This window comes from Coregonus clupeaformis, chromosome 24 (assembly GCF_020615455.1).
Source record: "Coregonus clupeaformis isolate EN_2021a chromosome 24, ASM2061545v1, whole genome shotgun sequence".
NCBI lineage: Eukaryota > Metazoa > Chordata > Actinopteri > Salmoniformes > Salmonidae > Coregonus > Coregonus clupeaformis.
Window position 1 is genome coordinate 11,362,520 of NC_059215.1, and position 71,577 is coordinate 11,434,096.

At 42.7% G+C, this 71,577-nt stretch overlaps 3 protein-coding genes and 2 long non-coding RNA genes across 5 annotated transcripts; 2 read left to right on the forward strand and 3 right to left on the reverse strand.

The window, feature by feature from the left end:
- Window positions 1–2,828: 2,828 nt before the first annotated feature.
- On the reverse strand, window positions 2,829–4,787 carry LOC121538041. The gene is made up of 3 exons (XR_005995170.2): window positions 4,693–4,787; window positions 3,268–3,314; window positions 2,829–2,958 (listed from the first exon to the last, which is right to left on the reverse strand). It is a non-coding gene; the product is annotated as an uncharacterized LOC121538041 (long non-coding RNA).
- Window positions 4,788–7,129: 2,342 nt separating this feature from the next.
- On the reverse strand, window positions 7,130–23,232 carry LOC121538038 (PAN2-PAN3 deadenylation complex catalytic subunit PAN2-like). The gene is made up of 25 exons (XM_041845777.2): window positions 23,116–23,232; window positions 22,285–22,579; window positions 21,931–22,100; window positions 21,556–21,676; window positions 21,325–21,402; window positions 20,927–21,197; window positions 20,480–20,825; window positions 20,144–20,240; window positions 19,843–19,965; window positions 19,552–19,671; window positions 19,265–19,393; window positions 18,784–18,983; window positions 16,981–17,129; window positions 16,770–16,876; window positions 16,583–16,681; window positions 15,963–16,048; window positions 15,457–15,598; window positions 15,116–15,253; window positions 9,958–10,017; window positions 9,750–9,840; window positions 9,302–9,459; window positions 8,861–9,004; window positions 8,486–8,665; window positions 8,088–8,181; window positions 7,130–7,958 (listed from the first exon to the last, which is right to left on the reverse strand). The coding sequence occupies exons 2-25, from the start codon at window positions 22,564–22,566 to the stop codon at window positions 7,732–7,734; spliced, it is 3,612 nt and encodes a 1,203-aa protein (XP_041701711.2). The 5' UTR covers window positions 22,567–22,579; window positions 23,116–23,232; the 3' UTR covers window positions 7,130–7,731.
- Window positions 23,233–33,077: 9,845 nt separating this feature from the next.
- Window positions 33,078–34,358, forward strand: LOC121538040. The gene is made up of 3 exons (XR_005995169.2): window positions 33,078–33,166; window positions 33,468–33,675; window positions 34,004–34,358. It is a non-coding gene; the product is annotated as an uncharacterized LOC121538040 (long non-coding RNA).
- Window positions 34,359–35,128: 770 nt separating this feature from the next.
- Window positions 35,129–37,238, forward strand: LOC121538039 (ORM1-like protein 2). The gene is made up of 4 exons (XM_041845779.1): window positions 35,129–35,183; window positions 36,341–36,515; window positions 36,695–36,846; window positions 37,004–37,238. The coding sequence occupies exons 2-4, from the start codon at window positions 36,342–36,344 to the stop codon at window positions 37,137–37,139; spliced, it is 462 nt and encodes a 153-aa protein (XP_041701713.1). The 5' UTR covers window positions 35,129–35,183; window position 36,341; the 3' UTR covers window positions 37,140–37,238.
- Window positions 37,239–51,343: 14,105 nt separating this feature from the next.
- LOC121538037 (nuclear envelope integral membrane protein 1) lies at window positions 51,344–58,458 on the reverse strand. Its single transcript, XM_041845776.2, has 9 exons — window positions 58,346–58,458; window positions 57,478–57,599; window positions 57,074–57,293; window positions 53,865–53,937; window positions 53,677–53,770; window positions 53,360–53,474; window positions 52,990–53,215; window positions 52,705–52,881; window positions 51,344–52,423 (listed from the first exon to the last, which is right to left on the reverse strand). Exons 1-9 carry the CDS (start codon window positions 58,437–58,439, stop codon window positions 52,243–52,245), a joined length of 1,302 nt encoding a protein of 433 aa, XP_041701710.1. The 5' UTR covers window positions 58,440–58,458; the 3' UTR covers window positions 51,344–52,242.
- Between the last annotated feature and the right edge of the window lie 13,119 nt (window positions 58,459–71,577).

Here is a 71,577-nt window from a genome sequence, read left to right on the forward strand (position 1 = left end):
AGTCCAAGTATCAACCAACCGGGCACAGACGTCATTTCAACGTCTAGATTTGAATTACATTTGGTTGCGTTGTCAACTAACGTGAATTCAACAAAAAAATGTTGATTTTCAAATCATCACATTAAATGTTTGGGTTGAAATGCAGTGGAACAATGTTGATTCAACCATTTTTTTCCCATTGGGAAATGTATGTTGTACTTGATCTACACTGAACAAAAATATAAACGCAACATGCAACAATTTCAAAGGTTTTACTGAGTTACAGTTCATATAAGGAAATCAGTCAATTCAAATAAATTCATAAGGCCCTAATCTATGGATTTCACATGACTGGGAATAAGATATGCTTCTGCTGGTCACAGACACCTTAAAAAAAAGGTAGGGACGTGGATCAGAAAACCAGTCAATATCTTGTGTGACCACCAAGTGCCATCGATAAAATGCAATTGTGTTCGTTGTCCAATAGCTTATGCCTGCCCATACCATAACCCCACCACCACCATGGGGCACTCTGTTTACAACGTTGACTGACATCAGCAAACCGCTCGCCCACACGGATTCATCCGTGAAGAGCACACTTCTCCAGCGTGCCAATGGCCATCGAAGGTCAGCATTTGCCAACTGAAGTCGGTTACAACGCCGAACTGCAGTCAGGTCAAGACCCTGGTGAGGACGACGAGCATGCAGATGAGCTTCCCTGAGACGGTTTCTGACAGTTTGTGCAGAAATTCTTTGGTTGTGCAAACCCACAGTTTCACCAGTCTGGGTGGCTGGGCTAAGACAATCCCGCAGGTGAAGAAGCCAGATGTGGAGGTCCTGGACTGGGGTGGTTACACATGGTCTGCGGTTGTGAGGCCAGTTGGACGTACTGCCAAATTCTCTAAAATGACGTTGGAGGCAGCTTATGGTAGAGAAATTAACATTCAATTCTCTGGCAACAGCACTGGTGGACATTCCTGCAGTCAGCATGCCAATTGCACGCTCCCTCAAAACTTGAGACATCTGTGGCATTGTGTTGTGTGACAAAACTGCACTTTTTAGAGTGGCCTTTTATTGTCCCCAGCACAAGGTGCACCTGTGTAATGATCATGCTGTTTAATCAGCTTCTTGATATGCCACACCTGTCAGGTGGATGGATTATCTTGGCAAAGGAGAAATGCTCACGAACAGGGATGTAAACAAATTTGTGCACAAAATTTGAGCGAAATAAGCTTCTGGGGATCTTTTATTTCAGCTCATGAAACATGGGACCAACACTTTACATGTTGCGTTTATAGATTTGTTCAGTTTACCAAACTGGTACTTTAGTATTTCCTTATTATACAAAATCTGTTTCATAGTTGTGTAAAGCGCCCAAACTGAACCAACACCATCCATCATTACGGTATTCTGCAGGGTTAAGAATTTGCCTATTTAACCCTTGGCCTATAGGGCTAAATTGAAATGTTTCTTACAGAATAAATATGAAATGCATATGCATACGCATTGTAGCATTTGAAAGGGAACAGTTTGCAGATTATGGGAAACATTTTACCAAAGTTGAGGACACAACAGTTCAGTTGACACAAGACTGAATCCAAACATTGCACTGCTGATTTTATGTGCATTTTATATTTACTTTACTTTTCGCTGCATTTGTTGATAACGAAATCTGAAAGTAGTCTGGTTACATTCAGTAACAGGATAAGAATATTCCTGGAAAATGTGGAGTAGGTTCAACATGACAAAAAAATGAGTTTGAGTGAAAGGACTAACTGGTGTCTCCAAGTGGCCACACACCTCTCCAAAGTGTGCTCAATTCCTAAGTCATTTCAATGCACTTTTATCGCTCAAAGGAACTAGAGCAAACATACATTTTAGTCATTTAGCAGACGCTCTTATCCAGAGCGACTTACAGTTAGTGAGTGCATTCATTAAAAAAAAAAAAAATTATACTGGCCCCCCGTGGGAAAATAACCCACAACCCTGGCGTTGCAAGCGCCATGCTCTACCAACTGAGCTACACGGGGCCCCCGTGTAGTTGTTTTGTTTGGAATACAGCCCTGCATCCACCCATCATACAATTACTGTTGTTGTTTACGCAATCCAAAAACGGCCCATCATAAATCGCAATCTGGGTCAGGTGGGTATAATTTGAAAGCTTGTTCTATTGCCAAAATGACTAACTAAGTTATAAAATACGATCTTACAGTGTAAGGCTTTCACAGGGCAATTCAGAGAAACAAATCATAATTTTGGTGCGCATAGAAAGGAGTCATGCGTGCATTCAGGTGCGTGTTCCGCGGCAAATCGGCTTCACAATAGACAAACACAGGCTCATTCTGTTCAGAACAACCCAGGGTATGACCCCATGTCATCTTGTAACTGTACATCAGACATAGTGATCATAAACGTTGACACTGTATATGACATGAGTTTTATGATATGGAAATGTGAAGTGCACATTTGGACTCACAGGTGTTTGGCTTGCTTGTAGAACATCAAAGCGATATGTATTATAATCCTCAACGTCTCATCTTTCAAAATACATAGAATCCTCTTAATTTACAGCATTTCCCTCACTCAGACAACAGAAAATGTGGAAAAGTTGCACAATTAGCGGGAGGGATGGGGGCAACTTCTTGTCACGTGCGGTACTCAAATTCAGAACGGCTGTCAGTCAAAACCCATACAGAGCTGTGAAGCGCAGAGCCTGAGCTCTGACGTCATTTATAGCATATACATCCACTGCATTCCAATTTAGGCCCTTATCAGTGCCCAAATCAGCCATTTTCAACCCGTATACGGTTACGAGTCTTAAGGGCTACCAACTTCTAAGTGTTTCAAACCTATCTTCTGTTGTTTCTCCAGCAAGTATCGGTTGTGGGTGTTGTTGCTGATCGAAGATGAGATGTCTCTCCTACTGACAGAGGTCATCTCCACACTCCCAACGATCACCTCAGGGTAGGTCATCATGGCCTGTGAACATAATTGTATTTCCCGTACCCTTATTAAATAAAATAATTTGCGTCCCAAGTGGCACCCTATTCCCCTATGGGCCCTGGTCAAAAGTAGTGCACTAAATAAGGAATAGGGTGCCATTTGGGATGCGCCGGAAAAAAATAAGCCTTCTCCTGCCATGGACTTAAAAGCATCCTCTATGGAGAATCTTCAGTATAGTTGGGTCTGAGCTGAATATAGGCGTAATGGTATGATGCATTGTTGTAACAGATGTTAACAGACTGCATGGAAAGCATGCTAGCATACAGCAACCACACAAGATCTCACCTGCATGGCACGATGGCACGATGGCTGCTACGCCTAAAACTATTACGCTGTAGATGAAGAGAAGAGAGAATGGATTGCATATGTGAAATAAATGATCTATTACAGCTTAGAAAAAAGGGTTCCACAAGGGTTCTTCGGCTGTCCCAATGGGAGAACCCTTTGAAGAACCCTTTTGGGTTTCTGGTATAGCCTTTTTTTCTGAGTGTAGTTTGATTTCTAATACATCCATAATGGGATGGATATATGCTTATTACATAGCAGAGAGATTACTTTATAGTCATGGTTTTGACATTCAACCTGGTGTCGTATGGGATCTTAGAAAAAAGGGTTCTTAAGAGGTTCTTTAAAGTGAGCAATGGTTAGCATTATTTATACTCAGAGAACCCTTTTTCTTGGAGTCACTTTGATACAACCAGTTGGAGAAATGTCTGGGAAATTATTTCAAATGTCCTCCTCAAGTTGAGTTATGGATGAGTCATACTGCTGAATGTAAATAGTAATCAGATAATGCAATTCTAGTACAGTTCCAGATAGAACACGTTATTGGTTCTACTTGGAACCCAGTATAGACCTTTTCATAAGAGGGTTCTGACTTCATAGCACCAGAAAGGGTTCCCCTGTAGAGATCAAATAATCCTCTTAAGTTTCTTCCAAATAGGTTCTGCATAGCACCAAAACGGTTCCTCTACCAGGACAAACCAAATAACCTTTATGGTTCTTCAAACATTGGTTCTACATAGCATGAAAAACAGTTCCCCTACACTGGCCTACAGGGAAAAATCAAAGAACCCTCTATGGGTCTTAAAAAATGGGTTCTACATTGCACCAAAAAGTGTTCCCCCTACAGCAACAATATCAATTAAAGAACCCTTATGGTTCTTTGATTTGTCCCTGTAGGGAAATCATAGAACCCTCTAATTAAGTTAGATCTATTTGTGGATGGTTATACAAGGAACCTTTATAAAAGGTTATCCAAAGGGTTCTCCTACAGGGACAAATTAATAACCATTTTTTGGTAAGCTTCTAACTAGCACTGCTTTTCTAATGTGAGCATGCAATGGCCTACACACAGCGAAAGAAAACGCAGCCGCATCAATTGGTTTCTATGTAAAGCCAGCGGCAGATTTTCTTCCCACCCATCCGCATCGAAGGCGTGCCTAGCTACCGACCACAACCACCGCCGCACGCGCTGGTAATTTTTCTCAGCGGCTTGAGAAACACATTTTCACTTGGAAACAAATGGAGGCAGCAGCGTTTTCGCGGACTGTCTGTATGCGGCTAAATAAGGACATCTGCTAAATGTATCCTAAAACATTAATAGGCCGATTAAGATTACATTGATTGCAGGCTAAAAGTCCATTGACATTATTATGGACTGGATATTTGGCAATGGGCTATGCTAGAGTAGAGAAAAACAGGATTTACTTTGTTCTTCTGTCCGATCATTATTGTCGAGATGGCGGGGTATGATCTGAGGCCTACTGAGTAGGATGGCTGGCTGGTAAGATGTCTACTAATCGACTGCCTCCTGGCCTGTCTTGCAGAAAATAATGACCATATGATTAGCCCTTGCCTGACTTTGAAAACCACTTAATCGCCTATGTCACAATAGAGACACGGATGACGTATTAGCACGCTTTGGCGCGCCCGGCTGATGAAACGTCGGGTGGTCGTGATCTCAGGATCCTTTCCAATAACCCAAATAGCACGTTTTAGGCCTAATTCAAATCCATAACCACATTTACAAATACGCGCATCCAGTGTCAACTCCTTAAAATGGTAACTCTGTGCAGTGTTCACCAACAAAATTATATGTTTTACTTGCTCCAGAAAAACAGTCTCAAAAGCTGCAAAAGTAAATAGCCTACCTCCTGTTGTTCCTGCACACATGTAGGCTAGCTAACAAAAACGTATTGGACATCGCAAAATGAGGCCAAGAAAGAGTTTCTGTTGCAGGACAACTTTTAAATGGTTTATTATGGTCAGACAAGCAGTTTGGAAGTAGCCCGCGTTGACCCATTCAAGATTAATTAATACACCTGTCTCACCTGGAATTACAGAAGCAAACATTTCCAAGTATGGTCAGCAGAGGGTGCTATAAACATGTGCCGTCACACACTGTCGCACTACAGTCGTGGTCAAAAGTTTTGAGAATGACACAAGTATTGGTCTTCACAAAGTTTGCTGCTTCAGTGTTTTTAGATATTTTTGTCAGATGTTACTATGGTATACTGAAGTATAATTACAAGCATTCCATAAGTGTCAAAGGCTTTTATTGACAATTACGTTAAGTTTATGCAAAGAGTCAATATTTGCAGTGTTGACCCTTCTTTTTCAATACCTCTGCAATCCGCCCTGGCATGCTGTCAATTAACTTCTGGGCCACATCCTGACTGATGGCAGCCCATTCTTGCATAATCAATGCTTGGAGTTTGTCAGAATTTGTGGGGTTTTGTTTGTCCACCCGCCTCTTGAGGATTGACCACAAGTTCTCAATGGGATCAATGTCTGGGGAGTTTCCTGGCCATGGACCCAAAATGTCGATGTTTTGTTCCCTGAGCCACTCAGTTATCACTTTTGCCTTATGGCAAGGTGCTCCATCATGCTGGAAAAGGCATTGTTCGTTACCAAACTGTTCTTGGATGGTTGGGAGAAGTTGCTCTTGGAGGATGTGTTGGTACCATTCTTTATTCATGGCTGTGTTCTTAGGCAAAATTGTGAGTGAGCCCACTCCCTTGGCTGAGAAGCAACCCCACACATGAATGATCTCAGGATGCTTTACCTTTGGCATGACACAGGACATGGTAGCGCTCACCTTGTCTTCTCCGGACAAGCTTTTTTCCGGATGCCCCAAACAATCGGAATGGGGATTCATCAGAGAAAATGACTTTACCCCAGTCCTCAGCAATCCAATCCCTGTATCTTTTGCAGAACATCAGTCTGTCCCTGATGTTTTTCCTGGAGAGAAGTGGCTTCCTCGCTGCCCTTCTTGACACCAGGCCATCCTCCAAAAGCCTTCACCTCACTGTGCGTGCAGATGCACTCACACCTGCCTGCTGCCATTCCTGAGCAAGCTCTGCACTGGTGGTGCCCCGATCCCGCAGCTGAATCAACTTTAGGAGACGGTCCTAGCGCTTGCTGGACTTTCTTGGGCGTCCTGAAGCCTTCTTCACAACAATTGAACCTCTCTCCTTGAAGTTCTTGATGATCTGATAAATGGTTGATTTAGGTGCAATCTTACTAGCAGCAATATCCTTGCCTGTGAAGCCCTTTTTGTGCAAAGCAATGATGACGGCACGTGTTTCCTTGCAGGTAACCATGGTTAACAGAGGAAGAACAATAAAAGCTGAGGCAGCAGACTTTGTGAAAATTAATATTTGTGTAATTCTCAAAACTTTTGACCACAACTGTACAATACATGGGATAAATATACCTCAAAGTTAAAAATGTGTCACCCCGCCTCTGTTTTGGTAAAAAGCAAGCCTCTGTTTTGGTAAAAAGCAATGAGCCTGGAGAACTGTAACCACTCTCAAATTCATAGACAGGGCTGTGGATGCAAGGACTCATCCATGATATCAAAATAATTGTTTAACCATGTTTGGAGGCTATATATTGTTTGTTTACATTTACATTGTTTACAAACATTGGAGTAAAACACCCTTATATTTTGGGTTCTGATGGGGTATGACAGTTGAACTAAGTTCATGAGGCATATTTATATATTGTTCAAGAATCAATGGGTATATATAATTAATGTATAAGTGGATGTAGCAACTAAGGATTCTAGCTTTAAGCAAAATGTATATCTCCCACTTCATCATAAAATGTGAATTTGGAAGAAAATATGAATATGAATAGACAATTCACTGTACTGTATTAAGCTTTTATTACAGGCCCAAAAAAACATCACTATAAAAAGTTCATCACATTTTTAACATTCTTTGCCCATGTAAGCAGCATAACGTACAGCTTAATGACAAACACTCTTTAGAAATCTAATGAAAAATACAAAATGAAAGCAGAAATTGTTTTGAGTTCTGTTTTGGAGAAGATCACAACTGTTCAGTCCTTTTTCAAATAATGTAAATGGCTGAGTCTGATCAGGGTACTGTACAGGCAAGCAATATTATGTGGAAAGTTGGGACACTGACACAACCTCTTTCAGCATTCTGCTCTTGTCGATGACTAATTCAGTTTCATACTTTATGGGAGTCAATACCTCGTGAGTACTGGTTTTAACAATATAAATGAAAAGGCTGATTGAAATGATTAAACACCATGATTAAATCAGTTTGGCAGGAATGTCTTCAGGCACGCTTCACAGTCCCATCACTGGGGGGAAGTCTGTGCCTGTGGGAGGGGACTACATTCAATCAACGTGGATTGATAGATCCCGTATACTGCTAATAAAAATAAAGTTTAGTTAGCCCCAATAATATCCAGATCCCACCAACATTACACCCTCTAATGCAATGCCAGTTTCGTACTTTTTGGGCTACCTTGACCATCTCCTGTGTCACAGTCAGGGACTTTCCAGTCTAGCTTGCGGCCTTTCTCATAGAGACCCTTCAGAACTTTGCGGACTTCGTCATTCCCTCCTCCACGACTCAGTTCCAGGTACTTCCTGTACAGAGCAAGGGCAGTGCGTGCATCCTCGATACTGTCATGGGTCTCACCCTGGATGTTAAGGTCTGGAGAAGCAAGTAGCAGTTTTGCCATTTCACACAATTTGGATGTTACATGGATGAATTTGGAAAATGGCAGACTAAGTAGTCATTTCTATATGAGCAAAACAGTGGTTGAGGAGTATAAGCTCTTACCCAGAAAGTACCAGGCGAGGAAGCGCAGAGAGATCATCCTCTTACGAGGCATATGGAACAGGTAGACTGTGTCAACAACCTGATCCTTCAGCACCTGAGCAAGGTACATCAAAACAGAGATGAGCTCCCACACTCCCTCCATTGAAATTACCCTGTCTACTGTTAATCTAGCTAACCTATAGGGATGGTTTCCTGGACACAGATAAAGACTAGTCCTGGACTAAAAAGCAATTTCAAAGGAGATTCTCCATTGAGCATGCTTTTTAGTCCAGGACTAGGCTTGATCTGTCTCTGGGAAACCGGCCCATAATCTTTACTAAAACTGAGGCCAGGGGTATAGAAGCACAGATAAAATTGGTTCCATTTAAAAATCAGGTATATTAAGTATACAAACTTACCAGCAAATTTATAACCCGGAAGTCCTTCTGTAAACCATGGCCAACAAAGCGCACTCCGGTGTCAATGAGGAAGCGCAGCTTCAGGTAAGTTGACTTTAGAGTGGTCAAGTGCTTGGAGGAAATCTTAGCATCCAGGTCCCCTGGTTTGATGCCGGAGTACTGGGTCAGATAGTCCACCACCTGCACCAGCAAAACAGTGAGGAAGAATACACTTTAAGAACTAAGATGAGTTAAATGTAGGTCACTTTGTTAGGAAGCTGTCTTGTTTGTGGTTATACAACATCAGATTTTACTGCATAACAATAATTATCTGAACATCCATCCATCCTGTTAAAGTAGTCATTATTATTGCCAGTGCGAGAGGGGCTGCATTACCTGCTCCTGAGTAGAGATGTAGTCATCGATGAACGGTACTCCTTCGTTGGGACCCTGACCACGCACGCAGGTGATCCGTGCCACAGACATCTGACTGGGCTTAATGGTGGACTTGGTGCCGTCGCTGCGTAGCTCTGCCTCCTCCTATATAAACACAGATAAAGACATGGATCTGGTCCATAAGGGGGAATTTAAACCATGGATCTCCAAGCAGAGCTCCCTGATGTATCACTGTTGTTGTTAATTATTATCCTCATTGCTATGTTGCTAGGGTGAAGCTGCCCCTATTATACACCTGTTTAATGGTTAAGGTTAGGATCTGGGTAGGAAAAACTGATCCAGGATCAGTACCTAAAGGAACCTTCTACCCAGATACATTGTTGACCTAGCATAGTCTGACTTATACTCAAAACCTAGCAATCACACTTCTGCCAGACTGACCTGGTTGAGGGTGACAAACTCGGCGTCCAGTCCCACGAGATCTCCAGCCTGGGGCATCTCACTGACCATGAGGGGGATGAAAGTGGCATGGCTCTTCCTCTGCTTCCGCGCCAGTGACGCCTCTGTCAGCAGCACACTGGCCTCGATGGGATTCTTAACTGGGGAAGACAGACAGGCATCAAGTGTTGGGGTGGGGATGTTCTTAAACAGGTAATGAGTGCAGTCATACACAGTACCACAACCATCCCTCATCTTCACAGAGGAGGTCAAGGTTATGTTGTGGAGCGGCATGCACTAAAGCAAATATCTACTGCTGAAATTACCTTATTTATTTATTTTATATGATTTAAATGAAATCCTGTATGTATAATGTATACTACAATCCATGGTCATGTTGACCCTGATCAGCTAAATGAAGAAACTAACTGACAATGAGTGGATGGCTTACTGCGTAGGTCGTATTTGGAGTGGTAGTTTCTCTTGGCGTAATACAGGATGGCAGGCAGCTTCCAGTTCACATCAAACTGTGCTGCTTCAGCCTGAGACACATGAACAAAAACAAAATACAAACACATTGTTATATTTGAAGAATTGATAAGAGATCATTTATTGATAAGATATTTGATGTGTTGATTCAGTGAGTAACCAAAGATTACCTTGTCAATTGGCTCAATCAGGAAGTCATTGAATAGATACCACTGCTGATGTGTTACCCCCTTAAACCGCAACATGAACAAAAATAAGTTAGTCAAATAGTTTTCTAAATATTATTATTAGCACATATAGGCTTTAATTTTTAAAAATATATTGCAGATAGATTGTGGCTTTTATCAATGTAATTGTCTGCATAATTTCCAATCCTCCATATATATATTTTTTTTGTAAATATACAGTGGGGAGAACAAGTATTTGATACACTGCCGATTTTGCAGGTTTTCCTACTTACAAAGCATGTAGAGGTCAGTAGTTTTTATCATAGGTACACTTCAACTGTGAGAGACGGAATCTAAAACAAAAATCCAGAAAATCACATTGTATGATTTTTAAGTAATTCATTTGCATTTTATTAAATGACATAAGTATTTGATCACCTACCAACCAGTAAGAATTCCGGCTCTCACAGACCTGTTAGTTTTTCTTTAAGAAGCCCTCCTGTTCTCCACTCATTACCTATATTAACGGCACCTGTTTGAACTCGTTACCTGTATAAAAGACACCTGTCCACACACTCAATCAAACAGACTCCAACCTCACCACAATGGCCAAGACCAGAGAGCTGTGTAAGGACATCAGGGATAAAATTGTAGACCTGCACAAGGCTGGGATGGGCTACAGGACAATAGGCAAGCAGCTTGGTGAGAAGGCAACAACTGTTGGCGCAATTATTAGAAAATGGAAGAAGTTCAAGATGACGGTCAATCACCCTCGGTCTGGGGCTCCATGGAAGATCTCACCTTGTGGGGCATCAATGATCATGAGGAAGGTGAGGGATCAGCCCAGAACTACACGGCAGGACCTGGTCAATGACCTGAAGAGAGCTGGGACCACAGTCTCAAAGAAAAGCATTAGTAACACACTACGCCGTCATGGATTAAAATCCTGCAGCGCACGCAAGGTTCCCCTACTCAAGCCAGCGCATGTCCAGGCCCGTCTGAAGTTTGCCAATGACCATCTGGATGATCCAGAGGAGGAATGGGAGAAGGTCATGTGGTCTGATGAGACAAAAATAGAGCTTTTTGGTCTAAACTCCACTCGCCGTGTTTGGAGGAAGAAGAAGGATGAGTAAAACCCCAAGAACACCATCCCAACCGTGAAGCATGGAGGTGGAAACATCATTCTTTGGGGATGCTTTTCTGCAAAGGGGACAGGACGACTCACCGTATTGAGGGGAGGATGGATGGGGCCATGTATCGCGAGATCTTGGCCAACAACCTCCTTCCCTCAGTAAGAGCATTGAAGATGGGTCGTGGCTGGGTCTTCCAGCATGACAACGACCCGAAACACACAGCCAGGGCAACTAAGGGGTGGCTCCGTAAGAAGCATATCAAGGTCCTGGAGTGGCCTAGCCAGTCTCCAGACCTGAACCCAATAGAAAATCTTTGGAGGGAGCTGAAAGTCTGTATTGCCCAGCGACAGCCCCGAAACCTGAAGGATCTGGAGGTCTGTATGGAGGAGTGGGCCAAAATCCCTGCTGCAGTGTGTGCAAACCTGGTCAAGACCTACAGGAAACGTATGATCTCTGTAATTGCAAACAAAGGTTTCTGTACCAATATTAAGTTCTGCTTTGCTGATGTATCAAATACTTATGTCATGCAATAAAATGCAAATGAATTACTTAAAAATCATACAATGTGATTTTCTGGATTTTTGTTTTAGATTCCGTCTCTCACAGTTGAAGTGTACTTATGATAAAAATTACAGACCTCTACATGCTTTGTAAGTAGGAAAACCTGCAAAATCAGCAGTGTATCAAATACTTGTTCTCCCCACTGTATATAATATTTTTAATATATATTTTTACAATATATTTTCTTTCTTTATAATTTTTTTAAAATCATAGGTACACTTCAACTGTGAGAGACGGAATCTAAAACAAAAATCCAGAAAATCACATTGTATGATTTTTAAGTAATTAATTAGCATTTTATTGCATGACACCAATGTGATTTTCTGGATTTTTGTTTTAGATTCCGTCTCTCACAGTTGAAGTGTACCTATGATAAAAATTACAGACCTCTACATGCTTTGTAAGTAGGAAAACCTGCAAAATCGGCAGTGTATCAAATACTTGTTCTCCCCACTGTATGTATGTATGTATGTATGTATGTATATATATATATATATATATATATATATATATATATATATATATATATATATATAAACATTATATTGGTTGCAAGAATTTTGTATAATAATTTAAATTGAAAAACTAAGTTTTGGATCCGGTGTCGTTTTGTGTATCAGTTCATTAACCATGTGCCATGGAATCGGTACATCAAAAATCTCCTCCCAACTATTTTCCAACCTGTATGGTGCAGCTGTCCATTTTTTGGTCCTTAAATGAAACGGGTATACTTTTTTATTGATCACAATTTTCTTTAGCCAATTTTGGTCTTTAATGCAGGGCCGACAGACAAGATCCTTACCTTCTCCCCTTTCCACTTGCCTCCTCAATTTTTGCGGTAATGCTACGATCAGTTGGTTATAATATTGGATAGCGCAGACATTTCCATATATTTTTGTTAACTGCATGTGTGAGATAACTCCACAAGTCCTATTTATGATATAATTTACAAAGATCATACGTTGTTGTTGTTTTTTATTGTATTTTTAACCCCTTTTTCTCCCCAGTTTCGTGATATCAAATTGCGATCCAATTACGATCTTGTCTCATCGCTGCAACTCCCCAACGGGCTCGGGAGAGGCCTTCTTAACACCTGCACGCTTAACCCAGAAGCCAGCCGCACCAATGTGTCAGAGGAAACACCGTTCAACTGACGACCAAAGTCAGCCTGCAGGCGCTCAGCCCGCCACAAGGGATCGAACCCCGGGCTGTAGTGATGCCGAAACACTGCGATGCAGTGCCTTAGACCGCTGTGCCACTCGGGTGGCCCCTGATTATACCGTTTTTAAACACTTTTTCCAAAATAATGTTTTTTTTATCAATTAGTATATTTGAGTTTAACCATAATATTTGTTCTAATATTTGTTATGTCTTTTCTGGTGGATTAAACTGAAATTGCAACCAGCTTTCTATTGCTTGTTTGAAAAATTGTGATATTTTGGAGATTATTTCATTTTCGAATTACCGAAAGTGAGAGGTTGTAATCTGAATGAAGGAAAAAAAGCCATTCTTGAACACGGAGTGAGACATCAGATTTAAGTATAGTTTTTGTATGACTGAAGCCTTTAGTGAGAGGTCCAATGCTTTAATATTTAATAATTTCTGCCCTCTAAATTCATATTAATTATATAAATAGTACCGTTTAATTTTGTCTGGCTTGCATCTCCAAATAAAGTGGAATACAGTGGGGGAAAAAAGTATTTAGTCAGCCACCAATTGTGCAAGTTCTCCCACTTAAAAAGATGAGAGAGGCCTGTCATTTTCATCATAGGTACACGTCAACTATGACAGACAAAATGAGAAAAGAAAATCCAGAAAATCACATTGTAGGATTTTTAATGAATTTATTTGCAAATTATGGTGGAAAATAAGTATTTGGTCAATAACAAAAGTTTCTCAATACTTTGTTCTATACCCTTTGTTGGCAATGACACAGGTCAAACGTTTTCTGTAAGTCTTCACAAGGTTTTCACACACTGTCGCTGGTATTTTGGCCCATTCCTCCATGCAGATCTCCTCTAGAGCAGTGATGTTTTGGGGCTGTCGCTGGGCAACACGGACTTTCAACTCCCTCCAAAGATTTTCTATGGGGTTGAGGTCTGGAGACTGGCTAGGCCACTCCAGGACCTTGAAATGCTTCTTACGAAGCCACTCCTTCGTTGCCCGGGCGGGGTGTTGAGGATCATTGTCATGCTGAAAGACCCAGCCACGTTTCATCTTCAATGCCCTTGCTGATGGAAGGAGGTTTTCACTCAAAATCTCACGATACATGGCCCCATTCATTCTTTCCTTTACACGGATCAGTCGTCCTGGTCCCTTTGCAGAAAAAACAGCCCCAAAGCATGATGTTTCCACCCCCATGCTTCACAGTAGGTATGGTGTTCTTTGGATGCAACTCAGCATTCTTTGTCCTCCAAACACGACGAGTTGAGTTTTTACCAAAAAGTTCTATTTTGGTTTCATCTGACCATATGACATTCTCCCAATCCTCTTCTGGATCATCCAAATGCACTCTAGCAAACTTCAGACGGGCCTGGACATGTACTGGCTTAAGCAGGGGGACACGTCTGGCACTGCAGGATTTGAGTCCCTGGCGGCGTAGTGTGTTACTGATGGTAGGCTTTGTTACTTTGGTCCCAGCTCTCTGCAGGTCATTCACTGTGGTTCTGGGATTTTTGCTCACCGTTCTTGTGATCATTTTGACCCCACGGGGTGAGATCTTGCGTGGAGCCCCAGATCGAGGGAGATTATCAGTGGTCTTGTATGTCTTCCATTTCCTAATAAGCCTGGTGCAGGTCTACAATTTAGTTTCTGGTGTCCTTTGACAGCTCTTTGGTCTTGGCCATAGTGGAGTTTGGAGTGTGACTGTTTGAGGTTGTGGACAGGTGTATTTTATACTGATAACAAGTTCAAACAGGTGCCATTAATACAGGTAAAGAGTGGAGGACAGAGGAGCCTCTTAAAGAAGAAGTTACAGGTCTGTGAGAGCCAGAAATCTTGCTTGTTTGTAGGTGACCAAATACTTATTTTCCACCATAATTTGCTAATAAATTCATTAAAAATCCTACAATGTGATTTTCTGGAATTTTTTTCCTCAATTTGTCTGTCATAGTTGACGTGTACCTATGATGAGAATTACAGGCCTCTCTCATCTTTTTAAGTGGGAGAACTTGCACAATTGGTGGCTGACTAAATACTTTTTTTCCCCACTGTATTTTTTGCTCATATAATTTAAAAAACAAGTCATTAGGTATAGGCAGGGCCATAAGTAAATAGGTAAACTGGGATATGGCTAAAGAATTAATCAGGCCGATTTTTCCACAGACAGACAGGTGATGTCCTTTCCATGGTAGCAAAATCTTATCTAATTTGGCTAACTTTCTATTAAAATGTATTGTAGTGAGATCATTTCTTTCTTTCCGTTGATGTCCTTACTTTGTCTATAACAGATCTATCCATCCACTCACCTCTTTTCTGATGTGATATGTCTCTCCCACTTTGATGTGTGCTACCAGGTTGCCCCCGGTGCGAGCGTCCAGTACATGAGGCACAGTAACCACCAAGTCATAGAGAGACGCTCCTTCAGCCTCCTCAGTGGAGCTCAGCTAAAAGGTTGATAAAAGTGTTGTCATTTCATTTCAACAACAGACATACTAATACATATCATTCTATTAAACTATGAAACCAGTACGGCAAAACAAAAACAAGGAGCAAAATGGAAAAATCATGGAAGTCTTGAAAAATGATTTGGTGAGTGAGCCTATGAATGTGAAGTATAAGTAGTTATTGGCTGTTCTGTGTCTTTCACCTCCTCGGCCTCTGGCCAGCTGCTGATCTCTAGGCCCTGGCTTTTGCTGATGGACATCTTCAGAGTGAGAGGGATCCAGACGTGACGTAGGTCCTCCACTCTGGTGTCAAAGGTCAGGCCCTCTGTATTGACCAGCTCCTCCCTAAACAACATGGAGGTAATAAAAAATGCAATGAGGAAAATTTGAATTTCAGTTTACTTCCTGAATTGACATTACATTTACATTACATTTTAGTCATTTAGCAGACGCTCTTATACAGAGTGACTTACAGGAGCAATTAGGGTTAAGTGCCCTGCTCAAGGGCACAGACAGATTTTTCAACTACTCACCCATAGATATAGCCGCCCATAGAATAGGCATAGAATTGACCCTAACCCCGATGCAGGGTAACAGTTCAAAAACAAAATGTCAGCTCATTGTTTTAACAAGCTTTCCCATCAATATTTCCATGAGTGTATGAACTGTCACTAGCCAAATATTTATAGTTATTTTTTATCATCCTTACTCTAAGCACCACTCAGGTGGTTGTGGAGGTTCTTTGGGCTTAGGGGGTTCCATTTCCTCTTTCTTCTTGGCCTTAATGAAAGCGTACTGTGGAGAGAGGAACAGGTTGATTCATTCTAATAACTTTGTACCAAAATATTATTGACACTGGAAACACAACCAACATCATTGGGATAAGAGTTCTAATTGAAGTACTAAATCTCTAATGTGCTACTATAGCTAATATCTGAATCAAATAGATGGCCATCATGTCATTGTAAATATCAATAGCAGTCTGTATTCAGCATTTCAAGAGCTTAAGAATATAAAAGTTATATCTGCAAAAAGATGATTCTGAGACAATTGGCTTTAAAGTTCCGAACTCTCATTGGTTTGAATGGTGTCAGCAATTTTTATCTTGTATTCTTTTGAACTTAACAACATGAATTGGGATATTTAGAGTACTATATAGATAGAAAACATTGAACAGTACAAGGCTATGTCAATGACAAAAATGCAGATAGAACCTTATAGTCCCAAGCTCTCGATTTGCCATTGTAGGAGGAAATACTCAAGCGGTTGAACTGACTGATCATGATATTACCCTGAAGAGTTTGATTTGGATTGGAATTCGGGGCTCACCTCTGCCTGAGCCTTCCAGAACTCAGCCTCTTTGACACTGTTCACCTCACAATTAATGACCAGTACATCAGGAAGGCAGCGGATGTTCCGTGTCTGCACCTAGAGATAGATGGATAGAGGAAAAACACATTAAAGAATCGACTCAAACAACAAATAAACAACACATTTTTTTTAAAGGGTCACTTACTGTGGGCTGATACTTTTCACAGTTCTCGCACCACGCCTGCGTACTCTGCTCCAGACATATACTTTTCTTCAGGATCTCAGCAAAGTCGTACTCCTTTATCGTCTTAACTAACAGAATATGATTTAAAACACCAATATATGATCAATAAATCCAAATAACAATGATACTAGTCAAATGCTGGCAGAGTAAAGATAATTTGGGGAAAACTTACCAAGTGAGTTCTGCTCAGGGTAGTGCATGGTGAAGAGCAAGGTGAGAGAGGAGCGTACTGTCTCCTTTCCACAGCGACACAGGCTGCTGTTCTCAACCTCACACCCAAACTGCCTTCCGATCACAGACTCTCCTGAGGAGCCCAGAGCACTGGAACAAACAAAGCATCAAAAAGAGAAAAATAATCAAGCCAAAGTCATCACTAAACACAGCAGATGCTCTAGTATACACTAAAGAAATGTTTAGTGATCCACAAGCTGATTTACAGTGGCTTGCAAAAGTATTCACCCCCCTTGGCATTTTTCCTATTTTGTTGCCTTACAACCTGGAATTAAAATTTATTTTGGGGGTGTTTGTATCATTTGATTTACACATCATGCCTACCAATATTTTTTGGGGTGAAACAAACAAAAACTTGAACGTGCATAACTAGTCATCCCCCCAAAGTCAATACTTTGTAGAGCCACCTTTTGCAGCAATTACAGCTGCAAGTCTCTTGGGGTATGTCTCTATAAGCTTGGCACATCTAGCCACTGGGATTTTTGCCCATTCTTCAAGGCAAAACAGCTCCAGCCAGTCTCAAATCTCTGGAAGACTGAAACAGGTTTCTCTCAAGAATTTCCCTGTATTTAGCGCCATCCATCATTCCTTCAATTCTGACCAGTTTCCCAGTCGCTGCCAATTAAAAACATCCCCACAGCATGAAGCTGCCACCACCATGCTTCACTGTGGTGATGGTGTTCTCGGGGTGATGAGAGTTGTTGGGTTTGCGCCAGACATTTTCCTTGATGGCCAAAAAGCTCAATTTTAGTCTCATCTGACCAGAGTACCTTCTTCCATATGTTTGGGGAGTCTCCCACATGGCTTTTGGCAAACACCAAACGTGTTTGCTTATTTTTTTCTTTAACCAATGGCTTTTTTCTGGCCACTCTTCAGTAAAGCCCAGCTCTGTGGAGTGTACGGCTTAAAGTGGTCCTATGGACAGATACTCCAATCTCCGCTGTGGAGCTTTGCAGCTCCTTCAGGGTTATCTTTGGTCTCTTTGTTGCCTCTCTGATTAATGCCCTCCTTGCCTGGTCCGTGAGTTTTGGTGGGCGGCCCTTTCTTGGCAGGTTTATTGTGGTGCCATATTCTTTAATAATGGATTTAATGGTGCTCCGTGGGATGTTCAAAGTTTCAGATATTTTTTTATAACCCAACCCTGATCTGTACTTCTCCACAACCAACTTTGTCCCTGACCTGTTTGGAGAGCTCCTTGGTCTTCATGGTGCCGCTTTCTTGGTGGTGCCACTTGCTTAGTGGTGTTGCAGACTCTGGGGCCTTTCAGAACAGGTGTATATATACTGAGATCATGTGACACTTAGATTGCACACAGGTGGACTTTATTTAACTAATTATGTGACTTCTGAAGGTAATTGGTTGCACCAGATCTTATTTAGGGGCTTCATAGCAAAGGGGGTGAATACATATGCACACACCACTTTTCCGTTATTTATTTTTTAGAATTTTTGGAAACAAGTTATTTTTTTCATTTCACTTCATCAATTTGGACTATTTTGTGTATGTCCATTACATGAAATCCAAATAAAAATCAATTTATATTACAGGTTGTAATGCAACAGAATAGGAAAAACGGCAAGGGGGATGAATACTTTTGCAAGGCACTGTACTTCCTATCATTGATAGTGTAAGAAACGCACATCATTTTAAAGAATATCTGTTGGTTTTTTGATTGCTTGGGTGTCATTTCTTTTAAACAAAAGTTAAAAGGTGCAGTAAAATGTGTACAAATTGTCAGTGTCACCTGCTGCTGGCTCCTCGGTAGGCCTGTGGCCCCTCCTGCTCCTGCGTCTCCTGGTGGAGCTGGGTGAGGATGAAACGGTTCCAGCTCTGGATGAGACGGCCCAGCCTGGCCTTCCCCGTCTGCTCATCAGAGTCAGCCAGGATCAGACCCAGGGCAGACGCCTCCGGGATAGTTCGGAAAGCTCGGAGGAAATTACTGGCCTTTGAGAGGGGACAGTGGTAGCAATGAGTGAATGGCAATGGGAGTAGGCAGCAGGACAGTTTAATTATGGTCAGTCTATGGTCAGTCAGTTCAGTCCATACATAAACACATTATTACAGTGCTTTATTACCACTCTATTACAACTCCATCAAACTGTCTTTATTACAACTCTGTTACATAAGCACACTACTACATTTAGCAAAGAATATGTTATTTTGTAGGGATAGAAAGATAGGCCATAGGACAGAGTGTGAGATGTGTCATGGCTATTGGTGGCTACCTGACAGGGGTCTCCTCGTGACAGATCCAGCATGTGGAAGAGGAAGCCCAGCTCACACGCCAGACAGAACTCCTTCTGACACAGGTGGTTCTGGACCAGGCAGCGGATTGGCTCCAGGAAATACAACACCTAACCAATCAGACACACAGGGGGAAAATACTCACTCAAATAATCCAACAAAAATGTTATTTGTAAATGGGAACAAATAATTAACGAATAAACATGGATAAATCAACCTTGGTATATTTACGGTATATAAATGAACACCACTCATTTCCGATTCTCACCTGGATCATGCAGTTACAGTAAGCATTGGGAATGTGAGGTTCCAGGCCAGCAAACAGGGTCCTGTTGTAATGTTTGAAGTCAAAGTCTTCCAGCCCAAGTTTGGAGTATTTAATGGTGACCTGATGGGCACAAAACAATCAAAGATGTAAGCTCTTATCATTGACACAACAAGCTAACCTCAACACCCACATTGAACCATACATGTGCTCATAACACATATCCATACTATTAAAAACTACACATTTCACATATACAGGTAGATAACAAATGTAATAAGTAAAGGGACACACCTTCCTGTATTTTTTGGGCACCATGTAGAGGTGTGGTTCTTCATCTCGACCAATAGGAGACTCAGGAACCCCCTGATTGTAGTTGTCATAGTCCAGCTCCACCTCCTTGATCTTGTAAGGAACCTGAAACACAGCAAACAGGACATTGGGTCACCAGGAGAGGATGTCTATACAAGCCAAGCATAGTTCAGTATCTAACTCTTCCTGGATAACGCTGCCTGGACTGAACCTCTCTAAAATAGACGAAAACCCACTGCTTCTAATGTAAAAAAGACATTGAATTTGTGGATGATTGACGTACCTGGTTCCGGGGACGGGTGCGAGGATTGGGGGCGTAACCAATGAACCCTACAGTCTTCATCGTGCGCAGGATCTCTGGGTCCACTAGGGGTGCTCGTCTGGAGAGAGAAGAAGTTGAGAAATATTTGGATTCTTACATTAACTTAGTCATCCTTCGGGCACAAGACAATACATCTATCAAGAGCCAGAGAGCACTGCCTTCCTTGTGAAGGGGACTTTTGGGGAGGGGTTGGCGTTACCCCACCTCAAGATGCAGTGAATTCACCACATAGCCTACTTCAGCAGATTAAAGTCCCCAAAAGGTCACAAATCTAGTCTTAAACTATTTGTTACCTACCTAGGGCTGGGAGTGGCCTGTGTGGTGACCCAGTCTGACAGTAGTGGCTCTGAGCTATTAAAGGGCATGGGGATGAGGGACAAGGGCAACAGGTCATGGCTCCAGTCCAGCTGAGGCAAGGAGTCCACCAGACAGGGCAGAGCAAATTCGGTCTCCCTTGAATAACCGTTGTAGGAGACCTCTGGGGCGTCTGACCAAAGGTGCACACCTCCCCCAGAGTCCCCAAAGGCCAAAGCCTGCTTGCTGGAGGACACGTCGAAGCTCATGAGCAACTGGCCCACGGTGTTGACATGGAAGACATCAGCCAGGTTGGCTAGCCCAGTGGGTTCACAGAACTGACACTGTCCTGGGGATGGAGGGAAAAGAAAGGCAGTCTTTTTTTCTGCATTCTCTGATAAATACAGTTAGCAGGCTGCACAACAAACACATTCCCCATTTGATCAATACCTGTCTGTGAGATGATGGCCAGGCGGGATGTGTACGTAGGGATGAAGCGCAAGAAGAGAGGGTCCACATGCACCTGGAGTGGTGTCACAGCGCGCATCATGCGCAGGTCAAACACCATGAGGAAGCGGTCACACGCTAGTCCGTTCATTCCTCGACTGGAGAACCCACACGCAGCCAGGAGGTTGCCATGGACATCAAAGTCTGACAGGCTACCGGAGAAGGCATCAAACTCATGTTCTAGCTTAAAGGTGCGCAGGTCACAAAGGGACACCTGGTTGTGTGGAAGGCAAGATGGTGAGATATATACGAATGGTTAAGGATGTAAAAAATAAATAATAATAACATCTTCCAAACACTGAGAAACATGGGTGGCCTTGAGCCTTTCTTGTTGTCCTTACCTTCCCAGATGTGTTCCCACAGAATAAGAAACGATTGGACTGCCGCATGATAGCTACCCCTGGAGCCTCGACTGTAAACTAGGCATAGGAAGGAAAGATCACAATATGTACAATTATTCACCTATTCAATCACTTATTTGCAAGAGCCTGTAGGCCAAAAATACAGGCTAAATTATTTATTGCATCTTTAGAGTTAGGCCTATTTTTTCACATGCTGGTGTCATGCAATACCTTTTGTGTCTGCTGCACAGTATTAAGGTCAAATTCAAGCACATAGTTCTGTAGTCCACCCATGAGCATTGTGTTGTTTTCTGTCATAAGCAGACTATGCATGTCAGCTCCCTCCTCCATTCTGAAATGCACACATTAATTAATTAAGACAATTACATTATACTGTACGGTATTCAAGATGCACATCCAAACTGATTTGAAACTATAACATGATGTTTCAACTAAATGTTGATTTTTGCAAGCATGCTTTCAGCACCCACCTTTGAACCTAAGTAAACATGGGTGTATGGTTCGTATTATAACATAAATGTTTTTTCCCCCCAACTAAATCAGTAAGAAAACCACAATGTGAATTAGCATTTGAATGCAACTCACGGGTAGTCGAACATGACCAGGCCTCCACGAGTTTGGCACTTGAGATTACTCTTAGAGAGAAACAGAACCCCAGTCTCCATGCTCTGAATCTGACGAATGTCATCAGTTGAGTGTGCCTGGAAAGAAGAGTAGCGGCCCATTGTCGGACCAAAGAAGGACATTCCATGCCCCTATGGACAAAGAGAGTGGGGAAACAAGTTTGTATCGTAGAAAATTGTTCCTGAATAGCCCATATTGCAAATTTACATAAAAAGTGGCAACTGAAACCAAAGTGTACAAAAACATTTGTGGACGCACTTCATGTTCCAAGTACCAGTAATACCCTATTTTCTGGCATAATAATTTGAATCTTACCCTGTGGTTTCCCATCCAGAGCAGCTCCTCTTGCAGGTCAAAGTGAGTTGCTGTGACAGGAACGCCTACTTCTGCATGCACACTGTGGAGTTCAGAGAACATCCCCTCCATCATGTGCTCGGGTACGGCCACGTTAAGACCATCTGGATTGAGCTCTACACCTTGCAACAAACCCGGATTGAGCCGTGGGTCCATTGAGGGCTCCATACCTGCCTCTAGACTCCCATGGAGGGCCGGTGCGTATTCACCCATCCCTGGGTCCAGACCATCAAAGTTCATCATGAGGACAGCTGACCTACAAAATAAAATGGGTGCATGTTGTTCAAATAGGCTTGCATCTTGGCTTTTAGACTGACTGTATCAGCCAGTTAGCGATAGGTTATGAATTATCTTTGGTAGCATCCTCATTACAACACCAGTGGCCTCTTGGTGTAACAGCTAAACTGGCCCTGTCAGTATGCCTGTCGGTCACATCCTAGTTCGCTAGCTAGCTAGTTAAACCTACACTCACTAACCATAATAGGTAGGTCGTCAGGGCTATTGTTGTTGGTCTGCTGGATTCGTGAGCTAACGTTAGGATTGGATTGCAATAGTACAGTGTTCATTCTATTCTAATGCAATGAAAAGAGGACAAACTAGTTAGCTAGCTAGCTGTATAGGTCCAGCAAGTGCGGTTTTCAAGCAAATGTTGTCTAGCTAACTAGCTAGTAAGCATTAGTTGTCAGCTAACTTGCTAGCTAGCTAACTAAATTGCTAGCTACAGCTTGGCTACAACTCCTAATAAGAATCATATTCTTAAAATCAATGGAAATTAATAAATCAAACGTTTACCAAATGTATATATGTACACTGTGCCCCAAATAGCTTCTCAATCTCAGATTATAATTTTGTTATGTAGACTTCACTGGATCCATGATAGTTTCATTCATGATAAGAACAACCAAGTACTTCCGGAGCAAATAGTGTACTATTCACGAAACGACTAAATTTAGAGCCAACCGGCATATGCCGGTAGATTGCCGGTAAAGTGATGTTAATTTTAAAATTCAAAGTAAATTAATGAACTCTCTCACCTCTTTGCCTGTAGAGTAGGCTTATACAATTGAATGTTTTATTATAATTTTTGTTGTCAAGCATATGCCATGCCTAGGCCAAATCTAACCTTGGTTAAATGTATAATTTAAACCTGAGTGGGAATCAGAACATATTGTATTGTATTACAGGCCTGATGGCAAGTGTTGGTATTTTGGGAGTTTAATGATCAACCAATTTTTTGTTTTGATCATGCATATTCATGCATTGGCTTCACCATACAAGTGTACAGTCGTTGTCAAAAGTTTTGAGAATGACACAAATACTAATTTTCACAAAGTCTGCTGCCTCAGTTTTGATGATGGCAACTTGCATATACTCCAGAATGTCATGAAGAGTGATAAGATGAATTGCAATTAATTGCAAAGTCCCTCTTTGCCATGAAAATTAACTTAATCCCCCCAAAACATTTCCACTGCATTTCAGCCCTGCCACAAAAGGACCATCTGCCATCATGTCAGTGATTCTCTCGTTAACACAGGTGAGAGTGTTGACGAGGACAAGGCTGGAGATCACTCTGTCATGCTGATTGAGTTAGAATAACAGACTGGAAGCTTTAAAAGGAGGGTGAGCTTGAAATCATTGTTCTTCCTCTGTTAACCATGGTTACCTGCAAGGAAACACGTGCCGTCATCATTGCTTTGCACAAAAAGGGCTTCACAGGCAAAGATATTGCTGCTAGTAAGATTGCACCTAAATCAACCATTTATCGGATCATCAAGAACTTCAAGGAGAGAGGTTCAATTGTTGTGAAGAAGGCGTCAGGGCGCCCAAGAAAGTCCAGCAAGCGCCAGGACAATCTCCTAAAGTTGATTCAGCTGCGGGATCGGGGCACCACCAGTGCAGAACTTGCTCAGGAATGGCAGCAGGCAGGTGTGAGTGCATCTGCATGCACAGTGAGGCAAAGACTTTTGGAGGATGGCCTGGTGTCAAGAAGGGCAGCGAGGAAGCCACTTCTCTCCAGGAAAAACATCAGGGACAGACTGATATTCTGCAAAAGGTACAGGGATTGGACTGCTGAGGACTGGGGTAAAGTCATTTTCTCTGATTAATCCCCTTTCCGATTGTTTGGGGCATCCGGAAAACACTTTGTCCGGAGAAGACAAGGTGAGCGCTACCATCAGTCCTGTGTCATGCCAACAGTAAAGCATCCTGAGACCATTCGTGTGTGGAGTTGCTTCTCAGCCAAGGGAGTGGGCTCACTCACAATTTTGCCTAAGAACACAGCCATGAATAAAGAATGGTACCAACACATCCTCCGAGAGCAACTTCTCCCAACCATCCAAGAACAGTTTGGTGACAACCAATGCCTTTTCCAGCATGATGGAGCACCTTGCCATAAGGCAAAAGTGATAACTAAGTGGCTCTGGGAACAAAACATCGACATTTTGGGTCCATGGCCAGGAAACTCCCCAGACCTTAATCCCATTGAGAACTTGTGATCGATCCTCAAGAGGTGGGTGGACAAACAAAAACCCACAAATTCTGACAAACTCCAAGCATTGATTATGCAAGAATGGGCTGCCATCAGTCAGGATGTGGCCCAGAAGTTAATTGACAGCATGCCAGGGCGGATTACAGAGGTCTTGAAAAAGAAGGGTCAACACTGCAAATATTGACTCTTTGCATAAACTTAATGTAATTGTCAATAAAAGCCTTTGACACTTATGGAATGCTTGTAATTATACTTCAGTATACCATAGTAACATCTGACAAAAATATCTCATAACACTGAAGCAGCGAACTTTGTGAAGACCAATACTTGTGTCATTCTCAACACTTTTGACCACGACTGTATTTGAATTAACTGATGTTCTACATTTCCTTCCCTTCTCTTTCCTTATGAAATAAAAACATGTTCTCTATAATAATAATGACATTACTCATTGTGGTATTTGCCTGTGTACTTTTCAGTTTAAACCCCCATTTTAGTGGTCAACAAAATATTTGTATCTTAAGAATTTGGCAGGGGTTTAAGAAGCAAGCAGAAAATGTTCACCACTCCTAGCCCACACATTGGAAGCCACTACTGTACATTTCACAGTAATTTTTCATGTAACAAATGTTGGTTAAATTCACTTCCTAGACAATGAGCTGTAGTGTTATAACTATCTATTAGTGCCAAACTAACTTCAAAATACATTACAAAAGGAGGGAATCGGTCAGTCAATGATGACGACATCAGGAGTCATTGATGAAATGTCATCAATGGAAATTGTTCATGTATAATTTTGAGTGAAAGAGTTTGAATCATTATGCAGAGTTGTAGGATTAATGTACTTTATCAAATATAAAACATAATATTATTATAGTGACATAGGCTAGTGTTTTTATTTGGGGGGGTATTTTTTGCCTCAGGATTCTCTTCAGGCAAGGATAGGCTTCCTTTAAACTTAAATATCTAGATCTATTAAATAACTGTATTACCTTTTTTTAAATAGTTAAGACAAACTTTTAAACAAAACAGCAATTGCCCACAAGTTTCAAGTTTTCATGTCACATGCACAAGTACAGTGAAATGTATTTCTTGCTAACTCAAAACCCAACAATGCAATAATCAATAACTATGTATTACAAAAAATAAAAAAATAAGAATAGGAAATATGAAATACACAATAAAGTAAGTAAGTAAGCATACTATATACAGGAAATATTTAAAAAGTCAGTTCAAATACCATATTTACATGTGCAGGGATACTGGAGTGATGGAGGTAGATACTGTAGGCCAGTATGAAAATGTATGCACTCACTAACTGTAAGTCGCTCTGGATAAGAGCATCTGCTAAATGACTAAAAATTTACAAAAATGTAAATGATGCTGCCACCGCCGTGCTTCACGGTTGGGACGGTGTTCTTTGGCTTGCAAGCACGCCCTTTTTCCTCCAAACATAACGATGGTCATTATGGCCAAACAGTTCTATTTTTGTTTCATCAGACCAGAGGACATTTCTCCAAAAAGTAAGATCTTTGTCCCCATGTGCAGTTGCAAACCGTAGTCTGGCTTTTTTATGGCGGTTTTGGAGCAGTGGCTTCTTCCTTTCTGAGTGGCCTTTCAGGTTATGTCGATATAAGACTCGTTTTACTGTGGATATGGATACTTTTGTACCCGTTTCCTCCAGCATCTTCACAAGGTCCTTTGCTGTTGTTCTCGGATTGATTTGCACTTTTCGCACCAAAGTACGTTCATCTCTAGGAGACAGAATGAGTCTCCTTCCTGAGCTATTGTTTGTACAGATGAACGTGGTACCTTCAGGCGTTTGGAAATTGCTCCCAAGGATGAACCAGACTTGTGGAGGTCTACAATTCTTTTTCTGAGTTCTTGGCTGATTTCTTTTGATTTTCCCATGATGTCAAGCAAAGAGGCACTGAGTTTGAAGGTAGGCCTAGAAATACATCCACAGGTACACCTCCAATTGACTCAAATTATGTCAATTAGCCTATCAGAAGCTTCTAAAGCCATGACATCAATTTCTGGAATTGTCCAAGCTGTTTAAAGGCACAGTCAACTTAGTGTATGTAAACTTCTGACCCACTGGAATTGTGATACAGTGAATTATAAGTGAAATAATCTGTCTGTAAACAATTGTTGGAAAATTACTTGTGTCATGCACAAAGCTGATATCCTAGCCGACTTGCCAAAACTATAGTTTGTTAACAAGAAATGTGTGGATTGGTTGAAAAACGAGTTTTAATGACTCTAACCTAAGTGTATGTATACTTCCGACTTCAACTGTATGTACATAGGGCAGCAGCCTCTAAGGTGCAGGGTTGAGCAACCGGGTGGTAGCCGGCTAGTGATGGTCTATAGCTTGGCTGGTTGGAGTCTTTTATTATTTTCCGGGCCTTCTTTTCACACCGCCTGATATAGAGGTCCTGGATGGCAGGGAGCTCGGCCCCAGTGATGTACTGGGCTGTCCGCACAACCCTCTGTAGCGCCATGCAATCGAGGGCGGTGCTATTGCCATACCAAGCAGTGATGCAGCCAATCAATATGCTCTTAATGGTACAGCTGTAGAACCTTTTGAGGATTTGAGGGCCCATCCAAAACTTTTTCAAGCTCCTGAGGGGGAAGAGGCACTGTTGCACCTTCTTTACGACTGTGCATGTGTGTTTGGACCATTTTAAGTCTTTAGTGATTTGGACACCGAGGAAGTTGAAGCTGTCTACCTTCTCCACTGCCGCCCCATCGAATTGGATGGGGGCGTGCTAACCCCCCGTTTCCTGTAGTCCATGATCAGCTCCTTGGTCTTGCTGACGTTGAGGGAGATGTTTCTCCGACACCACACTGCCATATTTTCAAGTACTACTTAAGTCGTTTTTGGGGTATCTGTACTTCACTACATTCCTAAAGAAAATAATGTACTTTTTACTCCATACATTTTCCCTAAGACCCAAAAGTACTCGTTACATTTTGAATACTTAGCAGGACAGGAAGATGGTCAAATTCACGCAATTATCAAGAGAACATCCCTGGTCATCCCTACTGCCTCTGATCTGGCGGACTAAACAAACACAAACGCTTCATTTTTAAATTATGTCTGAGTGTTGGAGTTTGCCCCTGGCTATCCATAAAAAATTAAATAAAAAGACAATGGTGGTGTCTGGTTTGCTTAATATAAGGAATTTGAAATGAGTTATACTTTTGATACTTAAGTATATTTTAGCAATTACATTTACTTTTGATGTATATTTAAAACCAAGTACTTTTAGACTTTTACTCAAGTAGTATTTTACTGGGTGACTTTCACTTGAGTCATTTTCTATTAAGGTATCTTTACTTTTACTCAAGTATGACAATTGGGTACTTTTTCCACCACTGCTGACCTCCTCTCTGTATGCTGACTCATAGTCGTCGGTGATCAGGCCTACCACGGTTGTGTCGTCAGGGAATTTGATAATGGTGTTGGTTGTGCTTGGCCACATGGTCGTGGGTGAACAGGGAGTACAGTAGGGGCCTAAGTTGCAGAGGGAGGTGTTCAGACCAAGAGTCCCAAGCTTGGTGATGAGCTTGGAGGGGACAATGGTGTTGAACGCTGAGCTGTAATCAATGAACAGCATTCTCACATAGGTATGAAGAATAGGCGTGGGTTTGGGTCAATTAGGCTAATTAAGGCTTTTAGCATACAGACTTATTTTCTATAAAAGTTCCAAGCCCTACAAATCCAATAGGGTATAAGTGTATTTTGCACTGTTATTATTGTCATTCGAACACATAGGCTACACTAACTTCAATAATAAATAGACAACGTTTGTTAATTTGTCATTGGAAAATAGTCCAATGCTTTGCAGACATACTCTTTATCACAATATGGCCAGGCAGGGCCCGAGTTATGGGCGGGGCTTAGGGAGCCTGGCACGCCTTGCCGGTCCAAATAAAATATTGAATTATGTATAATTTATTTGACCAAGACACGCACCAACAGAAAGACGGATCAATCTCAATTTAAGCATCCGAGCGAGCGAAACAGCCCCCCTCTGTCTCAATATGTGTAGACCATGTATCTGATGCTGTCTGGATCAAAATAGTATGGCATGTCATACTATTTCTGGCCAGACAGCATCAGATACATGGGCTACGTATAGAGGGGCACTGTTTCGCTCGCACGGATGCTTTCTCCGGTGATATAGTTTTAGCAGAGAGGAAGAGGAGAAACGAGAGGGCTCACTCTCGACAAATTCTGTTCAGTATAAATCCAATACGTTTCAATGAGAATAATATGCAGACCTAAGCTTGTCGCCTGCCTTCCCGCCTTTGGGACAAAGACTCCCATTGTTAGGGCGGAGGCATGAGCATCTCCTCATATATCGATCTCTGGTTTCAGCCTTTTGCGAATTGGAAAGGAAAGTTGGCGGTTGCACAGTGCACTGTTAGGATGCTGGATTGCCCTAAAGTAAATTGATGTTTCGCCAAAATTATATAATTACTCTTGTCTAAATAAAATCATTCAAAATACTTCACCAGGGAGCATGACTTAGCCACAGAGGATCATTAGCTTCTTTAAAAATGTTTTGCTGTGGATTGTTTCAAATCACCAGTGTGTTTGAGAAGCCCGCGATTTGGGGTAGTGCGCATAGCAATGGTCTAGCTCAGGGGTGTCAAACTCATTTTAGCTCAGGGGCCACATGGAGGAAAATCTATTCCCAAGTGGGCCGGACCGGAAAAATCATGGTATATATAACTTAAAAACAACAACTTCAGATTGTTTTCTTTGTTTTAATACGATCAACATACAACATAAAGCTGGAGCCTGAGGACAGTGTGTCCAAAATAGTACAAGCACAACATCACTATTAATCATAAAACACGTCAAGTTTATTTGAAAATTCTAAAGAAAAAGAACACACAAACACACAATGCCTCAGTGATTAACAGAACTGTTTCACAGATCACATAACTATATCAGGGTGTCATTTCTCTGGCAGAAATGTAGATAAAAATAATGAAATCCTGTTCCCCAAACAAGTGCAAGAACCACAGAGTCAAGAATAGGTTTAATATACAAATAAAATAAAATCAATTAAAAACAATAGCACATCAACATAAAAACATATAAACATAAAGCTGGAGCCTGAGGACAGTGTCCAAAAGCACAACATCACTATTAATCATAAAACACCTCAAGTTATTTGAAAGTTCTGAGGACAAAGAACACACAAACACACAATGCCTCAGTGATTCACAGAAGTATATTACAGATCACAGAACTATATCAGGGTGTCATTTCTCAGGCAGAAATGTAGATAAAAATAATGAAATCCTGTTCCCCAAACAAGTGCAAGAACCACAGAGTCAAGAATAGGTTAAATATACAAATAAAATAAAATCAATTAAAAACAATAGCACATCAACATAAAAACATATAAACATAAATCTGAAAGTGTTGCTCAAACTCCCGTAACAGTCCAGTTATTTTATCTTTGAACCGCTTCATGTCTGCCACATGTTGGGTCGCGCACACATTTTTCAGACAGGGGAAGTGAGCTGCATCACCACCCGGCAAGTTCGTCTCCCACAATGACAGCTTCAACTTGAAAGAACGTATGCTGTCATAATACTGTGTGACAACTTTGTTGCGCCCTTGCAGCTGTTTGTTCAAGTTATTCAGGTGCTCTGTAACATCCACCATAAATGCAAGGTCCGGCATCCATTCTGCGGAATGAAATTCTAACACTGGTTTGCCCTTTTCTTCCATGAACTGTTCAATTTCTTCTCGTAAATCAAAGAAACGCCTCAGCACAGCACCTCGGCTTAACCATCTTACCTCAGTGTGGTATGGCAGGCCATAGATGTGGTCTTTCTCTCTGAGAAGGCTGTCAAACTGACGGTGATTCAGGCTTCTGGATCGGATGAAATTAACAGTTTGGATGACCACCTTCATGACGTTATCCATCTTTAATGACTTGCAACACAAAGCCTCCTGGTGCAAAATACAGTGAAAAGTCAAAAAATCACGTCCTCCATTTGCAGATTGCACTTTCTCTCTGAACTTTGTCACAACGCCTGCTTTTTTTCCCCGATCATTGAGGGCGCACCATCTGTAGCCAGGCTGACAGCGCGGGACCAGTCCACTCCGACCCTGTCCAGCGCGCTGACGAGTGCGGTAAAAATATCAGCTGCTGTCGTTGTATCTGTCATCGGCACCAACTCCACGAACTCCTCGGTGACCGGTCAATGTGTCATCAACTCCGCGGATGAAAAAAATTGCCAGTTGTGCAACATCTGTAATGTCCGTGCTTTCATCAATTGCAACCGAAAACGCAATAAATGACTTTACTTTTTGCTTCAACTGGCTGTCCAAATCCACTGAAAGATCGGAAATCCTGTCTGCAACTGTGTTTCTTGTCAGGCTGATATTTGCAAAAGCCTGCCGCTTTTCAGGGCACACAATCTCCGCTGCCTTCATCATGCATGTTTTTACAAATTCACCCTCACTAAATGGTTTTGAAGCCACTGCGATTTCATTAGCAATGAGGTAGCTAGCTTTCACTGCAGTGTCACTGATGTCTCGGCTGTGAGTAAACACCTTCTCTCATCTCCGCTGTCCTTGAAAGTTGTCATATTTGTCGGCATGAAGACTCACATAGTGGCGACGAAGGTTATATTCTTTCAGCACTGCAACATGCTCTGAACACACCAAACATACAGCTTTCCCATTCAATTCCGTGATTAAATAGGATGACCATTTTTCTTGGAACACTCTGCGTCCACTTTTCTCTTTTTTGACAGAGACATATTGGGGCAATGCAGCGCATTTTTATACTTAAAAAAATAAAAAAAATTATTATTATTATTTTTTTTTTTTTTAAATCATCTCGCGGGCCGGATTAAACCCGTTTGCGGGCCTGATCCGGCCCGCGGGCCGTACGTTTGACACCCCTGGTCTAGCTGATTGAGTTGCCGCTGGGGGGCGAATATATGGTGCGTCTCTCTCCAGAATGAATGCATATGTAGCAAAGTGCCCATTTGGCAATGCCTGATTTCTGATTGTCTTAACTCTCCACGTACACCACAAATGTTTTCTTCGCCTCACACAAGTCAACGAAGTATTGTTGTTAACATCCATTGTGAATGACAGTTCCTCAGTATTTGAAAAATCTTTCCAACACTCCCGGCCTCGATAATCACCAAGCCGTGTGAAAGAGCAAAATACAATGATTCCATATATCCAGTGGAACCATCATAAAAAACTGCTTTCTGTCCCGAGCTCACTGGCGCAGACAACTCAAAGGGCAGGAGTAGGCTAGTTGATACAATGTTGCAAGTTCGCTAGCAACAGCTTCTGGCCTGAACTAGTGATGATTTGATACATTGTTGCACTTCACTAGCAATAGCTCAAGTCATGACAGATAGAAAGGGAGGCAGACAGGCGGAGTAGATAGATGAATGTGATTGAAAGAACCAGAAATTTCATCAGGATATTTTCTGTTTTTTTTTTCGGCTTTAAGCCTATGTATTTTACTTAGTTGATGATGGAAGTAATAGACCTACTGCTGCATCTCTGAGTTCTATACTCTCATTTCTTTACATTTAAGTCATTTAGCAGACGCTCTTATCCAGAGCGACTTACAGTTAGTGCATACATTATTTTTTTTCATACCCCCTGTGGGAATCGAACCCACAACCTGGCGTTGCAAACGCCATGCTCTATCAACTGAGCTACATCCCTGCCGGCCATTCCCTCCCCTACCCTAGACGACGCTGGGCCAATTGCGCGCCGCCCCATGGGTCTCCCAGTCGCGGCCGGCTACTGTAATGAAAAATATAATTCAACAGCTCAGAAAAGAGGAATCATCTATGCCGGGTAGGTCATAGAGGAATCCCTGATGGCTGTTACAGGATTTCCCAAACTGCAGTCTAGCACTACACTACATAAGGAAGCTGTGCTTTCCTAAAACAATCCTCTTATTCCGCATGTGGATGGCTGTGTAATGCTGACTACTATTCCTTAAAATAATGATTACGTAATGTTGACAGTAATTCAAACTGTCAAAGCAATGTTGTACTCACTTTCCCCCAAAAAGGAACTTGCACTCAGTGCAGATGAGCTAATGTATACAAGGAAGTTTGGTTTATGACTCCTCCCTGCATTGAATTGGCAGATCGTGTCTTTCTTTTTCCCAACTAAGTTAAGCCAAAACCACGCCCCGTTATTCAGAGAGGCGTTCTACTACGCTCCCATTGGCTAGCGTTTGTTGGGTCGCGACAACTGTTGCCTCGCAGCCTGTTGAGAGACCTGGATGAACACACACCCCTGAGAGACAGTGACCTTCCAAGGGAAGGATGGAAAGTGTAATTTAACAATTAGCTGCCTACCGTAATGCAGGCCTATTATTAACATGTTTGGTAACATTTGCCCATGTATTTATTTTCAGAGTTTCAATGATCAGCTAAGTTAACCTAGGCTACTTAACGTTACTAGCTCGGTATTTAAAGTTGTTATATTATCATTAGTAGTCTATTATCATGTAAAAGCATATGCTTACTATTCATAACTAATCAAATATTTATTAGCTAATCAGTTCTATAAAATTGTTTAAGTTGCTCTGACTATAGCACACAACACATCAAGTTACACTGTTTTCCTATTTAGAGTTGGCAACGCCCTGGGTACAAATATCATATTTGTTCACTTGTGGAGAGACCTACCCAGAGACCACTCAACTTTTGAATTGAGCCTATGCCTAAGAGTGAATTCTGTTGAAGAGTTACATGAGTGGCTTCTAAAGACTACAGACACTGGAGTGACATGGAGGGTCAGCATAACAAGACCCAGGAAAGGACATACAATTATTTTCAAGGTAATGATTGAAGTGGGTAAAATTATATTTTGTCGGTGGGATAGAGCAAATGTAAGGCATGCAGACATTCAGATAATAAATACAATACACCTGTTTAGGCTGTTTACAGGTGCCAACACAATATTTACAGTAGATCTTCATGAATGAATACAGGGAAAGTATTTAGAGTGGCACTTGTATTCTGTTTGGGTTATCGTTTTCCACTGTTATTTTCAAATAATGGTATATGGTGTTGTCATCCATATTGAGTGCAGTTGAACCATCCAAATATACAACCTCCATTGCACCTTAGTAGTCCTATCTTAGTAGTTTCTATGTTCACTTGCAGACATGGCCACCTTCTTGGAGGAACAAACAAGGCAGTCCATCAAGGCTTGTGTCAGCCATCCATTACTTTGGGAAGTCTCACATCAGCCCAGCGGCCAACAGCGCAGCAGCACTCCGAAGAGCTGCCAGACGACCAGGCCCTATTAATTTCCTGTCAGCCTACAGCTGTTGCCCGTCGTTCCACGAAGGCTGGTACAAAACGGCGTCTCACGACTGGACGACCAAAAAGCCAGAACAGTGGCTCTGAGCACCCATACTGTTCACATGCTAAAAGGAAAAGGCCATCAGAAATTAGACATCACAAGTTGTCTGACTCAGTGTATGCAAATAGTTCTCACCCAAAGTGAATAAAGCACATGTGAAGTAAAATGATGTTCCCATTGAAGTTCCTACTGGCTCAATCAATGACAAAATGCTAAAGGGGAGTGGTTAGCCACTGGCATAGAAAAAATATGTATGTATTAAGGATTTAGGCTAATGTTATTAATCAGCGACTGAAATATTTTTCAATCTTGAAATACAAGGCAAATGTTAATCAGTGACTGAAATTTCGCGCTATGTGAAATTCACTTCCGGACTTGGAGAGCACTAAAAGCGTTGTAGAACGCCCCTCTGAATAACGGGGCGTGGTTTTGGCTTAACTGCGTTGGGAAAAAGAAAGACGCGGGCAGATCGCTTGACATTTCATTAAAAAGCACACTGACATAACGGTCTTACGGAAACAAAAGCTTTTAGATGCAATTTCATGGTTCAGCAAAAGTATATATTTTTTGCATTAAATCTGTGAATTAATATTTAGAATACCAGTAGCATATTGTGAATCCAATTTTACACTAAGGACTACACTTTTAATAGCCTATGTTTATTTATTAAAATGACTATGAAATGTTTGGTAGGGCAACAGAGGACAAGGGGGATTGTTTAATTTAATTACATTATCAACAACCGCCATTTGAATACAATTATTTTGTATTTTCTTTTTCCCTTTTTACAGTGTGTAAAAATATGTTTTATGCATTTTGTATTTTCTGAACACTCATAATAACTTTATTATAACGGAAGCTGTTGTCCGGTAAAATCAGACTTATGATACTGTAAATGACGTAAAACCATTACATCCAATCCAAAACGAACAGGGGCGGGATTGAGCATGTTTAGGGATTTCCTGGTTACAACATAAGGTGAGTTTCTAACTAGCTAGGTGAGTTTCTAGCTACATTGTAAGGAAAGTTTGATCTAAAATGCTAAATGTAATGGGTTAGCACACTAGTTGACAGAATCTAACGCCCTGTAAGTAGATTTTGCAAATGTATCTTAGTTTTCACGGCGCAAACAGCTGTTGTTATGTAGTTAGCTAGCTAGTAGCTAGTTTAGCCAGTTAACCAAATGTAGTGTTTCCAGTAGTTACCACAGCCCAAATTGGCTATGTCGTAAAAATTAATGACAACAAAAATTTGGTTTTTGGTCTTAATTTAAGGTTATGGTTTGGCATAATGTTAGCAGTGTGGTTAAGGTTAACGTTAAACATCATATTTTAAGAAGATCAATTGTAGAAAAGGCGGGGTTTATGACTTTGTGGCTGTGGTAACTAGTGACGACCTGAGTGTAGTTACCCATTTAGGCCTAAAGTTGCATGAGCTATACAGTCAGATGAGTTGAAGCTAGACCCACTTGCTATATCCACAACAAGATATTAGCTAACGTTAGTTTTAGTTCTCCTAGGAGTTAGTCTGTGAGGGAAGCATTATGGCTGTGGGGATCAGTGGCAAAATTCTTGGAATTCTCAATTTCCCAAATCCACTTGGATTGGAATTGGAAGATTTACAATATGTTAATAGCTAGCTATCTACTATAATAGGATGCAATAAAATATGGTCACTTTACCTGGCCTAGTGGCACACTGGGAAGGAGAACTAGGCTAGATTTCTACTTCCCACTTGACATCAACTTTCTATATCTGACATAGCCTACCTCATCTTCTCTTGTTGTGATCTGTGAAATTAGTAATTGAGGGAATTCTGTGAAATATGCAAATTATGTACTCATTCTCCTTTTGTTCTGTAACATTTTCACAGAATTTAATTATAGATTGTCTGTTATTCCCATACCAATAAAAAAATCAGTTTAGTCTACTTTTCTATTTAACATCAAACTCAAATTCTAGAAATTAATTTGGATTTTCTAACACATTCTGAATCAACATGATTATCTGGCGAGGGACAAGCCGTAGGCCTAGTTCCTGTAGCTTCCTTTCCTCTATTAAGCATCAATGTTTTCTGTATCAAGCCTGTATCAAGCTCCAATGTCCATCATGTGTAATCATCCCCTGTTCCCTCAGGATGAATGTGGGTGTGGCTCACAGTGAGGTGAACCCCAACACACGGGTGATGAACAGCAGAGGGATCTGGCTGGCCTACCTGTTGCTGGTCACCGTGCTGCACGTCGTCCTGTTGAGCATCCCTGTCCTCACTGTGCCTCTCGTCTGGACCCTCACAAATGTCATCCATAATCTGGTCAGCCCAAGTATTTATAGTTTGTTTATAATTTTTCCAATCAAATGTTGTCATTTAAATACATTTCTATTTCAACTAAATCCAGAAAAATTAGGGCTTGTGTTATGACATTGTAATGACTAATGAGTGTGTCTGTTGATCTAACAGAGGTGTGTTTATGTGTGATCTGTCCACCACAGGTGATGTACTTGTTTCTGCACACAGTAAAAGGCACCCCTTTTGAGACACCGGACCAGGGCAAAGCTCGCCTACTCACACACTGGGAACAGATGGACTACGGCATTCAGTTTACATCCTCACGCAAATTCCTCACCATCTCACCCATTGTGCTGTAAGACTGAAAATCTGTGCATACTAGATTTGTTTTGTTAGGTTTTCCTTATGGCTTGCAATGATAAATGAACGTAGAAGAGTAACTATTGAATTATTGTATCCTTGTTTGTTATCAGCATTGAATAATAACCCTAAACTAGCTGTTCATTCTTCAGGTATATTCTTGCCAGTTTCTACACCAAGTACGATGCCACACATTTCCTGGTCAATACAGGCTCTCTCCTCAGCGTCCTCCTTCCAAAGCTGCCCCTGTTCCATGGAGTACGAATATTTGGGATCAATAGGTACTGACTGACACAACTGGATAATATCAGATTTATATTCTATTTATGTGTACTTTACTTCTAAGGTCCAGAGGCGGAAGTGAATAAAACATGTTTGGTAACTTCATGGGCTGTTTGAAGGGCATTGTTGTTTTTATTGCACAGTTAATGTTAGCTCTGTGACTAAAAACAAAGGAACCAAAATGCACTGAACGCCAAGCTACAGTGGGGAGAACAAGTATTTGATACACTGCCGATTTTGCAGGTTTTCCTACTTACAAAGCATGTAGAGGTCTGTAATTTTTATCATAGGTACACTTCAAATGTGAGCGATGGAATCTATAACAAAAATCCAGAAAATCACATTGTATGATTTTTAAGTAATTAATTTGCATTTTATTGCATGACATAAGTATTTGATACATCAGAAAAGCAGAGCTTAATATTTGGTACAGAAACCTTTGTTTGCAATTACAGAGATCATACGTTTCCTGTAGGTCTTGACCAGGTTTGCACACACTGCAGCATGGATTTTGGCCCACTCCTCCATACAGACCTTCTCCAGATCCTTCAGGTTTCGGGGCTGTCGCTGGGCAATACGGACTTTCAGCTCCCTCCAAAGATTTTCTATTGGGTTCAGGTCTGGAGACTGGCTAGGCCACTCCAGGACCTTGAGATGCTTCTTACAGAGCCACTCCTTAGTTGCACTGGCTGTGTGTTTCGGGTCGTTGTCATGCTGGAAGACCCAGCCACGACCCATCTTCAATGCTCTTACTGAAGGAAGGAGGTTGTTGGCCAAGATCTCGCGATACATGGCCCCATCCATCCTCCCCTCAATATGGTGCAGTCGTCCTGTCCCCTTTGCAGAAAAGCATCCCCAAAGAATGATGTTTCCACCTCCGGTTGGGATGGTGTTCTTGGGGTTGTACTCATCCTTCTTCTTACTCCAAACACGGAGTTTAGACCAAAAAGCTATATTTTTGTCTCATCAGACCACATGACCTTCTCCCATTCCTCCTCTGGATCATCCAGATGGTCATTGGCAAACTTCAGACAGCCCTGGACATGCGCTGGCTTGAGCAGGGGGACCTTGCGTGCGCTGCAGGATTTTAATCCATGATGGCGTAGTGTGTTACTAATGGTTTTCTTTGAGACTGTGGTCCCAGCTCTCTTCAGGTCATTGACCAGGTCCTGTCGTGTAGTTCTAGATCCCTCACCTTCCTCATGATCCTTGATGCCCCACGAGGTGAGATCTTGCATGGAGCCCCAGACCGAGGGTGATTGACCGTCATCTTGAACTTCTTCCCTTTTCTAATAATTGCGCCAGCAGTTGTTGCCTTCTCACCAAGCTGCTTGCCTATTGTCCTGTAGCCCATCCCAGCCTTGTGCAGGTCTACAATTTTATCCCTGATGTCCTTACACTGCTCTCTGGTCTTGGCCATTGTGGAGAGGTTGGAGTCTGTTTGATTGAGTGTGTGGACAGGTGTCTTTTATACAGGTAACGAGTTCAAACAGGTGCAGTTAATACAGGTAATGAGTGGAGAACAGGAGGGCTTCTTAAAGAAAAACTAACAGGTCTGTGAGAGCCGGAATTCTTACTGGTTGGTAGGTGATCAAATACTTATGTCATGCGATAAAATACAAATTAATTACTTAAAAATCATACAATATGATTTTCTGGATTTTTGTTTTAGATTCTGTCTCTCACAGTTGAAGTGTACCTATGATAAAAATTACAGACCTCTAAACCTGCAAAATCGGCAGTGTATCAAATACTTGTTCTCCCCACTGTATATGATTAAGAGTTACTGAGTGGCCTCTGCTTTATTTCATTTTATTTATTTTCATTATTTTACATTCATGATGTATGTGTGCAATGTGCTTGTATCCTCAAACCATTTATTTCTCTTTTGTCAGATGACATGTATTTGATATTGTTTTCTAGAAAGAGCTATATTGTGAATGTCATCACCTTAAAACCTGTCTTCATAGAATGACCTGTATAGGTTACATAGTTTTGGATAGTGGCATCCATATAAATAGAATGTTGGAAGCCATATAAATATAATGGTGGAAGCCATACAAATAGAATGTTGCTAGTCTTTGAAGTGGCTTAACATTTTCACTTGGCTGATACATTTTTTCCATTTAGTTTGGTGACCTTAATCAATCCATGTGATGACTCTTATTGGAGATCAATTTCCATGTGAGCATTCTCAATAAATTATAGTGCCTAATAATAAACATTCAATATCAGGATTGATTCATCAGCATAATTCTAAATACTTTCTGTTTTTGTATGGGGGCATACATCATTGGCATTTTGTGCACAAACACAAGTGTAGCAAATGAATAGATACAAGACAAAGTTAAATTATTGCATTGATTTGTTCTCATCCCATAATGTTTCAAGTGTATGTTTTGAATGACATAAGAGGGAAACCTTAGGGGAGTGTTCAGCAGTGAGGAACAACAGCAACACAGGAGTAAAGTAACATTGCAGGGGAGTGAGGGGTTGGACCATCATGTAAATTCTCAGATTGCCTGTGTAGGCATGGCTTTGAGCTGTGAGGATTCTGGTTAACGCCACACACTTTTACATGAGGCCTATGTGGAGGACTATACCAATTCCTGTGATGTGCTGATCACATTCCCCCCCCTTTCTGCCCGAGCTATGACCATCTTTGCATTGGAGTGATGAGGTTAGCTTGCTCTCTTCTGGGGGAAGTAGCATAGGGGAAATGCTGTCTCTGGTAATAATTTGACTACGCTGTCAAACATACCTATCTTTTTACCTGGGAAGCACATGCAAATGATCTAATATCTCCATCATCAGCTGTCAGACTGCAGCAGAATCCCATATGGGGTTGCCTGACTTGCCCCTACTGTCTGCAATGCAAACAACATTTGGGTCACCTTTTCAAAGGTAGTGAAAATCAAAAGTGTTGCACCACCTGGCTTGTGAATTGCAGCTAACAGGGTTACATAATACAAAACCTGGTAATATTGAAGGCTGTCAAGGTGGAAATTTGAGTTAGACAAAGCAGAGTTGTTTGTCCCAAAATACCAGAAGATATATCAGCCTGATACCAAGTAGCCATACCTCCTGGATACCACATTCAGTGGTGTAAAGTACTTAAGTAAAAACACTTTAAAGTACTACTTAAGTAGTTTTGGGGGGTATCTTAACTATTTATATTTTGACTACTTTTACTCTACTACATTCCTAAAGGAAATATGTACTTTTTACTCCCATACATTTTTCCTGAAACCCAAAAGTACTCATTACATTTTGAATGTATGAATGCTCATACAGGACAGCAATATGGTCGAATTCACACACCTATCAATATAACACGTTGTCATCCCTACTGCCTCTGATCTGTGTTTGTAAATTACAGTAGTTGGCTAAGGTTTACATACACCTTAGCCACCTACATTTAAACTCAGTTTTTCATAATTGCTGACATTTAATCCTAGTAAAAAATCCCTGTCTAAGGTCAGTTAGGATCACCACTTTCTTTTAAGAATGTGAAATGTCTGAATAATAGTAGAGAGAATGATTTATTTCAGCTTTTATTTCTTTCATCACATTCCCAGTGGGTCAGAAGGTTACATACACTCAATTAGTATTTGGTAGCATTGCCTTTAAATTGTTTAACTTGGGGTCAAACGTTTCGGGTAGCCTTCCATAAGCTTCCCACAATAAGTTGGGTGAATTTTGGCCCATTCCTCCTGACAGAGCTGGTGTTAACGGAGTCAAGTTTGTAGGCCTCCTTGCTCGCACACGCTTTTTCAGTTCTGCCCACACATTTTCTATAGGATTGAGGTCAGGGCTTTGTGATGGCCACTCCAATACCTTTACTTTGTTGTCCTTAAGCCATTTTGCCACAACTTTGGAAGTATGCTTGGGGTCATTGTCCATTTGGAAGACCCATTTGCGACCAAGCTTTAACTTCCTGACTGATGTCGTGAGATGTTGCTTCAATATATCCACATACATTTCCTTCCTCATGATGCCATCTATTTTGTGAAGTGCACCAGTCCCTCCTGCAGCAAAGCACCCCCACAGCATGATGCTGCCACCCCTGTGATTCATGGTTGGGATGGTGTTCTTCGGCTTGCAAGACACCACCTTTTTCCTCCAAACATAACAATGGTCATTATGGCCAAACAGTTCTATTTTTGTTTCATCAGACCAGAGGACATTCTCCAAAAAGTACGATATTTGTCCCCATGTGCAGTTGCAAACCGTAGTCTGTCTTTTTTATGGCGGTTTTGGAGCAGTGGCTTCTTCCTTGCTGAGCGGCCTTTCAGGTTATGTCGATATAGGACTTGTTTTACTGTGGATATAGATACTTTTGTACCTGTTTCCTCCAGCATCTTCACAAGGTCCTTTGCTGTTGTTCTGGGATTGATTTGCACTTTCCGCACCAAAGTACGTTAATCTCTAGGAGACAGAACGTGTCTCCTTCCTGAGCGGTATGACGGCTGCGTGGTCCCATGGTGTTTTTACTTGCGTACTATTGTTTGTACAGATGAACGTGGTACCTTCAGGCATTTGGAAATTGCTTCCAAGGATGAACCAGACTTGTGGAGGTCTACAATTATTTTTCTGAGGTCTTGGCTGATTTCTTTTGATTTCCCCATGATGTCAAGCAAAGAGGCACTGAGTTTGAAGGTAGGCCTTGAAATACATCCACAGGTACACCTCCAATTGACTCAAATGATGTCAATTAGCTATCAGAAGCTTCTAAAGCCAATTTTCTAAGCTGTTTAAAGGCACAGTCAACTTAGTGTATGTAAACTTCTGACCCACTGGAATTGTGATACAGTGAATTATAAGTGAAATAATCTGTCTGTAAACAATTGTTGGAAAAATTACTTGTGTCATGCACAAAGTAGATGTCCTAACCGACTTGCCAAAACTATAGTTTGTTAACAACACATTTGTGGAGTCGTTGAAAAACGAGTTTTAATGACTCCAACCTAAGTGTATGTAAACTTCCAACTTCAACTGTATGTTGGTGTGTGCCCATCTGTAAATATAAAATCATGCTATTTGGTCTGCTTAATATAAGGAATTTGATGTATTGCATTTAATTTTGTTCAAGTATGACAATTGAGTACTTTTTCCACCACTGTACATTTAAAACCAGATACTTTTACTCAAGTATTATTTTACTGGGTGACTTTCACTTTTACTCAAGTAATTTTCCATTAAGGTATCTTTACTTTTACTCAAGTATGACAATTGAGTACTTTTTCCACCACTGACCAGATACGTGTAGATATCTCAATTAACAACCACATGACCTGATGATGATTATCCAATAGTTTACCCTAAAACCAGCATAAGAGAGCAATAGGTACTAAAAAATGGTTCTGCTTCCACTTTTTTATTTTACAACCATTGATTTGATGATGCATGTCTTTGAACTACTACATGCAAAAATCCCTAAACCAGTATTATGACTATGGATATAAACAGCATTCTGTTAGATACAGGGGTTTTGCATCATTATTGACAGAATTTCTGAGTATAGGTTGTTGTCTGAAGTGTATCAGAAGTACCTTAGAAGTGTCAAATAAAGCTGCATGTTCCTGTATGTTCCTCTTCGGTTTATATGAAACCACAACTCCTTATAAAACTAGAGATATTTTCCCCAAATTATAACAGCATAAAAAAAGAAATTCAGTTTGGACATAATTTTCAGAGGTCTGTGCTCTTACTCATCAGTAAAACTTTGGGGATTCTATGGAACTGTCCTAGAGTAGCTTGAGAACCACTGAAATGAAAATAGGTTGGGAAAGATAAATCTATGCTGCAGGTAATCAAACTAGAAAACTGAAGTACATGGTATATAGCTACATAAAAGGTATATTGCACCCCCTGTTGTTTGTGTAGAGTAGTTTAAACATAACTCATCATACAGACTACATCATTCAGTACCACAATCTTTTGAGGGATTTCTACTCTGTATTCATTCCCCTTCTACAGGCAACAGGCTGGTGGAAATTATGTTTGAAGATTACAGTGGGGGAAAAAAAGTATTTAGTCAGCCACCAATTGTGCAAGTTCTCCCACTTAAAAAGATGAGAGAAGCCTGTAATTTTCATCATAGGCACACGTCAACTATTACAGACAAATTGAGAATTTTTTTCTCCAGAAAATCACATTGTAGGATTTTTAATGAATTTATTTGCAAATTATGGTGGAAAATAAGTATTTGGTCACCTACAAACAAGCAAGATTTCTGGCTCTCACAGACCTGTAACTTCTTCTTTAAGAGGCTCCTCTGTCCTCCACTCGTTACCTGTATTAATGGCACCTGTTTGAACTTGTTATCAGTATAAAAGACACCTGTCCACAACCTCAAACAGTCACACTCCTAACTCCACTATGGCCAAGACCAAAGAGATGTCAAAGGACACCAGAAACAAAATTGTAGACCTGCACCAGGCTGGGAAGACTGAATCTGCAATAGGTAAGCAGCTTGGTTTGAAGAAATCAACTGTGGGAGCAATTATTAGGAAATGGAAGACATACAAGACCACTGATAATCTCCCTCGATCTGGGGCTCCACGCAAGATCTCACCCCGTGGGGTCAAAATGATCACAAGAACGGTGAGCAAAAATCCCAGAACCACGCGGGGGGACCTAGTGAATGACCTGCAGAGAGCTGGGACCAAAGTAACAAAGCCTACCATCAGTAACATACTACGCCGCCAGGGACTCAAATCCTGCAGTGCCAGACGTGTCCCCCTGCTTAAGCCAGTACATGTCCAGACCCGTCTGAAGTTTGCTAGAGTGCATTTGGATGATCCAGAAGAGGATTGGGAGAATGTCATATGGTCAGATGAAACCAAAATAGAACTTTTTGGTAAAAACTCAACTCACGTCGTGTTTGGAGGACAAAGAATGCTGAGTTGCATCCAAAGAACACCATACCTACTGTGAAGCATGGCGGTGGAAACATCATGCTTTGGGGCTGTTTTTCTGCAAAGGGACCAGGACGACTGATCCGTGTAAAGGAAATAATTAATGGGGCCATGTATCGTGAGATTTTGAGTGAAAACCTCCTTCCATCAGCAAGGACATTGAAGATGAAACGTGGCTGGGTCTTTCAGCATGACAATGATCCCAAACACACCGCCCGGGCAACGAAGGAGTGGCTTCGTAAGAAGCATTTCAAGGTCCTGGAGTGGCCTAGCCAGTCTCCAGATCTCAACCCCATAGAACATCTTTGGAGGGAGTTGAAAGTCCGTGTTGCCCAGCGACAGCCCCAAAACATCACTGCTCTAGAGATCTGCATGGAGGAATGGGCCAAAATACCAGCAACAGTGTGTGAAAACCTTGTGAAGACTTACAGAAAACGTTTGACCTGTGTCATTGCCAACAAAGGGTATATAACAAAGTATTGAGAAACTTTTGTTATTGACCAAATACTTATTTTCCACCATAATTTGCAAATAAATTCATTAGTGGTAGACCAGCTGGCTACAACAAAACGGACGTGGCACACGCTAGCCGTGGCCTCTTACTCACTAGCGCTTCACCACCGGACCTTATGATAACTCAGCTATACAGCTGATATCTGCTGGACTGTTCCTTTTTACGGTACTACATCCTGTTTATGTTTAGCCTCAGCCCAAACATGGTTAGTTTATTGTTGTTTCGGTTATTTCTAATTGTACTATATCACTGTAGACCCCCCAGCCTAGCTAAACCTGCCTTGGTTAGCTCCTTTGTCCCTCCACCCATACACTCAGAGACCGACTCAATTGATGCCTCTAGAGATACTATCTCTTTCAGTGTTACCCAACGCTTAGGTTTACCTCCACTTTACTCATATCCTTCCATATCCTTGTCTGTTCATAATGCCCTGAATCTTTTCTATAACACCCGGAAATCTGCCCCCTTTATTCTATGTACCCAACGCACTAGAAGACCAGTTCTTAAAGCCTTTAGCCGTATCCTTATTCTAGTCCTCCTCTGTTCCTCTGGTGATGTAGAGGCTAACCCAGGCCCTGTAGCCCCCAGTATCACTCCTACTCCCCAGGAGCTATCATTTGTTGACTTCTGTAATCGCAAAAGTCTTGGTTTCTTGCACATAAATATCAGAAGTCTACTTCCTAAGTTTGAGTTATTCACTGCGTTAGCACACTCTGCCAACCCTGATGTTCTAGCAGTGTCTGAATCCTGGCTCAGGAAGGCCACCAAAAATTCTGAAATTTCCATCCCCAACTATAACATTTTCCGTCTAGATAGAACTGCCAAAGGGGTGGAGTTGCAATCTACTGTAGAGATAGCCTGCAGAGCTCTATCATACTATCCAGGTCTGTGCCCAAACAGTTTGAGCTTCTACTTCTAAAAATCCACCTTTCCAGAAATAAGTCTCTCACTGTTGCCGCTTGCTACAGACCCCCCTCAGCCCCCAGCTGTGCCCTGGACACCATATGTGAATTGATTGCCCCCATTTATCCTCTGAGTTTGTACTGCTTGGTGACCTAAATTGGGATATGCTTAATACCCCAGCCATCCTACAATCCAAGCTAGATGCCCTCAACCTCACGCAAATTATCAACGAACCTACCAGGTACAACCCTAAATCCTTAAACATGGGTACCCTCATAGATATCATCCTGACTAATATACCCTCTAAATACACCTCAGCTGTCTTCAACCAGGATCTCAGCGATCACTGCCTTATTGCCTGCGTCCGTAGCGGGTCCGCGGTCAAACGACCACCCCTCATCACTGTCAAACGCTCCTAAAACACTTTAGCGAGGGAGGCCTTCCTAATTGACCTGGCCCAGGTATCCTGGATGGATATAGATCTCATTCCGTCAGTAGAGGATGCCTGGTTGTTCCTTAAAAGTAATTTCCTCTCAATCTTAAATAAACATGCCCCATTCAAAAATACAGAACTAAGAACCGATATAGCCCCTGGTTCTCCTCAGACTTGACTGCCCTTGACCAGCACAAAAACATCCTGTGGCGTACAGCATTAGCATCAAATAGCCCCGCGATATGCAACTTTTCAGGGAAGTTAGGAACCAATATACACAAGCAGTCAGGAAAGCAAAGGCTAACTTTTTCAAACAGAAATTTGCATCCTGTAGCACTAACTCCAAAAAAGTTTTGGGACACTGTAAAGTCCATGGAGAATAAGAGCACTTCCTCCCAGCTGCCCACTGCACTGAGGCTAGAAACACTATCACCACCGATAAATCTACAATAATCGAGAATTTCAACAAGCATTTTGCTACAGCTGGCCATGCTTTCCATCTGGCTACCACTAACCCGGCCACCAACTCTGCACCCTCTGCTGCAACTTGCCCATGCCCCCCCGCTTCTCCTTCACACAAATTCAGACAGCTGATGTTTTGAAAGCGCTGCAAAATCTGGACCCCTACAAATCAGCTGGGCTAGACAATCTGGACCCTTTCTTCCTAAAACTAGCCGCCGAAATTGTCGCAACCCCTATTACTAGTCTGTTCAACCTCTCTTTCATAACGTCTGAGATCCCCAGAGATTGGAAAGCTGCCGCGGTCATCCCCCTCTTCAAAGGGGGTGACACTCCTAGATCCAAACTGCTACAGACCTATATCCATCCTGCCCTGCCTTTCGAAAGTATTCGAAAGCCAAGTTAACAAACAGATCATCGACCATTTCGAATACCACCGTACCTTCTCCGCTATGCAATCCGGTTTCCGAGCTGGTCACGGGTGCACTTCAGCCACGCTCAAGGTCCTAAACGATATTATAACCGCGATTGATAATAGACAGTACTGTGCAGCCGTCTTCATCGACCTGGCCAAGGCTTTCGACTCTGTCAACCACCGCATTCTTATTGGCAGACTAAATAGCCTTGGTTTCTCAAATGACTGCCTCGCCTGGTTCACCAACTACTTCTCAGATAGAGTTCAGTGTGTCAAATCGGAGGGCCTGTTGTCTGGACCTATGGCAGTCTCTATGGGGGTGCCACAGGGTTCAATTCTTGGGCCGACACTTTTCTCCGTGTATATCAATGATGTCGCTCTTGCTGCTGGTGACTCTCAGATCCACCTCTACGCAGACGACACCATTTTGTATACATCTGGCCCTTCATTGGACACTGTGTTAACAAACCTCCAAACGAGCTTCAATGCCATACAACTATCCTTCAGTAGCCTTCAACTGCTCTTAAACACTAGTAAAACTAAATGCATGCTTTTCAATCGAACGCTGCTAGCACCCGCCCACCCGACTAGAATCACCACTCTCGACGGGTCTGACCTAGAGTATGTGGACAACTACAAATATCTAGGTGTCTGGTTAGACTGTAAACTCAACTTCCAGACTCACATAAAGAATCTCCAATCCAAAGTTAAATCTAGAATCGGCTTCCTATTTCGCAACAAAGCCTCCTTCACTCATGCTGCCAAACATGCCCTCGTAAAACTGACTATCCTACCGATCCTTGACTTCGGCGATGTCATTTACAAAATAGCCTCCAACACTCTACTCAGCAAATTGGATGTAGTCTATCACAGTGCCATCCGTTTTGTCTCCAAAGCCCCCATACACTACCCACCACTGTGACCTGTACGCTCTTGTTGGCTGGTCCTCACTACATGTTCGTCGTCAAACCCACTGGCTCCAGGCCATCTATAAATCACTGCTAGGCAAATCCCCGCCTTATCTTAGCTCATTGGTCACCATAGCAGCACCCACCCGCAGTCTGCGCTCCAGCAGGTATATCTCACTGGTCATTCCCAAAGCCAACACCTCCTTTGGCCGCCATTCCTTCCAGTTCTCTGCTGCCAATGACTGGAACGGATTGCAAAAATCTCTGAAGCTGGAGACTCTTATCTCCCCCAATAACTTTAAGCATCAGTTGTCAGAGCACCTTACCGATCACTGCACCTGTACACAGCCCATCTGAAATTAGCCCACCCAACTACCTCATCCCTATATTGTTATTTAATTTGCTCTTTTGCACCCCAGTATCTCTATTTGCACATAATCTCTTGCACATCTAGCATTCCAGTGTTAATACTATTGTAATTATTCTGCACTATAGCCTATTTATTGCCTTACCTCCATAACTTGCTACATTTGCACACACTGTATATATATTTTCTGTTGTATTTCTGACTTTATGTTTTTTTTTTTACCCCATATGTAACTCTGTGTTGTTTTTATTGCACTACTTTGCTTTATCTTGGCCAGGTCGCAGTTGTAAATGAGAACCTGTTCTCAACTGGCTTACCTGGTTAAATAAAGGTGAAATAAAAAATAAAAAAATTTAAAATCCTACAATGTGATTTTCTGGATTTTTTTCTAATTTTGTCTGTCATAGTTGACGTGTACCTATGATGAAAATTACAGGCCTCTCTCATCTTTTTAAGTGGGAGAACTTGCACAATTGGTGGCTGACTAAATACTTTTTCCCCACTGTAAGTGGCATTTTACAATATCATGAAAATATTGGACATCCACATGATTATTTACAGTAGACTACAAAAGTACCTAGTCACCAGGGCCCAAAGCATCTCAAAGTAGGATCAGTTTAGCCTTTTAGTTGATAATGAAAAATATTATATGGGCAGGGTGGTCCTGATCCTAGATCAGCACTTCTACTCAGACGCTTTGGCCCAGATCTGTACAGGTATATTCAAAGCAAACAGAATACAGAATTGCGGCTAGGATACTAAACTACAATATCTCACAGTATAAAAATATTATCAATTTCAAACACATTTTGTCCTAAATTATTTTTTATTAAAGGCGATGCTTGTGGTATGAAACCTAGAAATCTCAGTACAAATAAAACATGAAAGAAAAAAATAACCATTTTGTCATGTGTCATATACAGTCAGGTCCATAAATATTTGGACATTGACCAAGTTATTATTATTTTAGCTGTCTACCACAGCATATTGGAGTTGAAATTAAATAGAGGGTATTTACATCCGAATCGGGTAAACAGTGTAGGAATTACAGCACTTTCTATATGTGGTCCCCCCCTTTTTAAGGGGCCAAATATTTATTGGACAATTGGCTGCTCAGCTGTTCCATGGCCAGGTGTGTGTTATTCCCTCATCAAGTCATTTACAAGTAAGCAGATAAAAGGTCTAGAGTTGATGTCAAGTGTGGCATTTGCATTCTGTTGCTGTTAACCCTCATTATGAAGTCCAGAGCTGTCACTGCCAGTGAAGCAAGCCATCATTAGGCTGAAAAATCAACAAAAAAAACATCAGAGAGATAGCAAAAACATTAGGTGTGGCCAAATCAACTATTTGGTACATTCTTATAAAGAAAGAACGCACTTGTGAGCTCAGGAACACCAAAAGGCCCGGAAGACCATGGAAAACAACTGTGGTGGATGACAAAATAATTATTTCCCTGGTGAAGAAAAACCCCTTCACAACATTTGGCCAGATCAAGAACACCCTCCAGGAGGTAGGCGTATCTGTGTCAAAGTCAACAATCAAGAGAAGACTTCACCAGAGTAAATACAGAGGGTTTACCACAAGATGTAAACCAATGGTAAGCCTCAAACAGGAAGACCATATTAGTTTGCCAAAAAACATCTAAAAAAGCCTGTACAGTTTTGGAGCAACATCCTATGGACAGATGAGACAAAGATCAACTTGTACCAGAATGATGGGAAGAGGAGAGTATGGAGAAGGGAAGGAACTGCTCATGATCCGAAGCATACCACCTCATCTGTGAAGCATGGTGGAGGTAGTGTTATGGCGTGGGCATGTATGGCTGCCAATGGAACTGGTTCCCTTGGATTTATTGATGATGTGACTGCTGACAAAAGCAGCAGGATTAATTCTGAAGTGTTTAGGGCTATATTATCTGCTCAGATTCAGCCAAATGCTTCAAAACTCATTGGACGGCGCTTCACACTGCAGATGGACAATGACCTGAAGCATACTGCGAAAGCAACCCAATACTTTAAGGCAAAGAAGTGGATTGTTCTGCAATGGCCAAGTCAATCACCTGACCTGAATCCAATTGAGCATGCATTTCACTTGCTGAAGGCAAAACTGAAGGCAAAATGCCCCAAGAACAAGCAGGAACTGAAGACAGCTGCAGAAAAGGTCTGGCAGAGCATCACCAGGGAAGAAACCCAGCATCTGGTGATGTCTATGGGTTCCAGACTTCAGGCAGTCATTGACTGCAAAGGATTTGCAACCAAGTATTAAAACTCACAATTTAATTTATATAAGTTTGTCCAATTACTTTTGAGCCCCTAAAATTGGGGGGCTATGTATAAAAATGGTTGTAATTCCTACACAGTTCATACAATCATTTTGACAAAACCCTTAAATTAAAGATGATTAGTCTACACGTAAAGCACATCTTGATTGTTTCCTTTCAAATCCATTGTGGTGGCGTACAGAGACAAAATTATACAAATTGTGTCGCTGTCCAAAAATGTATGGACCTGCTCAATGGCTGTAAACATGCTGCTTCAAATACCAAAATACACTGAACAGAAATATAAACACAACACGTAAAGTGTTGGTCCCATGTTTCATGAGATGAAATAAAAGATCCCAGAAATGTTCCATACGCACAAAAAACATCTCTCAAATGTTGTGCACAAATTTGTTTACATCCCTGTCCGTGAGCATTTCTCCTTTGCCAAGATAATCCATCCACCTGACAGGTGTGACATCTCAAGAAGCTGATTAAACAGCATGATCATTACACAGGTGCACCTTGTGCTGGGGACAATAAAAGGCCACTCTAAAATGTGCAGTTTTGTCAAACAACGACTGATGTTTTGAGGGAGCGTGCAATTGGCATGCTGCCTGCAGGAATGTCTACCAGAGCTGTTGCCAGAGAATTGAATGTTAATTTCTCTACCATAAGCCACCTCCAACGTTGTTTTAGAGAATTTGGCAGTACATCCAACCGGCCTCACAACTACAGACCACGTGTAACCACGCCAGCCCCTCCACATCCAGCTTCTTCAACTGCAGGATTGTCTGAGACAGCCACCCAGACAGCTGATGAAACTGAGGAGTATTTCTGTCTGTAATAAAGCCCATTTGTGGGGAAAAACTCATTCTGATTGGCTGGGCCTGGCTCCCAAGTGGGTGGGCCTATGCCCTCCCAGGCCCACCCATGGCTGCGCCCCTGACCAGTCATGTGAAATCCATAGCTTAGGGCCTAATGAATTTATTTCAATTGACTGATTTCCTGATATGAACTGTAACTCAGTAAAATTTTTGAAATTGTTTATATTTTTGCTCAGTATACTAACTTATTCCCAACAGATGTCAGCTATGAATCATTTGTCGTTTACATCAACGCGTTTGACAACACAAAAAGTCAGTTATGTAAAATCAACAATAATACCAAAGAAAACATTTTACATTAGAATATCTCCAAAAATATGCCCTGGCAGTTTACCAATGAGGAAAGACAGTGAAAACAAAGTTGCTCCAAGAAAATAAAATGGCAGACATTCTTTGTCATCATAAACTTTCTCTTGCTGAGGGGTGTACCAATGACTTAGCCAGCTGATTTTGTAAGTCGCTCTGGATAAGAGCGTCTGCTAAATGACGAAAATGTAAATTTAATTTTTTAGAAAGACAAGCATGAAATGTGCATTGTCTAATTGACTCAATGACCAAAAACACATACTGTATCCAAGTTTAGCTTTCTTAATTAACCAGAAAATCTATAGTCATTTCTGGTTGTTTATCAAAGTTAGCTGGCTACCTCATTAATCCTGCTTTGTAGTATACCCCTGTGTTCAAGTGGTTTCTCAGCTGAATTCAAACACTAGGATGAATCCAAACTTTATAAATATGCCCCTAACTCTTGGAAGATCTCCACATCAATTAAATTTAAATTCTCAGTTCAGTATATTCCACTCAGGGTCTGGCTTTATGTGTCAATTACAAAAACTGGTGGTTGCCATCGGCAATCAGTAGGCTCTATGCCTCAACTTGGATGCAAGACATTCTCACAGGCCTACTAATGGCCAGATTCCACTATCTCCTGGTGATTCATGAACACCTGTCTTGGGGTTGGAGGAGACCTGTGAGGGTTAAAAGCCAGTCAGCACTATGCTCCATCAACCTTTCTACAGGGAAAAACACCCATCTATCCATCTTCACAAGTCTCTGTCATTCCATCCAAGGTCTCCTTTTCTCAAGCCGTTGACCATATTCTCCTCATCATTGTCCTCATCCGTGTCAAAGAAATCATCCTCAAAGAAGGATCCATATTCCTGCGCGTGCACAGAAACCTCATTTGATATCAGGTGAGGTGAGCCCTCCACAAAATCTGCAAACCTGTGAATCAGACAGAGCATTATATCTTTATTCCAAGCCTCAGTACCACACTGACCATACCTTTAGTTAAAACAATGAATGGGAAAGAGACACAGTTGTGACTAGTTAACCTAAAAAGACAACCGCCACCCCCAGAACAGAAGCTAGCTTTTCGATCCAGCAGTAGCCAATGTACGTACATTTGACTTTGTTTATAGTACAGACAACCAAGGTTTGATACCAGATCATTAAAAGCAGAATGAACATCATTAGTGGGTATTTCAATGCAACTGTCTTGTCACCTTTTTGGGGACTGAAGTCGAGAGACTGTCTTCCAGGTGCTGAAGTCTGGACTGCTGCAGTGCTTTCTGAGCTCCTCCAGGGCACGTTGCGTCTCCTCCTCCCCCTGTTTCTGGAACTCTTCTTCAGTCAGCAGCCGACGAGGCTCTGGCTTCCAGCGTAGAGTTGGCTTGACTTTACTGCACAATATGTTTGTACACTATTACAACAGCAGACAACATGTCACTTGACACCAATACAGAAATGTTCACGTTTCCTTGAGAGTGGTACTACAAATTAACACCTACTGCAAAGCAAGAAGGAGCAATGAAACAGGGTACTCCAGGTTCTTAGAGCAGAATGCAGCAACGATGGTGGCCAACGCCACTTGCTGAACCTGGATCCCAGCGTAGATCAGCAGCAGGCCAAACAACTGCAGCGTCCAGGACAGGATATTGATACTCCTCTCCTCCACAAGAGGGCCATGACGATAGCACACAGCAAAACTGATAAACCCCACCACTGCAGCATAACCTAAGGTACACAGACAAACAGTTAATGTAACTGTTCATATTACAAACATGGAGCAATGGTTGTGAACTAATAACAGATATTAAAAGTTTGACAATGTAGTTCCCAGAGTTTGTTGTGATAGTGTTTATTACAATCAATATTTACCAAAAGCCACGTGCCAGTGCTCTCTCAGAATCAGCTGCAGGTTCCTGAACACAAGCTGGATGACGTAAACAGAGAAGGACCAGCCACCAACTATCACCACATAAAATGGGCTTTTCTGAGAAAAGAAAATGAAGATATGGGGTGTGAAATCTAAACATATTTGTATGACTCTCACACACACATTATAGAAATCAGAAAGGTCACCAAAACATTAACTATCAGGGTACAATGACTTGTTATTGCTTTGTTCAAATCAAACTGTTAGTAGTGGGTGTGATTAGCTATGAGGCCTTGATATAGAAGTGTTGACTTCTTACCTTGGGCAAAAAGCGTGCCATGATGAAGATGAGGATGATGAGGGAGGCAATCATACCTGTGCTCATGCCAGCAGAGTAATAGAATACCTGACTCCTGTTAGATAGCAACAAAAAAACATGGGTGATATTATCTGGACCATGTCATTTAAATAGAGAGGGTAGAATGTGAACACAATCCATTTAGTTACCTGCTGAGTGAGTCTGCAAAGATGAACAACAGCACTCCAGCCAGAAATGTCACAAACAGGAAAATGTCAAACTCTGTGGGAGTGAAATCAAATCAAATTTTATTTGTCACATGCGCCGAATACAACAGGTGTAGTAGACCTTACTGTGAAATGCTTACTTACAAGCCCTTAACCAACAATGTAGTTTTAAGAAAGAATACCCTAAAAAAAAAAACTGACTATAGCGAGACTATATACAGGGGGTACCGGCACAGAGTCAATGTGCGGGGGCACCAGTTAGTCGAGGTAATTTAGGTAATATGTACATGTAGGTAGAGTTATTAAAGTGACTATGCATAGATTATAAACAGAGAGTAGCAGCAGCGTAAAAGGAGGGACCTTACCTTGAAATGCTTACTTACAAGCCCTTAACCCTATTTTCTTAAAACTGCATTGTTGGTTAAGAAAATATTGACTAAATAAACTAAAGTAAAATAAAAAAAGGTTACAATAAAACAATAATGAGGCTATATACAGGGGGTACCGGTACCGAGTCAATGTGCGGGAGTTCTCACATAGGTGTTCCTTTTGTCCAGGTGGGATAGGGCAATGTGGAGTGCAATTGAGATTGCGTCATCTGTGGATTTCTTGGGGCGGTATGCTAATTGGAGTGGGTCTAGGGTTTCTGGGATGATGGTGTAGATGTGAGCCACGACCAGCCTTTCAAAGCACTTCATGGCTACCGACGTGAGTGCTACGGGGCGGTAGTCCTTTAGGCAGGTGACCTTCATTTTCTTGGGCACAGGGATTATGGTGGTCTGCTTGGAACATGTAGGTATTACAGACTCGGTCAGGGAGAGATTGAAAATGTCAGTGAAGACACTTGCCAGATTGTCCGCGCATGCTCTGAGTACACGTCCTGGTAATCCACCTTGCCCCACGGCCTTGTGAATGTTGACCTGTTTAAAGGTCTTGCTCACATCGGCTACGGAGAGCGTGATCACACAATCATCCGGAATAGCTGGTGCTCTCATGCATGCTTCAGTGTTGCTTGCCTCGAAGCGAGCATAAAAGGCATTTAGCCCGTCTGGTAGGCTCGCGTCACTGTGCAGTTCGCGGCTGGGTTTCCCTTTGTAGTCCATAATAGTTTGCAAGCCCTGCCACATCCGACAAGTGTCAGAGCCGATGTAGTAGGATTCCATCTTAGTCCTGTATTGACGCTTTGCCTGTTTGATGGTTCGTCTGAGTGCATAGCAGAATTTCTTATAGATGTCCGGATTAGTGTCCCGCTCCTTGAAAGCAGCAGCTCTAGCCTTTAGCTCTAGCCATCTCTTCATTCAAAGACTCAAGACACTCTTACTGACAGTTGTGTCTACCTTCTTGCCTTTGTGCTGTTGTCTGTGCCCAATAACGTTTGTACCATGTTTTGTGCTGCTACCATGTTGTGTTGCTGCCATGCTATGTTGTTGTCTTAGGTCTCTTTAGGTAGTGTTGAGGTGTCTCTCTTGTCGTGATGCGTGTTTTGTCCTATATTTTTTATCCCAGGCCCCGTCCCCGCAGGAGGCCTTTTGGTAGGCCGTCATTGTAAATAAGAATTTGTTCTTAACCGACTTGCCTAGTTAAATAATAATAAAATAAATAAAAGCTTGGTGGGATGTTGCCTGTAATCCATGGCTTCTGGTTGGGATATATACGTACAGTCACTGTGGGGAGAACGTCGTCGATGTACTTATTGATGAAGCCGGTGACTGAGGTGGTATACTCCTCAATGCCATTGGATGAATCCCGGAACATATTCCAGACTGTGCTAGCAAAACAGTCCTGTAGCGTAGCATCCGCGTCATCTGACCACTTCCATATTGAGCGAGTCACTGGTACTTCCTGCTTTAGTTTTTGCTTGTAAGCAGGAATCAGAAGGATAAAATTATAGTCAGATTTTCCAAATGGAGGGCGAGGGAGAGCTTTGTACACGTCTCAGTGTGTGGAGTAAAGGTGGTCTTGTTTTTCTCTCTCCTCTGGTTGCACATGTGACATGCTGGTAGAAATTAGGTAAAACGGATTTAAGTTTGCCTGCATTAAAGTCCCGGGCCACTAGGTGCGCCACTTCTGGATGAGCATTTTCTTGTTTGCTTATGGCCTTATACAGCTTGTTGAGTGCGGTCTTAGTGCCAGCGTCAGTTTGTGGTGGTAAATAGATGGCTACGAAAAATATAGATATACTCTCTTGGTAGATAGTGTGGTCTACAGCTTATCATGAGCAACCTCGAGACTATCTTAATATTAGACATCGCGCACCAGCTGTTATTGATAAATAGACACACCCCCACCCCTCGTCTTACCGGACGTAGCTGTTCTGTCCTGCCGATGCACAGAAAACCCTCCCAACTGTATATTATCCGTGTCGTCGTACAGCCACGACTCGGTGAAACATAAGACATTACCATTTTTTATGTCCCATTGTTAGGATAGTCTCGAACGGAGCTCATCCAGTTTGTTCTCCAGTGAATGCACGTTGGCCAATAGAAAGACTGGTAGAGGCTGTTACCCACTCGCTGACGAATTCTCACAAGGCACCCTGCTCTCCACCCCCCTGTATTTCCTTGTTTTCTTCATGCGAATGACGGGGATTTGGGCCTTGTCTGGGAGCAACATTATATCCTTCACAGCACTCATTAAATAAAAAAATCTTAGTCCAGTTCGAGGTGAGTAGTCGCTGTTCTGATATCCAGAAGCTCTTTTCGGTCATAAGAGACGGTAGCGTCAACATTATGTACAAAATAAGTTACAACAAACAATGTGAAAAAACACAAAATAGCACAATTGATTAGGAGCCCGTAAAACGGCAGCCATCCCCTCCGTTCGCCATACTGTCTGAAGCACAGACAGCAAAGATTCCACATAAAAATGAATGGGTAATAGGCATGTAACTAACAAAGGAAGTTCAGGAGAAAGAACAAACAAAATGTAATTACTGTAAAATTGACTGTGTCCATAAAATGTAGATAGTGGGTATGGGCTGGAAGTAGAGGCCTAGGCGTTGTTGTTCACTAGTTTACTCCAAGTGGGGAAAGGGTGGCAGGGTTGGAAAGTAATAAAGGGGATATATATATATATTTTTTTTTTTTTAAGGATATGTATGTGTATGTGTATATGTATGTATGTATGTATGTGTGTGTGTGTATGTGTGTATATGTGTATGTATATATATTTTTACATTTTCCTTTACTTACTTCGTGTGGGCTTTACAGTGTATATTGCTGCAGGGTCGACGGGTTTGATCTTGAAGCAGGTCTTCGGGCTGAACAGGCTGATGCTGAGGGTGGTTTCATTGGTCTGCTCATGCATTAGGTACTGCACCAGACCCCAGACACTGAAATGTTCTAGCTCCTGCAGCTTCTCCTCATCCTCCACAACAGTCACCTTCAGCTGTTTTGAGCTCCATACTCGAACCTGTCGGCAATACGACACAAGTATTAGCTACACCCAAATACAAAACATATATAGGCTCTCTTTCAAATAAGAGACTAATTTTATCAAAGCCTGAGTGCCGGTCTGTTTATGCTGTCATGCCAACTCCAGCAATGGAGTTGACAAGAGCACAAATAGATCTGGGACGAGGCTAATTTGCTCTTGCCTGGATTCTTGTCCATGTTTCCTTCCAACCTGGGACAATGGGGTTGAGATAGCAGTAGTGACTTGACCCTGTTTTGGCAGACTCTTGGCCATCTTTAATATTGACTATGTTGATCTTACTTCCTGTGAGAATTATAAGATGTTAGGGTCAGCTTTGTGCACTTGTGATCCAGCAAATCAAATCAAAGTGCATTTGTCACGTGCATAGGATACAGCAGGTGTAAACAGTACAGTGAAATGCTTAGCCTACTTGCTTTCAAACTCTCCTCAACAATGCAGTAATATTAAGTCATAAGTCAGCACGGACTGTATTCACCAGTAAACTTCTGTATACCACCGAAAGCTGGACATTGGCTTTCATAGGACTGGGCTTAGCTAGTAGTAACTACTACTAGGTTATGTAACGTTAGTGAGATACCAGAAATAAACCACGACTGAAGTATTTGGCCAACGACGTTAGTTGACTAGCTAGCAAAGCAAGCTGAGGTTGTGGAGAGGGCGGCACCGGTTGGCTAGCTTGCTAGTTTCTGGTAATAGTTAAACTTTCAATTAATCTCTTAGAATTAGAATGAATGAAATGTCTAATCACCTAGCTACTGACAGACTAGCTAACGTTAGCTTGCTAGTTAGCAGGCTGGCTAGATAGTTCACCTGGACCAGCTAACGTTTGCAAAGTTGGCCAGCTAGTTAGCTCACTACTAGCTACGCTAGCCCATTCATAGACGCCTTGTTAATGCCTTGGGCCCTCGAGAACAACAATAACTACGCTAGCTGGCCTCATCGTAAACGATAAGTTTGCATCTCACATTTCATATTGGCAATCAAATCCCCCCCCCACAAAATGACCTAGCCAGAAACATACACTCTACCTGAGGTTTGTTGTGTACTTAATATACACAAAATCACAATTATCAAAACTATTTCGGAGAGAGGTCCATTTTTCCATTTCATGCATCCCGCCATGACAGACGATTATACAGAAACCACGTGGTTCTTGTTACAACAACTAACCAATCGCATAAGTAAACTGTTCGGATACGTTCAAGAATTCAAGATGCGAAAGTGGCGTGAATGTTTATTAATTTGTAAAACAAAATATGCGAAAATAAGACATTATGGGGGTATATTTTTCTAACCATGATGAGTTTATTTGAAAGAATTATTTCTTTCTGCCGCAGGAGGCCCTCGCCATAACGTTAAAATAACTGCAGGAAAGCAGTGCACGGCAAACAAAGGAAAGTGTGTGCGGGGTTCCTAGCTTGCTAGCAGCTTCAATGGCAGTGGATGCGGCATGTAATAAGTGACGCGTAGTGGGTGCGGCATGTAGTACGCTATCTGCAGATATGCGGTGTTTACGTACTAGTTAGAACTAGGATAGTCGGAAATGTGTGTCTTCGTAACTGGCTGTAGTTATACACGTGCCGCATTCAACCAGTTAGCAAGTCGGACATTTCTGAATTTCCTAGTTCCGACTAGCACGTCAACGCGGCAATGGACCCTACTCCAGGAGGCAGCCATCCACTTCTTATTTAAAGATTTCAAATGAATTACTGTAGATGGCGTTCTGTGCATACAGTAAGCAAAGCAGTCCTTTCTGAGCCATATCACATCACCTTTTGATGTTGTAAATTATCACACCACATAACATAAGTGCCTTTATTCACTGGCACTTTATTTTCTGCACCTGTGCTGACCGGTTGGTCCCGCAACACAGATGGAAACTACCACTGATTAGTCCTTTAATGTAGGGCTAAGTGAGCTCGCCAGCTTGTAGTCCTAAAACCTGTGGGGAAAATGAATTGGGAAAGAATACGGTTTTGGGATGAACGCCGAAAATAAGTCCAAAACAGGCTTAGGCGATCTTATACGTTTTGTTCTATGAGATAATATCAGTCAGTTACCATGACCTCTATGAATGATGAAGCCTTTATGTGCTTTTTAAAAATGACATAAATGCTTAAAAATTCACAAAAATTGACTATAGCTGTTACCACATACCTTATTTTCGGAATTGATAAAAAAAAACTACAAAAACGCCATTCAATTCCTCATAGGCCTTGTCCAACAAACCATGGCGGAGTTAGTGCCTACAAAAAGACGCCATTAGGCCTACTATTTCACTCTATAGTATATCGTACAGGGAAAACGATTAGTTACCGGAGTGTAACTCCAGTTCTATGAGTGGAGCGGAGCCCCATAGGGGAGCTCTGCTCCTAGTGGTTTACCCTCTGCCCTAAGGCAGCATCAGCCTTAGACAAAATTATGCACACACCTGCAGCCAATAGGAGTACAGGTGTCCCTATAAGAGGGGATGCCTCCCCTCAATCTGCCTCCCGAGATATTTATCTTCAGCGAGACTAGAGAGGGTCGGCAGGGCCTTAAGTCCTATGGGGCTCCGCTCCACTCATAGAACTGGAGTTACACTCCGGTAACTAATCGTTCTATATCGTGGAGCTCCGCCCCATAGGGGAGCTCTGCTCCTAGTGGTTTAAGGCGGAGCGTAGCGCTCCAAAATGTACTCCCTGCCGAGCCTAACACTTCCCATCTAAACGAGAAAGTCAGGCCTAGCAATGGCTGCAACCGAGTCCCGCAGTACTGCAACTAAAAACCCCTTCGGGCGTCACAATATACCGCGTCATCGGTTAAAGACCCGCCCCACCTAGTCCAATGGCAATGCCAATGACTAGTGGGCAGATCACCAGAATAGAAGCCATACTAATCTGTACTAGCAGATAGATGTGCCTCAATATCCTGTGAGAACACTACCGACCACTAATGGAATGACACCAAGTGTCACTCTACATTGTAAACGCGGTAGACCGCCTCACTCACTCAATGGAATCCCAGAGATTAGTGGGCAGGAACAAAAACATGAGTCATACTAACTGAACAAGCAGATAGATGACCTCACATTCTGTTAATCAACGCATGCCTCTACTGTACTGACCCTGTCAGTCAGGATTCATGCCACAAAATATGTTTTCTTATCCAAAGCGGACCTGATGGAAACCCTGTCCATAGTCCTGCTTTTCCCTCTCTTCCTAGCTCAAGATCTCCCTTCAGCTATGCTGAGTACAAACCGAGCCAAAGAGTTAGAAAACACATCTATCAAAAACACGTCTTCCTAACCAAAGCGGATCTGATGGAAACCTATGTCCACAGTCCTGCTTCTCCTCTCTATCTTGCTCAAGATCTCCCTTCAGCCACGCTGAGTACAGATCGAGCCAGAGAATTAGAAGACATATCTAAGAGATAGAAACGGATAAATGGAGACGGCGTCGACCAGGATGCTGCTCTACAGATATCCTCTACCCCTGTTCTTCTGAAAAGGGCAGTAGAAGCTGCTACTCCACGAGTGGAGTGAGCTCTGATACCCTGAGGCAATTGCCGCTCCGCTGCCTCATAAGCTGTCTCAATGCCTTCACAAAGCCAGTGAGACAACCGCTGTTTTGAAAGTGGTCTACCTAGTGCAGCCGCACCGTGACACACAAACAACTGAGGCGATGACCTGATCGCTGCTGTGCGCTCGACGTAACACGCCAAAGCGTGTACCGGGCACAGGCGATGGAGCTTTTCCTCACCCCTCTCTCTATGAGGAGGAGGAGAAAAAGCCCACAGCTCCACGGTCTGTGACCTATATGAACTCTTAATAACCTTCGGCACAAATGCCGGGTTAGGACGTAACACTGCTCTGCTCAGGTCACCATTGATGGCCAGGCAGTCAGGTCTCGTCGAAAGAGCACACAAATCACTAACCCGCTTAGCTGTAGTCAAAGCGAGCAACAGTGCTGTCTTAATAGACAGCATCTTGAGGGGTATTTGATTCAATGGCTCGAACGGCGACTTACATAGCGCTTCAGTACCAAAGCCAAATCCCACTGAGGAAGCGTGACTCTAGGTGTTGGCCTAAGTCGCCGCGTTCCTAATAGGAAGCGTTTCACTAGAGGGTGGCTAAAGACATTGTCTCTGCCAAACCCCTCATGACAAGCTGAAATCGCTGCTGCAAACACCCTAATAGTGGCAGGCGATTTTTGCTTATCAAACATGAGCTGTAGAAAAGAGAGAATACTCTCCACCTGACAGCTCATGGGGTCTACACCTTGTGTGACACACCATCGTGAAAACACATTCCATCTACTGGCATACATCTTAGAAGTGGAACTGGCACGTGAACCCTGTATGGTCCTGATCACTGCATCAGATAACCCACAGCGCTCTAGCCTGTCCCTCTCAGCAGCCAGGCCTTCAGTGGTTGGCCGATTATGGGCAATTTCCCTATCGTGCCTCCCGCCTGAGACAACGCGTCCCGTCGATGTGGAATTGGCCAAGGTGGCGCAATCAACATCTGACTCATCTCCGCAAACCACGGAGCCCCCGGGCGATCGGGCGCTATCAGTATCACTGACAGCCCCCCTGACCTCACCCTGGCTAGCAGTGGGAGAATGCAGGACAGCGGAGGGAATGCATACAGGAGAACTCTTGGCCATGGTTGGTGCGCAAAGGCGTCCCTTCCCAGTGGCGGTTCGTCCTGTTCCCTCAGAGAGAACCACAGAGGACATTGCGCGTTCACACGTGACGCGAATAGGTCCACCTGGGCTCTCCCGAATTGTTCCCAAATCTGGAGAACAATGTCCGGATGCAGACACCACTCGTCGTCTCGAGGACCCCCTCTTGACATGAGGTCTGCTCCTACGTTCAAGTAGCCCGGAATGTGTGCTGCTCTCAATGAGCGAAGGTGCTCGTGAGCCCACAGCCACAATTCCTCTGCCGCCCGATGGAGAGCAGGAGACCTGACTCCTCCTTGGCAATTTATGTGAGCTACTGTGGTCCGGTTGTCTGACCAGACCAGCACATCGCGACCCCGAAGGGTAGACGCGAAGTGGGTCAGAACCAGTCGAACCGTTTCCAACTCCAAGAGGTTGATATGACGACCTGATTGAGGCCACACACCTCCTATCGCTTGAGTCTGACATGTCCCTCCCCATCCTGTCAGGGACGCATCCGTGAATACTGGGATGTGAGAGGACACCTTTCCTATCGGGACTCCGTGCGTGAGAACGCGCGGGTTTCTCCAATAGTTCAGATCTGCACTGAGCGAGAGTGGAACCACCACCAACCGATGACGTTGACGCAAAGGGTCTAGTCTTAGTTGGGCGAACCATCGCTGCATCCTGCGCATATGCAGGAGTCCCAGCGGAACCACAGAGTGGGCTGACGACATGAGACCCAAAAGTGACATGATCGACAGCGCCGTCACTGTGTGATTCGGACGACACTTCCTCAGGGCTAGCAACAAGGCTACCCTTCGGGGGTCCGAAATTCGAGCCCTCATCCTCACAGTGTCTAGCTGTATCCCCAGGTAGACAATCTGATGAGTGGGCCAGGCGCGCTCTTTTTCCAATTCACAGCAAACCCCAGACTTGTGAGATGTATCACTGTCTGTGTTGTGTGAGTGATCGCCAGCTCTGCTGACGGGCGAGAACCAGTAGGTCGTCCAGGTAGGCTAGTAGCCGTATTCCCTGACGACGCAAGCGGTTCCAATGCCGCCTCCACACACTTGGACAATGTGCGAGGTGCCAGGGCGTACCCAAATGGCATCCTCGTGTATTCGTACGCCACCCCTTGAAAGGCGAACCGCAGAAACTTCCTGTGACGCGGCTGAACCGGCACATGAAAGTCACGCGTCCTTTAGGTCTATGCTCGTACAAAAGTCCCCTCTCTGGACACATTCCAGCAGACGTTTTGTCGTTAGCATTCGGAAGGGCCGTTTGGTTATGCTCTCGTTGAGAATGCGTAAATCCAAAATCGGTCTCACTCCCCCCGTCTTTTTGGGCACTAGGAAATAAGGCGAATATAGCCCTTTGTTCCTTTGTTCCCGGGGAACTACTGTCACCGCCTCCTTCGCCAAAAGTTCCGTAATCTCTGTCATCAGAGCGGCCACTTTGTCTGGCGTTTTCATCACCGTCTCCACCAGTCCCCTGAACGGGAGTGGGGTCCGGTGGAATTGGAGAGCATAACCCTTCTGCAACATCTGTTCTAGCCAGCGTGAGAGGGTGCAGCTTCTTCGCCACTGCCAGCAATGCAGAGAAAGTGGCTGGGTGCGAAGCTGTGGTGCATCCAGTAGAAAGGACCTGTATTCCTCTATGGCCCTTACCGCCACTGTTCCCCAACATTGGAGTGGTGGAACAGCCCAAGGTGGGCCTCCCGTGAAAGGGAGAGGAACTATTAATGCGTTCTGAGAAAGAAAGAGGAGCAGGGACGTCGGTTAAACCCGTAACCGTCGTATTCCTGCCCTCCTTGAACGCATCGCGGGTCTGAATTGCGCTGACCGAGGCCACAGCCTGCGGCAGGGCACCATCCCCAGCAAGCGATTGCGTCATCTTAGGTGACTGCAATTCGCTATCAGAGCCCTTCACTACAGTACTCCTTGAAGTCTGTAGTATGAGGTCTCTATGAGGTAAAACAAGGCGGCGCCTTAATACCTTCTTAACTTTCACCTTCTGTGTGTGTTCAACTCTGCACCCCTGGTGGGTTGAGTCACGCTCAGTGTGGTGAGTATTAGCGCGTTCAAAGGAAAGTGGGGGCGCCGATACACTGGCACCTTCGTGACCGTGGTAATCGGGCCCTCCGTGAACGCAGCATGGGTCTGAATCGCACTAACCGAGACCTTAGTCTGCGATAGTGCGCCATCCCCAAATAGCGGCTGCGTCATCATGTCTCCTGACTGAGACTGCAGCCTGCTATGAGAGACACTCACTACAGTACTCCTTGGGGTCTGTAATGTGAGGTCTCTTTGAGATAAGCCAAGACGGTGTCTTGGTATCTTTCCTCCCTTCACCTCCTGTGTGCGTTCAGCTCTGCACCTCTGGTGGGCTGAACTACGCTCAGTGTGGTGAGTATTAGCGCGTTCAGAAAGAAGTGGGGGCGCCGATACACTGGGAACCTTCGTCACCGTGTTAATCGGGCCCTCGGTGAAGGCAGCATGGGTCTGAATCGCACTAACCGAGACCTTAGTCTGCGATAGTGCGCCATCCCCAACTAGCGGCTGCGTCATCATGTCTCCTGACTGAGACTGCAGCCTGCTATGAGAGGCACTCACTACAGTACTCCTTGGAGTCTGTAATGTGAGGTCTCTTTGAGATAAACCAAGACGGCGTCTAGGTATTATTCCTCCTTTCACCTCCTGTGTGCGTTCAGCTCTGCACCTCTGGTGGGCTGAACTACACTCAGTGTGGTGAGCCTGGGCGCGTTCAGAAAAAGGTGGGGGTGCCGATACACTTGGCACCTTCGTGACCGTGGTAATCGGGCCCTTCTTGAACGCAGCATGGGTCTGGGTCGTACTAACAGAGACCTTAGTCTGTGATAGTGCGCCATCCCCAATGTGGTTATTATCAGCGCGTTCTGAGAGAAAGCGGGGCGCCCGATACGTTGGTTACGCCCGTAACCGTAGTAATCAGGCCCTCCGTGAACGCAGCACGGGTCTGAACTGCACTGACTGAGGCGTTAGCCTGAGACAGAGCGCCGTCCCGAATAGCGGTCGCGTCATCATGCCATTATCTGGCTGAGACTGCAGCCTGCTATGTGAGACACTCACTACAGCACTCCTAGGAGTCTGTAAAGTGAGGTCTTTATAAGGTACACTTAATACCTTTTATATACCTGCCTTATGTGTGCGTTCAGCAACGCACCATGGTGGGCTGAGCTGCACTCATAGTGGTAAGAGAGAGAGCGAGAGTGAGGAAGGTCGAACGCTCTCGGATGTATTATGGAAAAGGGGCTCTTTTTTGACAGTGTCAAGAAGAGCCAACTCTTTAATACACACATCAACAAAAACATTATCCTCCATACACTCAACGGTAGGGTGGGGGGGGACAGTGGGCTCGGTCACAGCAGGTGCTGCGCCGTCTTCCGTTCTCTCCCCCTCGCCATGTCATAAACAGCGTCTCTTCTGGCCGCCCTTCGGGTGATGCCAGGATGACGCTTTAATGACCTCTCTCGCCGGCACCTCTGGCGCTGCAGGGGGGGGCGAGGCCCGCTCCCTTGCTGCTGGAGGCCGCCGTCTGACGCCAAGCTGTAGCGAGAGTAACGGCCGCCCTTCCTCATATCCACTTCCGGGTTGGAGGGAATGGGGGGCAGCTTAATCTCCCGCTGTTTAGCAGCCCACTCAATGAGACCTGAGAATTCAGAGCACAGAGAGGCTGTGGCGTCATCATCCAGGGATGTAATGACCTCACAATTTCCCGAAGGAAAAGGGGTGTTAAACATCTGGGTCAGTGTAATGAATTGTTCCAATAGAATATGCATTTCTTCCCCAATAGCCCTGTCATCTCCTGAGTCAGCGCCTTCAGATGATGCCTCAGAAGCTGAGACTAACACTGATAGCGCATCCTCAAGAGGAATATCCTCCCTAAAAATGCCCAACGCTGCTTCCACTCCTTCAAAAAAGGAGGGCGCAGCTGGCGCATAGTGGGGGATTAATGAGGCCGTCCCTGGCGTGCTGTGTCCCTCGACCCACAAAACATATGTCGGGGGGGGTGACAGCCGCCAAGGGGAACAGCGACATTGAGCTCTGAAAAGAGCTTTTGTTAAATACTTACCCTATGGATAAGCTTGGTGTGCTCATTGTAGGACGACGTCGATGATCTGGAAAATCGACGGCGTTTTCTTCGTCCTGAGTCTTCTCTTCGTCTCTTCTTGGCTTCTTCAGTCTAGTCCAGTCGCTGAAGATAAAGGGAGGCAGATTGAGGGCAGGCATCCCCTCTTATAGGGACACCTGTACTCCTATTGGCTGCAGGTGTGTGCATAATTTTGTCTCAGGCTGATGCTGCCTTAGGGCAGAGGGTAAACCACTAGGAGCAGAGCTCCCCTATGGGGCGGAGCGCCACGATATAGAACTTGGCTATAGCTTTCCGGCCGCTGGTATAAAAAAAAGTAGAGAAACCCAGGTCCTACATGACTCAGAGTGGGCGAGTTCGTTTTGCATGGCCAGTTGCCCCGGGTGGATGTAGATGTCACTTAAAGGTCCAATGCAGCCGTTTTATCTCAATTTCAAATCATTTCTGAGTAACAATTAAAAGGGGCAATCAGCGGTTGCTATATGCATAGCGGTGGGTAGCCTAGCAGTTAAGAGCATTGGGCCAGTAACCAAAAGGTTGTTGGTTTGAATCCCAGAGGTGGAAAAATCTGCTGTTCTGCCCTTGAGTAAGGTAGTTAACCCCCAACAAAAACTGCTTCCCTGGGCAATGATGATGTCGATCAAAATGCGGAAGACACATTTTGGTTGAATCCATTCAGTTGTGCAACTGACTAGGTATTCCTTTTTAGGACTTATAAATTAATTATATAAACCCATTGATTCTTGAAGAATATAGCTTATAAATGCCTCATGGGCTTAGGTCAACTGTCGTACTCCATCAGAACCCAAAATATAAGCTTGTTTTACGCCAATGTTTGGAGAAAAAAAAATACTTTTGTAAACAAGCACCTCAAAACATGGATAAACTATAATTTGGATATCATGGATGGTCAATCCTTGCATCCATAACTCTGTCTATGAATTTGAGAGTGATTACATTTCTCCAGCCCCATCCCTCAGCTTTTTGAAGGGTGGGGAGTCGCTTTGTTATTGTTTCTACTGCTGATTGCCGCTTTAAGTACCTTACTATGATTGTTTTCAACTAAAATGGTCAAAAATAAACCAAAATAGCTTCTTAGCAAAGAGCAATTTCTCAAGCAAGAATCATGCTAGAACTGTTTGGGAGTGGTCTGAGTGGGGAGGGGAAAACTGAAAATGAGCTGTTATTGGCAGAGAGGTTTGGAACGCTCTTTCTTATTTGTCTGTTAACTAAGGGTGCGTTTGTAAATTCACTCTGGCTATCTACTCCGATTTCAGAGCACTCTCGTCTGAGTTTGCCAGAGCGCAGAATAGAATAACTGAGGAATTTACGAATGTGCAACACACGTTGAATGTGCCAGCAGCACAGTTACAGTCACCAACGCTCTAGATAACATGAAAACAGCCTAACCAGCTCTGCTAGGGCGAGAAAAATGGTCAGAGTGAGGTGTTCTCTCATTTGTGTCTGGAAGTAGCTAGCAAGCTAGTCAACTTTAGCCAGTTAGCTTGGGTGCTTGACTGCCGTTGTGAGGTCAGAACGCTCAGATCAACCCTCAGCCAGAGCGTCCAGTGTGCGCTCTGAACGCTGAGAGAGCGAAACACTCTGAATTTACGAACTGACAATCTGACAATGCTCTGAATTTACGAACGCCCAGACCGCACTCTGAACGCACTCAGGCACTCCAGAGTGAATTTATGAACACACCCTAATTCACTGCATGGTGATGTCACCATGGAAGACCAAAACTCCATCCCACCAAAACAGGCTGAGATTTCAGGCTGTCTTTTTAAACAATAATACAATTTCACAGTATTATTCCAACCTCATAGTGTGAAAATATATATAAAACACAGGGAAATCACGTTTTTGACTGCACTGGGCCTGTAAGGACCAATGGAATTGTTTAAAATGTACAAACTCTGCCCACACGGGGCACTGGGCCATGCAAAATGAACTCACCCAGTGACTATAGTCACCTCTTTAATGTCATCCCCTATGTCACAGGGAAAAGCATTGTCTGTAGCCCTTAGCAGAATTTGGTATTGTTGCTCTTTAATCTTTTGAAAATAGAATCTGTATAGTGAACATGGACTATAATAATGTCTGTAAGTAGGTTTCTGTTCTTAAGCCTATAATATAGTTGAATTTTAAATGAAAACAAAATGTTCATACTACAAGAATATGACCATGTGAATGCAATCAACTTGTGAACTCTTTCAGACTTGTGATTATGACTACGTTCCCTGGCCTCCGATGACCTCATCCCCATGCATCACAGTTTTTGAGATCTCCAATCAGCTCACTCCTATTTGTTCCTGCCCTGCTTACATTTTAGTCATTTAGCAGATGCTCTTATCCAGAGCGATTTACAGTTAGTGAGTGGGAATTGAACCCACAACCCTGGCGTTGCAAACGCCATGCTCTACCAACTGAGCTACATCCCTGCCGGCCATTCCCTCCCCTACCTTGGACAACGCTGGGCCAATTGCACGCCGCACCATGGGTCTCCCGGAAGCGGCCGGCTACGACAGAGCCTGGATTCGAACCAGGATCTCTAGTGGCACAGCTAGCACTGCGATGCAGTGCCTTAGACCACTGCGCCACTCGGGAGGCTATATCTCCTTATGTCTCCATTCATCACCAGCTCTTATTTCTCTATAATGTTCCTCAAAATATGTAGCCATTTTAGTCCATCTGATGTAAAAATCATACTGAAAGGTGCTTACAGCACAGCTGTACATAGTAGTTTATACTAAGATCCCTCTCCTAAGTTCACTGACTTGAAACTTACACTGGTAGACATGTGATGATGCATTGCATCATGTTCTCATTGCAGTAAGAGGTTGAGCAAGAAATTATCAATGGGAGAATCTCTTTTCACTTACTCTCTCATGATTTCTCATGTTAATTTATCTTCCATGTCGGACTGTCTCAATGCAATTGAAGCCAGGCCACAGCTCTGTGACTGACTACTCCGAGTTTAATGTAAAAAATTGGGATTTTTTAATAGTAATTGAAAGAACACTGAACAAAGGTAGCCTGACGTTTGGCCAGAGCAAGTAGTCTGGGTAGCCAGGCAGGAACAAAGGGATTGATTGATTTAATTATTTACATTTTAGTCATTTAGCAGACGCTCTTATCCAGAGCGACTTACAATTAGTGAGTGCATACATTTTCATACTGGCCCCCCGTGGGAAACGAACCCACAACCCTGGCGTTGTAAGCGCCATGCTCTACCAACTGAGCTACAGCATATATTTCAGTCTATATTAAAGTTCAGTCTATTACAAATTTGTTATAGGCATACAGTTACATTTCATGCATTTTACAGGCTATGTGCATCTGATGAAATAAATAGTGCTTCACCTTTAAAGAGTACAGGCTCAACTGATAACTGCGACCTGTGTTGGCCAACTCCGGATGAAAGTGAATCTTGGCCTATGTGCAGAGGTGGGTAGAGTAGCCAAAAATTGTACTCAAGTAAAAGTACTGTTACTTCAGAATAATATGACTCAAGTAAAAGTAAAAAGTAGTCATCCAAATGATTACTTGAGTAAGAGTAAAAAAGTACTTGGTGAAAAAACGACTCAAGTACTGAGTAACTGTTGAGTAACGTCTGATTTATTTTTTAACACAAGACAACAATCAGACAGACAAAAATACAAAATAATCATCTTTAGGCAAATTATAGTTCATCCAATCAATAAAATAAATTACAAATGAGCTTAAATTAAAATAATTCAGGTAAATTCAAGTACTTAAAAAATAAAATAATAAATAAGCACAAGTAACACAAATGTCCAAACCTTTATACTTTTTTTACCAGGCAGAACTAGAATGAGGCAGCCCATAAACTGTGTATGTGTGTCTCCACAGTGACAGAACAACAGAAGGAAACACAAACATTTCATACCAGGCATGCTGAACAGAAAACTGCACACCAGATGGAAGCGGTCAACGTAAAATAATCAATAGGTGTTGATTAGGCCTACTCAGTACCTTTGTATTGCATGGCAAGCAACAGCCCTTTTTCTGTGTGCCTAGAAATTAATACTCTGATCTGTGATTAGGCCACACTGCACATCTCACTGAGCAGAGGAAAAGAGCAAAAGTACACATCAACTGAAAAAGCACCAGTCCATGATAGATGGCCAAATAAAACAATATTGCAGGCCTAGTATCCCAGAACACAAATTAAGCTGAATGCATGTTCTCTAAAAGGCATCAGAGGAGAGTGATGTAGTTGTAGATGGGGCATTATGTTTACTTCCAGTTCCAATATCTAACAAGAAAAGTCAGCAAAAAAAAGTCACACTTGTCTCTCCCCCCTTCTAACTATATTGCCACCCTGTGGTTTGTCACTGACACACTATAATCCTAAATGACAGTAACATTATACAGAGTTATATAGGTCAATGTCTACTGGTTCACATTTGAATTGATAAACAAGTATATTTACCAGCATTTAAGATGTTCTCCTCTGTGGTCCAGGATGTTCTGAATCTTGGTAGGAGTATTGCTGCAGCAATCAGCTCAGGCTCTTTCATGAGGTCTCCAAAATGTTTCTGGATCCCTTGCTGCAGGGCGTGAACAAGAGGTGTACACATTTTGCAAGTTGACTCCAACCTCTTCAGCTTGTCCCGCAACTGATAAAGTGTTGGCAGCAGGAGGCCCATATGCACAGATGATTCCCCTTGGAGGATATTAAAGGCCATGGCAACAGGCTTCATCACAGCAGCATACTCGACCAAAAACCCAATTTCAGCTGGATTGAACCTATAAAAGATGTAACGATAAAAAAATTACTTATAGCTATTTCTGGTACAATGTCTTTATTATGCATTGTACATGTTAAATACACAAATAAATAAAAATAAATTAGTTAAATTATTTCATTCAAGTCATCCACAATTGTCACACCACCATGCAAAGAAAACTTAGTTACTTGAGACAAGTGGATTCACCCATTAATCAGCAAGGCTTATTTATTTTTATTATTCTTTAAAAACAAAATATAAATTGTCAACTTACATCTATCTTTAATGCTGTGCAGACATTGCGAATTGCTTGTTCTCCTTGCTCTCGGTGAATGCGCACAATCCTTTCTACAGCGAGGAACAGGGTCGGAGAAACTTCAGCTTGCATTCACGTTCCACTGTTTCATGAGCCATGGTTGACCTGCTGGTTTTATTCCAAAGAGCATGACATTTTGCAAAAGCAGACCGAGACAGCCTCTTGTAGGTTTCGTTTGCAGCTCCTCCTGCAGCAGTGGCATCAACTGTGGATATAAGATTGAGGAGATGGCATGCACACTTTTGGTGCCTTGGAAGTTGGTACTCAAGGCCTGTGTTGTCATCCAGAATAGCAGACACATCTTGATACTCCACCCCTGACTCACTCTGATCTTCTGTTGCATGATCAAGGGTGGAGTCACTCTCCTCTTGTACATTGATGGCTTCCTCCTCACCATATAATCGAAAGGCCTT

What these genes read in the sequence shown, in the direction of transcription:
- LOC121538038 (XM_041845777.2), bottom strand. Translation starts at nt 22,566, where the DNA reads ATGATGAACTTTGATGGTCTGGACCCAGGGATGGGTGAATACGCACCG. An exon ending in CACGAGGAGACCCCTGTCAG is followed by an intron (nt 18,984 to 19,264) that starts GTAGCCACCAAT and finishes CCCCTCTCAAAG; the next exon opens with GCCAGTAATTTCCTCCGAGC. An exon ending in CCACCTGAGTGGTGCTTAGA is followed by an intron (nt 15,599 to 15,962) that starts GTAAGGATGATA and finishes CATGTTGTTTAG; the next exon opens with GGAGGAGCTGGTCAATACAG.
- LOC121538037 (XM_041845776.2), bottom strand. Translation starts at nt 58,439, where the DNA reads ATGGCGGGATGCATGAAATGGAAAAATGGACCTCTCTCCGAAATAGTT. An exon ending in TGGCACGCTTTTTGCCCAAG is followed by an intron (nt 53,475 to 53,676) that starts GTAAGAAGTCAA and finishes TTCTTTTCTCAG; the next exon opens with AAAAGCCCATTTTATGTGGT. An exon ending in TTGCTCCTTCTTGCTTTGCA is followed by an intron (nt 52,882 to 52,989) that starts GTAGGTGTTAAT and finishes CATATTGTGCAG; the next exon opens with TAAAGTCAAGCCAACTCTAC.
- LOC121538039 (XM_041845779.1), top strand. Translation starts at nt 36,342, where the DNA reads ATGAATGTGGGTGTGGCTCACAGTGAGGTGAACCCCAACACACGGGTG. An exon ending in CAAATGTCATCCATAATCTG is followed by an intron (nt 36,516 to 36,694) that starts GTCAGCCCAAGT and finishes TGTCCACCACAG; the next exon opens with GTGATGTACTTGTTTCTGCA. An exon ending in ACCATCTCACCCATTGTGCT is followed by an intron (nt 36,847 to 37,003) that starts GTAAGACTGAAA and finishes TTCATTCTTCAG; the next exon opens with GTATATTCTTGCCAGTTTCT.